Source organism: Erpetoichthys calabaricus, chromosome 1 (assembly GCF_900747795.2).
Source record: "Erpetoichthys calabaricus chromosome 1, fErpCal1.3, whole genome shotgun sequence".
Taxonomy (NCBI): domain Eukaryota; kingdom Metazoa; phylum Chordata; class Cladistia; order Polypteriformes; family Polypteridae; genus Erpetoichthys; species Erpetoichthys calabaricus.
The window spans coordinates 251,050,452-251,122,540 of NC_041394.2; positions in this window are offsets into that span (position 1 = coordinate 251,050,452).

Genomic DNA, 72,089 nt, shown 5'->3' on the forward strand with positions numbered 1-72,089 from the left:
TGATCCATTTCATCATGACAGCCGGATTATAAAGACGGTCATGTTAAAGTCACATTAAAACCTGCTGAAAAATAACGGAATGATTTAGTGAATAAACATTTTGTTTTTGAAACCTGGGGGGTATTTTCCGTACGTTGCTTAAATCATCCGAGATCAGATGCCTCATCTTAGATGAGTTAATGCCGGTGAAACTCATCTGGGATAAGTCGGTTTTTCAAACGCAGCCGCGTAGTAGATTAGTCTAAACAGATCTAATCAAGTCCTTGATAGGCTGTAACAAAATGACGAAAGAATGGGCGCATTTTTTTAACACAAGCAGTGTGTGTGGGTGTTAGTTAGTTAGTTAATTAGTTAGTTTGTTAGTTACTCGAAGGATTTCAAGATTTAATATGCACAAGGGGTAACACTGCAAAGCAGCCCAAACCAGAAAAGACGGCCGGCAAAAAGTGGCCGACAAATTAAACACGTGTGCATTAAACTTACTGAAAGCAGCATTACATTTCCTATGTGTCAGATTAATTATTATTTAATATGTCATAATTCCAGATCAAACGTGAGCACAAGGAGAACACGGGAACAGGTTAAAGTGAAGTACAAGAATATACTTCAAACTGGTAAAAATTGGTATATAACTATTTAAAGAATTGTTGACATAAATAATCATATATAATGTAAAGAACATTAATTTTAAAGCCAATAAGAAGGCAGACAAGCAAAAAACAGGTGGAGGTCCACGCGGTCCAGACCTAACCCCTGCAGAAGAATTGGCTCTCCAGCAAAATGCCCATCGCCCTGTTTCTAAGGACATTACATGGGGAAGCTCCTCCTCAGAACCAGTGGCAGGATGCAATGGTCACTTTATTTCAGGTAAAGGATGGTCATTGCATATATTTTTCCTCAATGTATGCCTTAGGTATTTTCCATATAGCCCTCTTTTTTGTTGGGTCAGTTGCAGGGAATGTTATATCCCTAGAACCTGTGTCTGACCAACGAGATATTGACAAAGGTCAAATATTTGATGAAGACACTGTATCTGATTATTCATAAGGAGGAGAGCTACATTTTCCAAATCAAACTCCACTCTGATCAGTCCCATGTGCCCCAATCACATTTGGAAATCATGGGTAATGAGAATGTTAGGCTGATTGTGAGATTCTTTATGGAACTGTGGGTGTTTAAGCCTGTGTATTACCTACCTGCAATGGCATGAAACGCCTCTTTTATTGTCTGCACACGAAGGTGTCCAGGAAACACTATGCAAACCCAAAGGAAATATTTCAGAGCCAAACAGACTTCATGAATTGCCTGGCAAACTGCACTTTTAGATAGATTTTCCACATCGCCTACAGTATATTAAAAAAGTGCCGCTTGCAAAAAACCTCAAAGCAATGCATACTGTCTGTGTGGTTGTGAGAGCCCGACTTCGCCTAGATTGACTTTGAAAATAAGGTCCTAATAAATTTTTGAGGTACAATATTCTCCCTCGGCTAAAGCGGTATCTTTCGAAAAGAATTTCCTCCATGAGCAATAAAGGATCTTGCCGATCGCGCAAAACCCTCTCTATATGAAATTCTCTTCTTATGATTTGCGTACCGATATCAATTGGTCGCTCATTCATGAATGGCGAAGTCATGACTGAATGAATTCCATGCACGGACACTGATTAAGTGTGTGAGCTAATCCTTGTTTACATCGAACAAACCTGCTCCGAGCAGGTTTGAGGATTTGGATATGTTGCTATGACAACAAATCCAGCAAGAGTTTCGAAAAACCGACAGATCCAGGATCATGTCAAATCGTCAACAATTACATCCGGCTAAACGAGTAATCCACGTACGAAAAATACCCCCCTGTTCTATTTAGAAAATTCTGGTTTTGACTTGGCAATGTTTCTGCTTATTAAGATGGACTTCACAGCAACTCTGAAAAAGAAATTAATGAAAGATATTGTTCTATAATAATTATAATAATAATAATTCACATCTATATTGCACTTTTTATAGAATGTTTTAATACACTACATGACAGAATGATTAAAGAAGTAAAACAAAGATAATGTTATCATTTTTTGTTCAACTTTAAATTCATCTGCTTTTGAAGTGCAGTCCTGCCTTTTCCTCTCATTTATTTGTCAGGAGTCCTGTCAATTCAATTCAAAACCACAGTACTGTGTGAATGGGTATCCTGTTTGTGAACTGTATTTATTTTCCAGAGGTGTTTATTTACAAGTGTTTTATCAAAAATATATGCTTTGCAATTTGCAAGCATAGAACTAGATTGGGGCGGCACGGTGGCGCAGTGGGTAGCGCTGCTGCCTCGCAGTTGGGAGATCTGGGGACCCGGGTCCGCCCTGCGTGGAGTTTGCATGTTCTCCCCGTGTCTGCGTGGGTTTCCTCCGGGCGCTCCGGTTTCCTCCCACAGTCCAAAGACATGCAGGTTAGGTGGATTGGCGATTCTAAATTGGCCCTAGTGTGTGCTTGGTGTGTGGGTGTGTTTGTGTGGTGTCCTGCGGTGGGTTGGCACCCCTGCCCAGGATTGGTTCCCTGCCTTGTGCCCTGTGTTGGCTGGGATTGGCTCCAGCAGACCCCCGTGACCCTGTGTTCGGATTCAGCGGGTTGGAAAATGGATGGATGGATGGAACTAGATTGTTTGACATGTGGTTTATGTGACAGAGTAGCGCAAGATTTTTACATGGGTGTTTTTGACACTGTTTGTCATTGTCCAGCGTTGGTCACCATAGGCTCCAATTCTATCACAAATGTTATCTTCATTCTCCATGAACACATGGGATTTAAAATTTTTGTTGGCCATCACTATTAAATCACATGGTGTAAGTAACATATAAAAAGTATAATTTTTGAGTGCAGTACTGCTTTAAGCATTTTCCTGTACTCACAATGCAAGTCTAAAAAAAGGTTATGTGCAATTTTCTTTAAACAAATAGAACACACTTGAATGAAATTAATAATGAGGACTGGACCGACAATCTCTTAATTCTGAACTAAGTGACCAGCTCACAACACCACACATGGTAATGTTACAAATTGAAATGTAATAATAATACACTATTTGTATTCTTGTAAACATTATAGTCCTTTGTTGAATTTGCTTTTGGAAGTTATTCCAAAATCTGATATTTTAATTTTGTACAGAAATGCATTTATTTTTATAATTAAAAATTGTTATCGATATAATGTAACAGACTACCAAAGAACAAGTATTTTATTTTGTTTTTCTAAAAATACAACACTGAATTTGTATGTAACAGCAAAGTAAAATTTACTCATGACCTTAAGTTAGATTTGCAGTAATGGGCAGATGTTAATAGCTGAATGGATGTATGAGTTCATTAAGTATTGAAAGTCTGTTTTTTTGCCTTTATCAAAGTTATGGGATAGATTCTAAAAACAGCATAATTACATGTCTGCAGAACAAAGTTTTGCCTAGATACTTTACAGAACATAGCTGTATACAATACTCTTTAGGTTTTGTTGAACATGAACTGCATTATCTTAGCTTTGTGCATGTACTGTATTACCTTATATAGTTATATTTATTATTCTACAATACTTAGACTACATAAATTGTCTTCTTTCTGTTTTGTTGTTATGTTTCAAAGGTTCAAAGGGCTTTTCCACAAGGAACATAATTAGTATGTATGGTATTGCATCCTGCTTTGAAAGTAACTAGATTTTGTATAACGTTATAGCATTTAAAGAATTATACTGTATGTTGTATATACAAATTAAGCAGCATCCAAGTTTTATGAGCCATACTAGAGTATGTACCATACAAGTTTTCCTTTTAGAATATTTTTTTTCCTGTTGTCCTATGCTAAGTATACAAATGAAATGTAAATTACAGTGTATAATTTAATCTTCTGGCTTTTTAAAATATAAAGTAAAGCCAAAGAAAAAAATGACATTCCTTTCTCTTCCACTCAAAGGAAAAAATCATTCCAGTGTAAGTACCGCTGGAGTAGAATGGCTCATAACCCTAATACAAACTCTGGTATTGAATTATTTTGCCTGGAGCCATTCATTATCTTAACACTATTCACTACAGAGCGGGAGACAAATCAGTCATTTTGTATCCTAACCAAAACAAATGGTGCCAACCAGTAGCTTTTAGCAATGTTTACAGTCAGCCTTCCCCTCAGCCCACTCAATGATTAATTTGGGATATGGAGGCAGGTAAACATACTGCTATTTACATGGATTTTCTGTGTTCTAATGTATACTGAGCTCTTCTAAGCCTGAGACATAATATCCTTTAAGCTGAACTGTTTAGTTCTGTATCGTCTGTGAAATTCTGTGGGTCTGTTGCCATTGAAGTACTTAATGTGATGAAGATACTGAAGTATAAATCCTGCATTGTTTAAAATGCAGGCTATTTGTGGTGAAATTCTTTTCATAAAAAGTCAAAACTGTGTGATTTATTACACATATTATTTACCTTTATTTGTCATTTTATACATTACTGTAAAATATTATTATTGTTGGATATACAGTACAGTATTTTGTTTAATGTCTTAAATACTAATCATACTGAATGTGGAAACAGGGTTATCTCATTGTTTTAAAAAGTGCCTTGCTCACTGTGAAAATATGAAGATTGCTTAATTAACTAAGAGAAATAAAGATTCGATACTATGTAACTCATTTAACTCAATTCAGAGTCATGGTGGGGGGACTTGTCCTGGTGTCAGTCAACACAAGACAACAACCAAGAGAGGACACCAGTCCATCAGAGGGCTCACTCACACTTGTGCACACACACATACCCCTACGTTGGGTCAATTTGGACTTGCCAAATAATCTAATCTGCCAATGTTTTGGAATGTAGGAAAACTAGGGTATCTGTAGAAAAACAGATAGATACCATGCAAACTGTACACAATTGCAGGACTTAGGCCAAGAATGCTAAATCTATAAGGTAGCAGCACTAACCAATTTCATTAAATGTAGTAGCCACTAAACTAACTATATTGACTTGCAGTATTTATAAAATGTTTGAAATTGCCTTAGTATTAACTACATCAATGTCCTGATAGCCACACAATTATCACTTCTGTATCAGCTCCACCCATTTATTCATTAATCATATCAACATTATAACCATATACACTTGTGTCCATTGACGAACTGGGGGAGCTATAGCCAATTCAGACAGCATTGGGTACAAGATGGAGACCAGTTCTGGATGGACATAAGTACATCTCATACGATATCTACAAGGTCAACCAACATTAAAAGCACATATTTGGGCTGTGAGAAGAAATCATACTGTCATGTGAATGTGACTTAAATGTACAAAGGGACAGTTACTGCACTGGAAGTCAAACTCATGTTACCACCTTACCATTAGGTTTCTATTCATTGTTAAATCATTTTTAGCATTGTCATTAATTTTGTAGCGATGTTTCTTGTGGAAGCCTATGATAACAAAGTAATTGTTCTTCTCCTGCAGCTTCACTACTGAAGGCAGGTGTATATTTCCATTAATGTGGTCAAGGCAAAACAAATGTCAGTTACAGTGGTGTCAGAAATAACTGTTATATAGCAATGTATTAGCAGTGTCCAGTGTGCAAGCTGGCTACTATACAATGATGACACTAGGTCTCTAGATGACAATGGTGCTAGCAGCCAAGACTTAGTTCAGAAGGTTGGATTGCTCGTGTGCCTTGGGCTATCAGTGAGAGGGGCGTGAATGAATGAGAGATGGCGGGTAAACCATAGGGGTCCCAATGGGTGAACTCAATCTCAGTAATGGCATATGCACTTTAATGTGAAGTCTTCCAAATGATGCAATTTTACTATGCACCGTGAAGGGGTCATATACACAGCTGAAAGATTTTTTTTTAAAGTAGTAAATATATCCTTTAGTATAAACACTTATTTTGTCCACAGTGTAGCCTCTAATACCTCAATTCCAAGCCCCAGATGGGAGCGTAAATGACAGACTTTCCCTATTCCCACCTTTTATTTCTTTCTTTCTTTCTTTCTTTCTTTCTTTCTTTCTTTCTTTCTTTCTTTACACCCTTAAAGCAACAAAAGAATTTCTGGTCTCCAGATTTTACCTTAGGGCAAACATTGCTATTTGGGCCAAACATTCCATGACAATTTATAATTAATAAAGTACAGTATGTGAGCTCTATGTGACCTACTGTAAGGCATGAAACTTTATTATAAATGTCTTAGTCTCTGAGGAGGTTAAAAAGCACCAATTAGAACACTCCAGGTGTGAAATTCTGCTCAAGCTCCTATAAAGACCTACCATAAATATTAAATACCTTGAGGCTGTTGATCATTTTTGAAACAAAGCCAGAGCTGTCAACTTTTTCTAGCATTTTTAAGACATTAAACCTTGGTTAGTGCAAAGTTAAAGAAGGCAGAATTTGCAAGAACTAGTAATTATTACACTTTCTTATGTAAAAAAGTTTTGTCTCTGTACATTTTATTTTGCTTATGCAGTACAATAGGCACCCTTTAGGCTTTTTACTGTGAGCCAAACTGTGTACTTTTGGCACTCAAAACCTTGCTGAGGGCCACTTCTTGTTCAGGCTTGTGCTGCAATCGTAAAGTAAAGATGCACTAATGTTAATAGATGCAGGGCGTGTGTAGAGACGCACATATTTATAGATACTTATTAAGCTGCAGTGCCTGACTTCAAAGTAAAAATAGGAATATTTTATCCTGCCATTTAGTTATTAAGAATTTAATGGTTTTGTGGACATATATATGTATATTATATTTTTATAGCTTGAATTATATATCAAATGTGAACTGGCGGTTTATTTCAGGATATGCAACTTATTTTGAAATGTGATTTACAAATATTTGAAACTTGTTGACGCTGATTACTATAATAATCTGTTTAATTACATGGCAGGATCAAACACATTATTTTAGTTGTCTCTGATAATTATACATGATTTGGTTAATAAGAAAAAAATGCTTAATAAAAGGATATAATTTACATTTGTTAGTTTTCTTAAGAGTGCTCCTCCCAGGTTAAGGAGAGTTGACAGAATTACCACATTTCTGGAGGATTTTGTGAAAACATGACAATGAAAGTTAGGCATCTCTAAGCTAAAATTAAATTAATTCACTTTAAATTTGAAGTCTTATGCCAGTTTCACCTAAAACAATCAAAAACCCCATTTCCTATTTGCATAATAGCCAAAATAATAATTTGATCTATTTAAATTATCATAGTATCATACATGTATTTTGGGTTTTTTTCCCTGAACATTCTGATTCCAATACAGCCAGCATGACCCACTCTAGACAAAATTTAATATAAGGCAGCAACCAATCGCAGCTGAAACCACTGTGTCACGATACGGTTAATGATACATAATCATGTTATATTAAAGAATTGTATACATGCTATGCTGAAAGTTTCAGTTTTTAGAAATGTTTAAAGCATACGATATATGTGAAATCCATGTCAACAAATAAATGGCAAAATAACAAGTAGAGACTGCAAGCTACCTCTAAAACTCCAAACTAGCATAATCAATACATGACAAACACCACTATACAATGGTTAATGTTAATAATCCAGAATAAATTAGTGAACTATGCAGTTTCTATCATCCTGTGTATTATAAACACACTTATGTTGATTGGTGTCATTTGATCCTCCTCTGCTACAAATGATCAAATTAAACTGGAGGATGATAGTTAACTAAAGTTACATTTTAAAATCACAATCAACAGAAAAATGCTCATGTGCAACATTTCTCAAATACAATCAGAATTATCACTAAGCAATTTAGATTTTTTTTTTACTGTGTACATTATTTTCCATAAATGATGGTGACTTTTTTAAAATCTGAAATGTATAATTTAGAGATGCAAATGAGACCATATTTCCGCACACATTCATCACATTTATAAACATGACCAAAGAGCTATCATCTTTTTGTAGTTAACATAAATATTAGTTAGTTTATTGTCAGAAACAATGTTTCATTAGCCCAGAGGAGATAAAGACAGGCATTAGTGTTAGAACGGTTTCAGTTTGAAGTAGTGGGATATAGAGCACATGTTTCTCATACTTTTGGAAAAAGTCTAAGTAATTAAATAAAATAAAGCATACTTGGCCACAATCACATTTTGAAAATAACAGCAGTACCTCTCCCTGATCGTAAAGTGTGTAAGAAGAAAGTTAAAAGTTGTAGCTCACTTCAACACTTCTTTAAACATCTCATTTCTAAATATAATAACAGTTTAAAGCAGTCATCCACCCACCATTTGGTTTAGTAGGTCATCATATATTTCCATTAGTTATGTGGAATCCCAAATAGTGTTTTATATATTGCATGTATTAATCTAGCTAAACGTAGTAACAGGCTGCTAAAATAGCATGTAGAAAACATGTATGTCATGTATTGAAACCAGTGAGATGCTCTGTAATTGTTCAAATTCGCATCCTACCATCCAGTACTTTCCTGTAATTAGCCTAAAATTGTAAGGTCCTAGTCACACAGTAGAAGAAACAAATACAAAACATCTATAGAATCATTTACTAGCATATTATGTCTATTTCATAACAGTTGCCTCATAAATCTCTCATACCTTCTTTGTTTGGCTGCTTTTCTTTTGGTTCCATGTCCCCTCCTTGTTTTTCCAATTGACTTTTTTGCTGCCTCTAAAAAACTCTGCCCAATGTAAAAGCATGAAATCCAGTCAGTATTTAATATATAAAGGTTATGGTTCCAACTGGGCAACTGCTTCTTGTCAAACCTGCTGATTGCTGAAGGCATCTGATTAATGTGGGTAGCGGGCTGGCTGGTGGTTGGTGACAAGGAGAAAGTTTTTTTCTTTGCTAGCCTTTTATATCTAACCATATACCTTTGGCCAGGTTGGGGAATTCTCTCGTAGCTGTCCAGATTTTGTATACTTGTTGCTTGGGAATTACATATATTATTTGCTACTGATTATTCAATGTAGAGTTTTCAGGAAGTAACTGTTAATTATTTTAGCAACAAATGCACACATTTTGCACATTTTGACCGTATGAACAAACATACTGTATGTATTATACAACATGATTTGCATAAGAATTTTTTTTCTTTTTTCTATGGATGTTTTTTTGCATCGTTTGCCGTTGTCCAGAACTGCTTGCCACAGGGTTTCATTATGTTTGAATGTTCAATATGTAAATTTTCCACAAAAACATCAGATCAAAAATTTTTCTTGCCCAGTACTTCGAAGTGCATGGGGTAAGTAGCACATTAAAAAATAAATCATTTTTGAGTGGTGCATTCCTTTAAGGCCAGGAAAATATCTCAACTGCCTACCAATTGTATTGCTTGGAATACCATGATCTGGAGTCACAGATATGTTGGCAGGGTTGTGTGAGGCCCCGAAAGACCCAAAAGCAGGTTAGGGACTTTTCTGGCCTGGCTAGAAGAGAATCACTTAAAGTTAGCCAGCCCCAAACTGGCTTTACAAGTTTAAAGTGCAAGAGAATTCTCAATAAATCTAAAAATGCCTTACAAAGGACAGAAACTATTAAACTTTGGGTTATAGAAAGAAGTCTCACCAAAAATCTTTATAAATGAAAAATTAACAACATAGAATATATATAAAGACTCAAAATGATAAAAATGGTATAATCTAACAGGTAATCTGAAGTAAACAAGTCCCAATGCATGATCTAATAGCAGAAATCTGACATCAACAGGTCCAGTATTCTAAAACGCTAAGATATTCTTAAAATGAATTGTTTACTCTTCCTTATATATAGCAGGACCTTTTCTGTTGATTTCTCAGCTCCCAGGTTAAAAGGCTAATATTTCCTTCTAACACCATAAAGTCAAATACTGTCCTGAATATAATACATTAGAATGCAATTCATGGTGGCTTCCTGTAGCTTTCATTGCTGTGTGGGGTGCTGTCTTCCACTAGCTAACTGGAAACCTGCAGTCTGGGTGGTACAACACTTTTGATGGGGCAGCACTTGACAAATTGTATAAACTACAGTATGACGGGTTGTTCTGCTATCTGACACCCAAATTTAGAATAAAATAAATAAAGTCACTAAAGTGTATGAAAAGTATGCTTTTAACAGGTCAACTCAATTATTTATTTATTTTTCCTATCTGTTAACCACCTCCACCTGAAATGAGCATAAAGCATAACAATCTGGACAAGGTACCAGTCTATTGCAAGATGCACTAATTTAGGCCTATTCAGAGCCAACAGTTACCCCGTTTTTTGGGATTTGGGAGAGAAACTGAGCACCCATGGAAATACCAGGCAGAAATGAGTAGAACAGACAAATTACAAAATTCCTACCTATGAACCAAGAAGTCACCCTAATCTTAACGGAACTCTCTATATATGTATGACTATAATTTATCACTGAGAATACTCGAATAATTCTATGTATTCTCCAGAGGTCTGGGGAATAGGGTGGTAAGACAAAAGACATTTCTTCTGGAAAAGGAACATCCAATCTTGTATGGATTTTGCAAGAAGATTGATTCCATCTCCCAAAAGTGAAATGTCTTAAGGCCTTTTAACACTAGAATTCCTGAAGCCTACGAAAAAACTCCTAATCCCTTCGCACCCCACCATCGGTGTCTTTTGTTTAGTAAATGTGTTGATCAGAACAAGCAGCAAGCAGCCTTTTGTCCCATCCCCCACCTTGACGGAGCTCAACTCTCCCAGCTCAAGCCAAGGCTTCTTTTCTGCATGTGAGGTTCCTGGAGTTGTATAGGGTAAATAATACAGTATATTGTATATTTGGAATGCATGCATTTCATGTGTGTTCTGTGTCGACAAAGATCTGGGTAAGTGTAGGATAAAAGGAAATGCAAGAAATGCTGAACACATACCATGTTATACTAATAATGATGTGAAGTTATAATGTGAGAAGACTTTAGTCCAAATATCAAATAAACATGTGCACTTTTATTCAACAAAATAACCAAAGAAAAAAAAAACATTCAATTTACATCTGGCTGTCAATGTGTTAAAACTCAAGTTCAAATGTCAATCGACAGGGAGTTTACACGTATTCTTCAATGGTGAAGAGGTACGAACTGCTGCCTTATAACACGAAGTTCCCGGTTCGAGACCGAGCACTCCACACTTGAGTAGTGAGCTGCTATTACTATTATAATGTCTACAGTATAATAAAAACACATTTGATTTGGGTCTGTACACCCAGTGTAAATTTTGGCTACTTGTAAAAGTTAGCGCTTGTTTTGTTATTGTTCAGTTTTACTCTCTCAGTGATGTTCACATAGTACAACGAACTTGCCTCTCCCTCTCTGAGTTGATTACATTTATCTCCATTCTTTTCACAAGTGCAGAGCTGTGGCTGATGCCTGCTCAGAAGTATTTGTTGTACCAGTAATCAAAGATATGATATCCCATGACCACTATCAGACTGGACAAAGGCAGGACCGTAACAACAGACAGCTTCTTCACAGCTCAGAAGAACCCAGATGTTGACAAAATATGTCCAAACAGATTTTCTACAGAAAGCAAAACACATTTCCACAAAGTATTGGTTAAAGGGTGTGTGCACTTATGCAACTATCAAACTATTTGTTTTTCAGTTAAATGCTGTTGGCTGCAAGATCTTATAAAAAAAGTCTGAAACAATTTGTCTATATTTCAGTCTATATATCAACAAATGCTGAAATTTCAATAAAGGTGTGTAGACTTCAAATGCCAACTGAATAGTACATGCTGTAATGGTAGATATGGTATAAAAGCCAAATGTTATATCATATTCAAGTTATTTTTATTTCCATAAAATTTAAGGACACTATGAGTAACACTCTCAGTTAGAAAATATCATGTGCCCAAGATGTTGTTTTTTCACCACTACATTATTTTATGGGTTTTCAAATAGGTACTTGCCAGTTTTATAGCACTTTTAGATCTTTATCTCTTCATATATAGAGAAACCTTAAATACGATACAAGACTCTTAGTTCAAATTGTCCTTGGCACAGGTTCATTGTATACTTTGATGTCTTAAAACTGTATCAGCACAGTGTATTCCTTTTAACTTCTCTGCCATTTGTCACACCCTCATGCCATTGCCTGCATGGACTCAACATATTTCACAAACTACTTTTGCAGCCTAAGCGCAGAATTTCCTGACTTGAATTAAACATAAACATATACATTTATTAGAAAAGAAAAAAAAATGAGCCCAGTGAATGCATTCGCCAGCCCTACGATGGTCTGGCACACAGTGCTTCTGGGATGGGCCCCACAACCCTCAGCAGATTTAAAAAATCAGTTGTTTACTGGAATAGATATTTGGCTAGCAAGTATACTATCTGCAAATTTCTGCATAATAATTTGAATAAAGTTATTTTTTATGCTGGATGTCAAGTGGGTTTGTAATAATGAAATAAATCACAATTCAGACAAATGTTATGAAGCCATTCTTATAACAAAAGTGAGGGTATTATTAAAGTAATTGAATATGCCAGAATCACACCCTATGCCTCTTTTAATGTTTTAATCATTATGATTTATGTCTGGTTTGGCCTTGGGCAAATCTCTCATTGACCTTTTACATTTGGATTTCTGTTGTTTTTAGTGTACTGTTGATATTGTCTTATTTTCTACTATAGATGAAGTGCACAAAAATAAATAGTATTGACAATAAAATGACATTTTTATTAAACGTATTTATTAATTCATCTTGTTACAACAGTATAGTAGGTACAAAAACAGATTCTCAGCTAACACAAGATGGCAGTCAGGCTGATTCTCCAATTCACATACTGTATATATAAAAATTAAAATAAAATATGTTTTATATTTTAAGAATTTAACAATTCTGATATTTCTAGGGATGCAGAGCATAAAAATTACAAAATAGGCTATTTCACTAAAATCGGTGCTGGTGTTCAAATGAATGTCTGAAACTTATGTGATAAAATTCTTGTTCCTTGGCAGCAGTAGTAGAGTCTGTTCCTGCCATATTATTTGAACAATCAGTCAATGTCGTGTATACGTAATGCAATATGTTTAACTGAACTGCTCAATTTTTTTTACAAAGTTTATTCACGTGTTCATTGTCTCCCACCAGTGGAATGTGACCTTTTCTCCACGTGAATTGAAGGGCACCTCCTAAAGCACACGGCTTACAAGATATCTGACCTAATTGACACAAGTACTTAGTTTTATTGTGTTTATGATCTGGGGTCATACAGTACTTTGATTTCATGCATGTGTTTGTTATAATTCTATATTACATTAGTTTTTGTAAAATTATTAGTTATTTTGTAAATGTCATATAGTTTTCCCTGGAAATATTTACAATTTTGCATTTAATGATATTCTCATTTTCAAAGCAGTATGAAAAGGTTGAATAGATTATGTAAATGATTCCTTACATGTTCAGTACAAAAGGAAGAAATTAAGAACACTTTAGTAATCATTAAGAAACACCCAGTCTTTATTTGGAACCAATTAAAGGGAGTGAAAATTGTTTTAATGCTTTTTGTGGGCTAGGAGAGTAATTTAATATTGTAGTGTCAAATTAACTTACCCTAGCAACAGCCAGCAACATCAAATTAAAAACCAATCACACTGTAGTTGAATACTTTACCTACTCTCATTTGTGCAGAGCTGAGCTTTGCCTGGTAATGAGTGCTAATGAAAGTATAATGTACTATTGTGAACTTTAAAATTTAAAACATTGTATTGGATTCATTTGGTTAAGTGCTTTGAGATATCTGTTCATCATAAAACACATGAGTAAATATTCTCTATGCAATGTTTTTGACTCAATTAACAACTGTTCTTGCAATAGTTACCTACAAATAACAGTTACTATTTTATTTTCTTAAGCAAATTATTTCTTAAAAATAATTATATTTCATTCGCACTTTATAATTATTTATCCAGAAATGTTTGCAATTGCATTCTGTATTTCTGTTAAAAAACATTTTCCTTAAAGTTACATGAATGCTCTTTAAGAAATAAAATCTTTAGGAGTTCTTGTAAATTGCTGTGAAAAAAATATCAGGGGGACATGACAATAAATGACTGTACAATGAATATGGGAACTAAGAACCACATTAATGGTTAATTAATTGGGATTAATAAAGTATCTATCTATCTATCTATCTATCTATCTATCTATCTATCTATCTATCTATCTATCTATCTATCTATCTATCTATCTATCTAATGCTGTATTCATAACTATATGTGTAAAAAATAGGTTCTTAATCATTAAAATAATTAAAACTTAATAGGTGCATGCAGCCTCCCTTCTACTCTTTGCCACATCTTGTTATTAACTCTTATGATTCCAGTATTGCTTTAAAATCATGACTGCATTGTTAGATAATTTGTTCATGGCTAATTACCACTTAAAATATCATAAGACACATTTACCTGGTAATGCATGATGCTTTAGCTGACAGATAACTTCATATTATAAACTTAAAGAAGCATTTACTGTTCTAAAGAGTGCATATAGCACTTGTTGCTGTCAAGTAAGTCAGGCACTTGACATCATTCTTTCTCTATTTAGTATATATATATAGTGTTTTTTCATGTTGATTTGTTCGTGGGTGCTATCCCATTACTTCCATGGGTTCAAGATGGAGGTGACTTTGTGATATCATGGTGTTACTAGATGCTGTAAAAGATGGCGCAGGCAAACACCATTCTGTTGCAAAACTCAGTTGTGCTACAACCCAAACCTAAACTGGAATTTACAACATCACAACAGATACACAATAACACGAAAATGCCATGTGCACTGCAATCCAATATCTGTCCATACACACACACAGAGGAAATATTGTAGCGCAATGGCAGTTCCACTTTCAGCAGTTACATGACCTAAAGTATGTGACATACATGACACCCAGCTTGAGCTCTACCAGATTTCCAAGACTTTAATGAAGGGTTAATAAACCCAATTGGAAACTAATGCAAAACCCTCAGTAGTGTATCATATGGGTCTCAACAGATACAAACTGGACATCTATGGGGAAGCAAATTCTGCACAAACCAGACTGGCATGTATTTATGCAACAAATTAAAAATGCATTATTGCATTGATCAGAAGTATTATATTAAGTAAGGTTAGTTTGCAGAAGTGTATACACAGGACCTTCATGATTGAAGAGGTCTTAAGTGCATCTTCAGTTTCAACGTTCTGCACCAATTTATGGTTTATAGAAATTATGGCCAATCCATTAACACAGTGCCATGTCACTATGCTGCTGTTTTAGACAAGATGCGGCTATGCTGCTATTCATAGGAGCAACACTCAATAAGCCCACTTATTTCTTAGTTTCTAATGAAATTATAGTGATGTAGTGACTTGATGACTTAACAATGGTGGATTATCTTTCTTATTAATTTCTTGGTTTGTTACATGTTTTTTATTTTTTTGGACTGTCTTACATTCAGGTCATATTAGGAAGAAAACCTTTGCTTATTTATTAGACTCAAACTTATTCCAGTTCCAATAGAAGCATTATTGTGAGTAACACTTATTGGAAAAATGTTCAATGACAAAAATATTTGTTGTATCTTAGCAGGAAAAGGGTGTTAAAATAACATGAGAGGGGAGAAACAATTTTTCATAACTTGATAACAACATATTAATACTGTTCTACATTAAACAAGTAGGGCTTTACAAGTAGTAAATATATATGAAAGATCTATTTCCTGTTGGGTTCTCTGCTCACATATATCTCAGAACTGGATAGGAGATATATGTGACTTTCATAAGAAGCATACATGTAGTGGATGTACTATTGTTTGTAATCTTGGTTGAACTGTGGCACATTTATTTTAATGTATTTATAAAACTAATACAATAAAAAAAAAGGAAAAAGTAACAGGTAATGTATGCTTGACACAAGGTAGCACAATGGACAAATGTTTGCTGACCAAAGTGTGTGTTGACAAACGTATACTGCAATTAATCCATCTTGATAATAATTTTTCTATAACTTACAGTATATGATACATATTTAAGTATAATTTCAATGATGTTATAAATAGTAAGCCCCTGGTCAATTTTAGTTTTAAGACAGAAAGGTAGTTTTAGGAAAATATATTATTTGTTACATAAAATCATATTTAAATGAAGACTCCCTGTTGCTGTTTTTTTTTATCACATATTTGAATTAAGGTTTTCCACTAGAGGAAGTAAAGAAGAATGAAAAGTTAATTACCATTTGCTTCCTTAAAGGTGGCCATAGCAGTCTGAAAAAAAGAAAGGAAATCAATATGAATAAGGTATTGTTTACAAATATTATAGATAGATAGATAGATAGATAGATAGATAGATAGATAGATACTTTATTAATCCCAATGGGAAATTCACAATGCCACATTTACAAATATTATGCTACATTTTGATTTTCAAATGTGGCTGAGTAGGAAAATTTGAAAAAGTCACTAATGAAGTCCACGTGTGCTCTTTCCACTTTTGTGGAAAAGAAGCAAGGATTATGCTCCAGTTTGAAAGAAGCACAGAATCCAGATGTGGATATAGGTAGGAAATTATTTTTTCTATTGTTTGCTGGCCCTGCGCTGATTAGAAAAGACCACTTGGGACAGTAGTTAGTGCTGCTACCTTGCGATTTCAATTTACACAGTTCATAGCCAATATATTTTCTTGAGCAGTGGGTGGTTACAATGCTTCAACTTTAAACTTTATTTAAATCTAAATGGCAGCTTTTTGCCAGATGATGATGATGTTGATAATGATGATGATATCAGAAAGTACCACAATGATCTGATAAAAAATCAGCACAGACCAGGCACCAGCATCTCATGGTTTGATTGATTTTGTGTAATGTAAAAGGTGCATGAATTTACAGGTTTTGTTAGTAATTTGTAAAACAGCAACAATTATTATTAATTAGTTACAACAAGGTAATGTTACCATTAGAGAAGTCTGCCCTTATATAGGGAAATTCCAATAAGGGCCCACCAGAATTTTCATGCCAAAAACATCTCTGGTATGCCAGTATTAACTGCAGCATGAAATGATCAAGCTGGAAATCTTGATTTGAACACCTCTAACTCTGGAGAGGAAAAATCTGCAAGCTCTTCAAAAGCAGCATGTATGTCATCACAATACACAAAACATAAAACTTATAACACTTTCAGGTGCAGGGCAACCTACTATATTATTGTACAATAAAATAATTATGTTGGTGCAACATAGTCAGTAACTGAAATAGGCATACTAAAATGCATAACTCTCTTACCTTATAAAAATGGTATAGAAGCCAAAGACCCAATTAATTCAAAAATATACGGTTCAGGTTCACTTAGGAACACAAAAACTGCAGGACTGGAAGACATTGCCAAATCTATTGAATTCCAAGCTCTGAAACAGAATTCAAGGAGAAGCTGGATTTTACACAAACAAAATGGCTGCAAAAATTGTGTTGAAAACAACACAACTGGACGATAGTAACAGTGTGCCCAGAGTTCTTGTAGTAACGGTGTACCCCGAGTTCTTGTAGGTTACACTACTTTTCTTAAAGCAAAAGTGAAGAAGTAAAGCAATGTTTGAACACCTCTGTATATCTGAAAAATAGTGCTGTACTGCCTTATGCAATGACAAGAACTCTTTAAAATTAAGAGCCAGTACAATAAGATAAATTAGGCTATACTATACAGAGATTAATTACTAATACATTTGCAGAAACTATGTGATAAATCAGAATCAGCTCTAGCCATTATTTGTGCATAACAGGATAACAGTTCTTTATTGACTCTGTCCCCTGAGGAAATAATGCTGTGTTCAGGGCAACGGGGGTTAACGCACTACTAGGTTAGCGTACCTAATAAACTGAACACCTCATAGGCACATTTTAGATGCAGAAGTTATCTTTTAAACTAGCTTGAATTAACTTAGCTTTACATATTTGCAATGAGAGAAGCTAAGCTTATGTTTACAAGACACCATAGATGATAGACTTAAAATACATTTGCAAAGAGTGAATGCTATATCATGCATTTTATCGAAAGAAGGCTCAGACAAGGAAATTTGAAAAAAAAAATTAGTTTTGAAGGTAAGACCAGTCAGATATTGACATGATATTAGACCAGCAGTCAAGTGGTCTTTTTAGCTTAACAAGAACACCAATTATACTTAATAATAATAATAATCATTCTTTGCATTTATATAGCCTCTTTTCTCACTACTCTTAAAAATCTGTCTTAGTAGTCAGTGTGAACTCATTGCAATTCTCTGATGATTTTATCCAAAGTGACTTTCAAATCAAGTACAGTTATTTCCATAGTTCGACTATTGGGTCCATTGACAGATTAAGTGGTTAGTTCATGTTAGTCAGAAATTGAAATTGTTAGAAAATTATTTAATCTTGCAATTTAGCATCTTGGCTACACTTCTTATTGAATACTGAAAAAAACATCATTCTTATTTATTTCAGGTGACTTAATTGGTAGATAGGTGGTGTCCTCATCAGTGTAAATGTTTTGAAATGGGATATAAAACAAAACCAAAATTCACAGTCACTCTGTGGATTTCTTCATAAGGCTGTGTCCTTGTTGAACTGGACAGTAGTTAAGGCATCCAAACTCAGCCAACTCACAAATCAGCACAAGGTCCCAACGCTTTAACTTCTTTCTGCTCCCTGTTTCTCTCTCTTGCTTCCTCTCAGGGTATGTTAAATATCTATGTTTACCAGCAGTGATAGCTTTGAGAAGCTCACTTCCAGAATCTAAATTTAATACATCAGTGGCTTCAAATATCCCTTAAAAGTTGACTTGTTGGTTATTACTATATCATACAATCACCTTTGGAGTCAGGAGCAGTTATGCAAAGCTAAGGAGCCAAAATATCACCCTTCAGCATTATTGCACTCTGCATTAGGCATCAGGGAACCACCTGCTTTATGTAGGATACCTCTGCTCCTCCCTGTTGTGCAACTCGCAATGGTCAACGAATCCACTCTGCTAGGTTTTAAGTTTTTTTTTTTGCTTTTATTATCTTCTAGTCAGTTTTCAAGGTGAGGTGTGTAAATTCCCCACAGAAAGTGAGCAGTCAGACATTTGAACACAGGACACAAGGTAGAGAGATGAATTGCATTGTTGTTGAGGATCTGTAGTACTGCGTCACTAACCACTACATTACCCCTTGCCAGAGAGTATTATCTTAAATAAAGAAAACACTTACAGAGGTGGACTTCCAGGTGTTATGGCTAGCTGCAAATTCTCCATTTGGATCTACTGTATGGCAAGTACAGTGAGCCTTTGCATTGTTTGGATTTATAACTTCAGGGAAGGCACATTTTAAAAATAATTTTGTAGATTCCAAAAATCACTTAAATTATCTCACCTATCATGTTACCCTTCACGTGTCAATGAACCAAGTGTTGAAAGTAGTTTAAAGTACTGTCATTTATTTCGCACATTTCTAAATGTAATCATAAATCTGGTAAATAATATGGCATGGCCAGTAAATCCATGTTACCTAGCTATCACTACAAATTCCTCATAAAATATTAAAACTTATGCCCTGCATGCCTCCAGTTTGAAAGAAAAAACCATGGAAATATGCATTGTACCAATATTACTTGGTCATTCTTCATTTTAAGTTAATTTAACATTTGGTCTGATATAACACTAAATAGGTTTTCTTTTTAATTCCATCCTTCAGATAGCCCACACTTGAAAGAGTAGGAAAGCAGTGTCTGACACCACTAAGCTGCATTACCAGTCCAGCAGGCCAAACCTGACACTTCCAGCTTTCAATAATTTTTTGACCTGAAATGAATCCCATTCATTTAACTGTCATTGCTAAGTAGTCTAGAGCATGTATAATGCTATCTCATATCAATGAATCTTTGTCTTAATTTACAGAAGTTTCAATTTTTCTGACCTTGGCCACTGACCCACCCACAATCTTAGCAATAATGCTCTGTTTGTTCTGTCACATTTCATTGCTTGGCTAAAAGACCACCTATCAAAAATCCCATCTTGAAATCATTAGATTGTGTCAGTGCTTCCAAATGTATGAGTGACTGTATGAGAAATCACTTATGTAATAAATTCACGCCTTGCTTTTTTTTTCTATGAATTAATTTTTTCATTTAATAAGTCACATAAAATTTTACATGTATAATTAGGAAAAAAATTTGCAAAGTCAATCAAATTAAACATTAAATATTATTAATTATAATCTTATCTAAAGTCATTTTTAATAACTATTTTTAATTTAATTAATTTTTAAAACCTGCAGAAAGTGCATTTTACCAGGCTGACATCTTATGTTCTTGGAGTAGATATCAGAAGCTTTCTCATTAGTAAATGTGCCATTCGCTATTAATAAATGACTATTGTGTCAGGATCTTTTATTATCTCCATTCTCCATAAATGCGTGGGCATAAAAATGTTCCCAGCCATTACTGCAAACAAAATGGGTAAAATTACAGATAGAAAATGATCATGTTTGGGTGGATGTGGGAATGAAAACTAGAGTACAAAAACAGTAATAGATCAAATGGGCACCACATACATACTAACCAAGCCTGGGACTGCAGCACTAAGTGAATGTGCCGTCCAAGCAAAATTGTAAGTATATCAACAAAACTCCTGGAATTTTATTTAATAATAAAATTCTTCAAGTTAAAGCTATTTCTTCAAATTCCTGATATATATAAACTTGTTCCATAAAATTGTGTTCTGAAGTGAAGGGCACCAGTGTTTAAACATGAAAACAAAAGCCTTTAACTTACTAAACATGTCCACTTTTAAGCAGCAATGGTTTTGATTTGCCTTCAATGTTTCTGAGGCATGCTTGTGACAAAAAATGTAAACTGGAAGTGTTGGTTCTGTTTTCTTGAGGTAAGAATACATTTCCTGTTCACTTGTCTGCTTGCAGCAGCTCCCATGGATGAAGTTTTGACATTTACTCCAGGTGTACCCTTTATCGTGGTACACATAATGAATCATATGGAAAGTTATTCTGAAAAAATATTGCATTATTTTTGAATAATTGTTGTGTTATTTCTCAGTAAATAATGCTTTATTTCACAAAGATATTGCTGTCCAGATTGTCTCATTCATCTCCCCTTCCACACAAAATCTCAATTTAGTCTCTAATTTTCTCACTGATCTTTTCCACTGCTTTCCATCTACCCTCTTTGTTCTTCAGTTTCTCACTTGTGAGACCCCCCAAAGCCCCCCTGTACAGCCAAAAAGTATAAAGTGGTAGGCCACAAAGGCAGAGATAGATGGGTCAGAAAATGAAGCATAAGAAAGGACATTTGCCAAAGTTTAAACCATAAACTCAGTTCTTCTCAGTTTTCATCTAAACCAAAACAAAACCCAAAATCAAAGTTAAAACACACAATTGTTTGATCATATTTCTAATACAAAAATGCATAAGACTTCTTAGAAAACATTTCTGCAACAAGAGTGCTTTGCTAAATGACGTCATTTCAATGAACCATCACCTAGCAACCCAAAAGTGCATCCTACACCACAGGTTCTCAGTTCTAACAAAAGTAATTTTTATTATGGTAAAGTCACAAATAAAAATATCACAAAGCACATATACAGTACAAAATCCTTAAATGACTGTGGCAAAATCATACCAACACTCAGAGTTCTCATTTCAGTTCTTTTGTATTTTTCTTCCTCTTTTTTCCTTATTGCTTCAGTCTGAGCACCATAACAACCCTGTCTTTATGACTGCTTTGTTTTGCTTGGTATCGTTTTATCACATACCATCACTGAAACTTCTTGCCATTTCTCACATACTGTCTTATTTTAGCACTTATTTCCACTTTAAAGCTCCCATCTTGGGTTATATCTGACCCAAAATATTTAAATTTCTATTCCTTCTTGAGATTTAAGCCTGGTCTATTTTGTATTAACAGTGGCTCTCCTTTTAACCTTATGTGTTACAAGTACTTTTCTCCATCTTCTGTTTCCATCATTTCACACACATTTTCAACTTCCCTTGCTTTTGATAACATCACCCCTCTCTTTGTCCTTCTGTTTCTCTCCTTGTACCCTCTTTCCTGCATTTTGTTATCCTATGCAACTCCTCCTTACAGTGCTAAAAGCCATATCCATATGATCATCCTACCAGTCTTCTGCTCCTTCATTGCATTCCAGATATCCTCCAGTTTGCTACTTCTGCAAATTCACAACTGACTCTTCTTTTTTTTGCACTCTCTAAATTGATCTGTGTTATTGGCCATCCTATCCCACATTTAAATCTTTGGACTTTCACATCTCTTCTTAGGATTGTTTCACCTTGAACCCATTACCTGAAGCCTGTGCTGTTTCAAACAGGCCTCTTCCTGTTATTACTTTACAGTCTACTACAGATTTCCTGTCAGTTATTCTTACCATAATGTAATCTTCTGATTTTGAACACAGCTAATCAGCTTTTCTTTAACTAACCCTTAACTTCTGCTTCCAGGTCCTCTCTAAATGCCTCTTTCTCTTCTTCTCAACATCCCATCTAAGGTGAATGCCAATATACATTACTGGTTTAATTTCTCAGCATAATCTTCCCAAATAATCTCTAACCCTCCAGATATCAATGAACTTATCTTTGGATTCTTTCCACCCTCAAATCAATGAACTTATCTTTGGATTCTTTCCACTCAATAACCCCCTCACCATTTTTGTTTCTTTTTCTGTAATCCACAATACTTTAAAATCAAAACTGTTCCTTTTCTCCCTAGCAATTACTCCATTCCACCTTGTTTTCTGTACACAGTACAGATATATCCACCTTATTCCCAGATTTACCCACAATTTCTCTTGTACTATTTGTCATAGATAGTAGATTCCAAATACCAATCGTCAAACTCATTTAGCCACAATTGCATTCAATATGGTACACCTTATCCATTTTTCACTTCAACAGGGGAATTCAAACAAATGTTGCCTACAGGGATGTTTGTTTACAATTTGGCATTGAGTTTTATGACTGCATTTTCTTGCTGACATCAACCATTGTTTGGGCAGTGGGCCTGAGCCATTGACTAAACAGCCTAACTACAAACAGTAATTTTCCAGTATTCTATGGAGGGTCTAACTTTTGACTAAAGTGTTCAAGGTACATGGCAGAAGTTTGCCATTTATGCTAGACAGGGATAATATGAACGTGGCTAGTTTTTGTTTTACTTCCCTTAGTAATCATATTCTAATTTTTGGACACTTTACATTTGCCTTTCCCCATCTTACCATCTGCAGAAACTGGGTGGGAATTAGACAAAGATGTGGTAGTAGTGTTTACTGGCAGAGCTGGATCAATGACAGAACATGCCTAACAGAAAAATATGTGAGGATTCTCTAGTTTTGATGGGACTACATTATTGGCATGGTGATCCCATAGTGCCCTTAATGTATTTTGAAAAATTTACTTCTGTATCTTTCAGATGTCCAGTTTGTTAAATATGCCCATCTAATTATTAACTGGACCATTTTCACCATTATACCAGCTAATTATATTGGGATATTAGCTCAATGAAGAGTTGACTAAAATTTGTTTCATAGTTGTTATAGAGTAGCTGACGAATACTTTAAGAAACCTCACAAATGCGTGAATGAGATGACATATATTGGTTACTGGGTTGACCACAAAATTACATTGAATTTATTTTTTAAATTCTGGGAATGTTTACAAGATATTAATGAACATACAGAATGGTACAATATCACATAGAAAACATACATTTAAAGGTGATCCTCTGCTTTAATTAAAGCATTACACCCACTTGGTATTGATATTTTGAAAACATTGTAGCATTTAAATTTTACTGTATTGGTTCTAAGGATTCCATTCTGTGTTACAGACACACAACCCACAACATTACAGCTTCACCACCAGCTTGATTTGTTGGAATATAGCATGAAGGATTCAGGGTTTTTGCTTTGATCCTTCCATCAAAATGAATTAACAAGAAAAGTTGATTCATCAGACTAGACAATAACCTTCCTTTTCTCCAGTGTCTAATATTTTTATTCTTTGCGCTCTGCCACTGCAGGTATTCTTCTTTTCAGTGATAAAACTGGAGCTCAGTTGGATTGTCGATTGCGATTACCATGGCAAGGTAAAGTGAGTTATCTGATTTGACTCTTTTGGCATTACTAATATATTAATCATTAGATTAAATTAACACAGCCTGTTTAATCTGCAAAAGTCATGTTGTCTTCCATTGGCTCCTTTTATCAATTGACTTTTTCCAACAATAGAATGACCAGTGGCAGGATATTTTATACACCTTAGTCTCATATGATTAATTTTTGAATGTATAACGTTTTTCTAAACCAATTGTTTTCAAACTGAGGACTGGGACCCCTGCCGAGGCTGACATTACTAAATTACATCAGTTTAAATTTAAAGTCTTTAAGTTGCTCAGTTTTTAAATACCGGTAATTGAAAATGTTTTTTCGGTTGTTATATAAAAGTATTTGTATATCAGTGTTAGTTATACACAAAAGCAACACGGAACATTAACAGCTGTTGGGTGATGTATGATGGAATGTAAAAGGAACATCAAATCTTCATGACTTAGCTGCGGTGCGACTCCGTGCTTACACCATCTTACGGTGCTCCTGCTGTGACACTCCACTTCTGTCTTTCAAAATCAATGTCTTCCAATGCTTCCATTGGATGAATTTTAAAAATAATTTACAACATGTATAATAAAATGACACAGATTTAAGAATTCATATTAGCATTAGTAATATTAATAAATGACAGAAAGCTGTTGTTTCAGACAAAGTTTCCAGTGTTTGGTAACCTTCATTCTTCCTTTAAAAACAAATACAGGACTAGATTGTTTTTTAAAAGGAAAGCGGTGGATAAAGTTATCAAACTGGGAACCTGACAATAATGCCTGATAAAACATAAGACACTCAACCTTCTCAATTTGACTTTGAGTTATTTTTCTCATTTTTGATCTGAAGTCATATGTAACTTACTTTTCTCTTCTTCTTTTTAATCTGGACTGATATGTAATGCTATAATATTTGTAAACTAAAAATAAGCAAATTTATATTCCTTATCATACTTTGCTGCTGTTCTTACATTAAAAAAAAAAATTCATTAAAACAATGTGATGTGCATAAGGAAAATTAAAACACATGCACAACCACAGAAATAAAACTCTTTGTAATCAATTGTTAAAATCTCCCAAATGCAATATTAGGTGCAGGGTGTGGAGTTGACAAATCTTACTTCTAGTTTTGCCTACTAAGAGGTCACAAGTTTAAGAATTTCAGACAGACAGAAAATTGGGGATACTTCAAAATATTTCAATGCCTCAGTCAGGGCAAATTTAAATATCACATAAAATACAAACATCTTTTGCTTATCACTTTAGATAAAAAAACATGCATAATGCCACTGTTAAAAATTCTAACATGAGGGAGAACAATCTTCAGTAGGCTACAATCCATAAATAAACAACTTGACTTATGTCCATAAATGAAACAAAGTCTATAGCATTAACTACCTCTTTTATTGCAAAATGGACCTTATCAGACTGTAGGCCTCAAAATTTTCTTGAAAATGCAGGGGCTGAGAGACATCATTCAGTGAATTTCTGGACAATTTGTACGCATTTACCTTCACATGGGACAATTGTGTCACTTATCAAGGATTTTATATGAAAGAACAACAAGTCTTTGTCATTTGAGCAACTAAGAAGTTTAAAAGAATTCCATTCACAAGAGACTACTGAACAAATTAAATATCTTTAAACATATGATTAATCAAAAGACGTTGCAATTAATTGTGATTAAAATTTTTGATTGTTTGACAGCCCTACATCTACATTGCGATGAAAATGAAAATGTTATGAAAATCCTCCAGAGATTGCTATTCCCAAATACAGTCTTCCAAGCTACAGTGCATATACTTGTAGTGTCATCCCTAAGTGATGCTGTAAATATGAAAGATCCTTAGAGTTAGAAACACAGAGGTCATATGTTAAGAAATAAAATTATCAAATACACATGACAAAAAAGTTTTTAATAAATGTAAATAATGAAATTAAAATTCACCTTCAACACCAGGCTTATTTAAAAGCAAGGACTTTTTCTCAATTTGTTTCTTTATTAATTGCACAGTGATGCATCTGTTCCTTAAACTAAACATATGCAGCTAATTGAAAAACTGTGGACTATACAGTACAGTGTTCATCAAGAAGGGGATACATAGATGGTCACATAGTGAATACAGCACCTTCTGGGGATACACTGTGTGCTTTCATTAGGTTACACTTCCTTTATTAACAGACCACTCTGTACACTAATATTAAAAACAGATCTTAAAACTAGATAAATGAACGTAATGTTTGTAGAATGCTTAATATTTTAATATTTTTTTATGCAAGCTTATGAAAATCCCATATTTGGTGTTGTAATAAATTGCAACATAAACATTTAAATATACTGAAGAGTGCAGCATTCATTATGCTGTATATCAAGTGGCTTATGTGAACTCCAGTCTACAATAGTTCACTACAGTCACAGAATATTGCACTCTTTCAATAAATCCTACAACAATAACAATGTGCATGTATCTGTGCCATGTTAATATTCTAATTTTAAGCTTCTGACATTTGATCTGAGAATGTTTAAACTGGCTTAACCTACTAGCTTTATGAAGAGACATTCCATTGTTAAATCAGACCTGAATTTATAAAAGTAAAAAGTGCTGTTGCCACTGAGGATTACAACTCTGTTGTAATGAAAATAAAAATATGCAAGGCTTACCAAAGATGTCTTAAGCATACCTATTAAGGAATAAAAAATGAATTCTTTTCATAGCATCAAAGCCAACAGGTACTGGGATTTTAAAAGCCGTACAGTGTATCAAGATATTATCACTCTTCTATTGCTCATACAGGTGAAAATGTATTTTTCCTTCTTGGATTCAAATATAACAACAGCAACAAAATTACTTCATTACCCTAACCACCCCAACCCCCATTCATCAGCAAGATTAAGTCCAGCTGCCCTTAATTTCTAAAGATAATGGATTTTTCTTTATTGCATAACAAAAATATGGTCATCTTTTATAAATAAGGGTACAGGCCTTAACAGAGAGCATCTCCTTTATACCATTATTCTTTTCAGCATTTTATCATTAATAAAAGGTTTCTACTTTGAGCTAAGCTCTTCACTGCCATATCAAATGGTACAGTACATTATACCAACAAGTGAAGAGGCAACAAAAAGCCAAAAAAAATTTACACTGTGGTCACTTTCATTAATACAGTCAGTACCCATCTAGCCAATCAAATGGTTCACTCTAGCTTGGATCCTGTTTTCTATTTAAGTATTTCAAAAGAGGTCTAAGGGGTCTTATCAGTACTGAATGAATGAATGATGCCCTCTGTTCTGTTTCCAGACACTAATGGCCAATAAAGGCACCAAACCTTTTTCTCTTTCAAATGCAGTGTTCAGGAAAGATTCAATCACATTCCATGTTTAAAATGTATTTGCTATATAGTATCTTACCTTTTACTATTTTCTTTATGAATTCACCTAATTAAAAAAAAATCTTAAACACAAGACATAAATTGATCTTTCTGTATAGTTAATGACTTAACAAATTGCTGCTTTTTGTCCTTATAAATGCTGAGTGTTGCACACTCTAGTTCCTAACCATTTACACCGTCCTATCTTCTTTTTTAACAACAGCTGCATTAGACACCACTTTGTCAGTCTTCATTACACAAAAGTCTAAGGCAATTTAACAGATTTTCATTAAATACAATTTACAGAGTAGTCATTTCACAATTCAAATCATGCAGTGACTGATACTAACCATTAGAAAATTACTATCACTCAGGAAAAGTGGCTGTTACCAAATTACTAGTTAAAATCTGATGGTTGAAAAGTAAAAGCTTTCTAAAACTTGTGCTATGTTAAATTGTTCTAGCTGGTGAAGACAATGATCTTTTTAGCATTAACTACAAAATACACAGGTCAGCAACAATGTAGGTCTCCCTCATGCCACCAAAATAGTTCTGACCCTTCGAGGCATATACTCCACAAGACCTCTGAAGATGTCCTGTGGTATCTGGCAAGAAGGCATTAGCAACAGATCATTTAAGTCCTATAAGTTGCAAGGCGAGACCACCAGGAATCTGGCTTAATTTTCCAGCAGATCCATAGATGCTCAATCTAATTGAGATCTGGGGAATTTGGAGGCCAAATCAACACCTTAACATCCTTGTCATGTTCCCCAAACCATTCCTGTACAATTTTTGCAATGTTGCAGGGCACATTATGATGCTAAAAGAGGCCACTACCATCAGGGTATTCCATTTCCATGAAGGGGTGTATGTAGTCTGCAACAATTTCTAAGTTGGTGATATGTGTCAAAGTGCCAGGAGCAAACGTTTACCAGCAAAGCATTACCCAGAGCAACATTCTGCCTCCACTGGCTTGCCTTCTTGCCGTAGTGCATCCTGTTTCCTTCTCTTATCCAGGCAAACAACACATAACCACCCATCTATCCACATGTTATAAAAGAAAATGTGATTCATCAGACCAGGAAACCTTCTTCCATTGCCCCATGGTCCAGTTCTGGCACTCTTATGCCCATTGCAAGTGCTTTTGGCATTAGACATGGGTCAATATGGGCACTCTGACCTGTCTGTGGCTATGCTGCCCCTTCGGCAGCAAGCTGTGATACACTGTTTGTTCTGTCACCTTTCTCTCATCATCAGCATTAACGTTTTCAGCAACTTGTGTTACAGGAGCTGTTCTGTCAGATCAGACCAGATGGGCTAGTCTTTACTCTCCACAAACATCAATGAGCATTGGGAGCCCATGATCCTGTTGCCAGTTCACTGGTAGTCCTTCCTTGGACTACTTTTGGTAGGTACCTAACAGGAACACCCCACAAAACCTGCTGTTTTGGAGATGCTCTGACCCAGCTGTCTAATCATCACAAGTTGGCCCTTGTCAAAGTTCCTCAGATCCTTGCTCTTGCCTGAATTTTCCAGCTTCCAACACATCACCTTCAATAATGGACTGTTCACTTGCTGCCTAATAAATCCCACTTCTGGACAGGTGCCATTGTAATGAGACAATCAATGCTATTCACTTCATCTGTCAGTAGTTTCAATGCTGTGGCTGACTGTCATGTGTGCCATTTTACGATTAATGTCTTATTTGAATTGTAAAAGAAAACATGCATTAAAGAGACTGCAGATCATATACCAATCACCACCCAGCATAGAAATTAAGCATTTGAACATGCTGCACCACACTTCCTTGTGAGATCAAGGTATGAGGCTACCACACTGCTCCTGGTCCTCTGACTAGTGAAAGGTTTCTAGTGAGTAACTCTGTAAGTCCTTTGTGGTGCGACTGGGATATTACTAGAACTGCACTTACATTTACTTACAGTATGTGGCTGATGCCTTTATCCAAGGCGACTTACAACATTTATGATACAATTACAGTGGAACCTCGGTTTGCAAGCATAATTCGTTCCGGAAACGTGCTCGCAGTCCAAAGCACTCGTATATCAAAGTGACTTTCCCCATAAGAAATAATGGAAACTCAGATGATTCGTTCCACAACCCAAAACTATTCATATAAAAATGATTAATACAAAATATAAAGTAAAAATACATAAAACAAATTAACTTGCACTTTATCTTTGAAAAGAATCATGGCTGGTGTGAGTGAGTTTCTAAACTCTTGTGGGATTCCACCCAACAGAATGACGCACAGAAGAGCGTCCCAAAGCAATCGCAGTCTCCCAGCACTGTAGCAGTTCGCCGTAAAAGCGAATCCGAAAAGATCCCGGACATGCTATAAGCACCTGCTGTCGATGGGTGATACAAGGAACAAGGGAACATTATAAATGTGCAGGGCACAGTACTACTTGGCCATGATCCTGCCTGACTGCTGTGTCTGTGTATAGGAGAGTGGCAGACCCCGCTACAATAAATAACCGCACTGTTGCTGTTTCAAGCTGAATAAAGCTGGTATCGCTAAAGTACTAAGACTCAGCCTCGTGTTTTGTGGAGCATGACAGGGACTCGCATGTCACAGCATACACGCACGCGCGCGCGCGCACACAAAGCCACACACACACACGCACAGTCACAATGCTGTAGTAAACAGTATACGCTCGTACAGATGTTGACTATATGAGTGAGGGCACGCCGACTCAGACGGAGAATAGGAGACAATTGCCGACAATCCTGCAGCGAGAGAGAGAGAGAGAGAAGAACCATCAGCTCAGTTGTGATCACATGACACTCAGCAGGACAAAGCGTATTGCAAGACCTCGCTTGTTTATCAAGTCAAAATTTATTAAAAATTTTAGCTCGTCTTGAAAAACACTCGTAAACCAAGTTACTCGCAAACTGAGGTTCCACTGTAGTTACATTTCTTTTGGTTTTCTAATTGGAGCACAGGCAGGAGAAGTGACTTCCTCAAGGTCATACAATGTCAGTATGCACTATGCCACACTATCCACACTTGGTTGTGTTGGTATTGAAGTATGTGGTGATGAAGGTAGCTGGATCAAATTTCATTGATGCCAGAAGGGATCCTACTCTGTTGGCCCTTGAACAAGGCCCTTAACCTTAAAATTTCTCCAGGGGCACTGTACAATGGCTGACCCCTGGACTCTGACCCCCAAAGGTCAAGCGAAAAAACAATTTCCCCTCAGGGATTAACAAAGTATATCAAATAAAAAATATCCCTTAAAATACATCTCTAAATATGAAAAATAATGGAGAAATTCATTACATTGAATAAACTTGTATGACTGCAGTGGTCGCACGTAACTCGTGTACCCATTAACACAACCTAAATAGTGCAAAACAGGGTCACACTGGGCTGGATCCTAACACCATCAAGGATAAGACAAGAGCCAACACTGGTGTCAGTCCATTCTGGAGTAGTCTAGAACTCACCGCAATCACATACACTGATTCACCCACAAGCCTTTGGGACGGTTGAGAAAATCAAGGTGTTGGGGAAAATCCACGAAAGCACAAAGAGAACATGTACACTCCACAAACTATATGGATACAGTAATCCGTAGAAGGACACCTGTTTTAGATTAGTCCAGAGAAGAACAAAAAATAATGACTTTCCTGTAGTCATTTGTTAATGATGTATTATTAGAAATATGCAGGTATTTCAATTAAAAGAGTGCTAATGGTAGAGTCACAAAACAAAATAAATGAGAACTTCCAATGGTAAAAAACAAAAAATGGCTGTGAAGCAAGATAATGATGTTTCCCAAAAATCCTTAGTGATATGGTTTTGATTCTCACACCAGTCATTTCTTGCATTATGTTTTCCTCTTTTTCAAGTGGGCTTTTCTCTGAATAAAATGTTAGGCTAAGTAATAGTTGTAAATGACCTAATCTGTAAGTGAGACTGCAAACATGACCTGTGATAAACTGATTTTGGTTCTACTTACTGTTGGGGTAAGCTCCAGATCTCTGAAACATTGCAGTGGATAATTTTGTTTGTTTGCATGTCAATTTATTAGATAGATTTTTTTCCACAGTTAGTGTATCATGCCATTTTAGTGTAATAAAATAATCTAGTTTAGTGTGCCGTGCTATTTTTGTGTATTGGAGTAACTCAAATAAATTGTTTTATTTTAAATGTAAATAAATCATGCACTCAAAATGCTTTAGCTAGCAAATTGTAATCAGCATATAAGTGCATAGAGTAAATATACAAGAAAACAGGATCTGCAGTTTATATATAAAGCAAATACATGACATAATATTTATTAGAGCCACTCTGTTAACTGCTTTGAGAACTGTGAACTGATAACATAACTGCATTTTGTTATCTATTTGAGTTGTCATAGTGCCCAAGGCTGCTTTGAAACAAAATGGACTTGGAGTTATTTGAGAATGTAAAGGGTCTTGGATGAGTGAACTTGGAGCGTCTAAAGCTCTTAGGATGGAATTTGAAAGATCTCAATAGCATGTAGTCATGTTATATAAACACATTATGAACAGTACCTATGTATCCACACTTCTGGCGCCACCATTGCATTAGTTGAAATTTTATACAAAATTGTGAAAATGCACTGTCTGAGTCAATTTTCCAGCCTCCATCCAACCCCTGCCTGCTTAAGCTTATAAGACAATGCAACGCATATAACACTCTAGGGTCAAATCAGGAAGCGCATGGTTTTACAGCTGCCATCACTTTACATAAATAACAGTTATCATTTATTCAAGAATGTGATTAAATATAATACTTCACAATACACAGCTTAATGGCTAAGGGTGTGTCTTTCCTTTGTGATCTGTTTATTAAATATACAGTACACACATCTGGACTTTTTTAACGTATTTAACAGCTATCAAATTACTAAAATACTTTTGTAAGGTACTTAATATTTCTTCTTTCTTCTGTTTACATTGTTAACAGGCAATATTTTTAAGAGTGAATTATTATTAATTTGTTTTTATTTTGCATACATTTACCTTAATTATAACCTACATTATCAATTAGCTGGTTTTATGAAGAATTCCACTAATGTACCATACTTTGGCGATATACGTCAAATTCACAGTTTCTCTGGAAAATATATGAATGAGTAAGGAGCAGTTGAGCAGGCTTAAAAGTTCATTCCAAAATATTAGAAGTAAGGTATTAAGAAGGGGGCGGCACAGTGGTGCAGTGGGTAGCGCTGCTGCCTCACAGTTGGGAGATCTGGGGACCTAGGTTCGCTTCCCGAGTCCTCCCTGCGTGGAGTTTGCATGTTCTCCCCGTGTCTGCGTGGGTTTCCTCCCCACAGTCCAAAGACATGCAGGTTAGGTGGATTGCGATTCTAAATTGGCCCTAGTGTGTGCTTGGTGTGTGGGTGTGTTTGTGTGTGTCCTGCGGTGGGTTGGCACCCTGCCCGGGATTGGTTCCTGCCTTGTGCCCTGTGTTGGCTGGGATTGGCTCCAGCAAGACCCCCGTGACCCTGTGTTTGGATTCAGCGGGTTGGAAAATGGATGGATGGATGGATATTAAGAAGAATTCAACAGTAGATAAGTTATGTGCTAAAAAACAAGTTGCACAGGAAAAAAAGCTGTATAAGTCATCTGAGACAAATAACTCCAGCGCTATCACTGAGCTTATGAGAGCAACCAATAAAAGGATATTTGTAAAGCTAAAAGGCAGTGGAAGAGGAAAAATTAAAAAAATGGTGAGACATGACCTAAAGAGGTACTTTGAGTATTTTAGTATTGATAGAACTGCAAAATAGGAGGTAAAGGGCATTACAAATTGTAAGGATGAAATAACATTGTATTAATGTGATATTTCAGCTTTTTATTTTTTAAAAATTTGTAGACATTTCTAAAATTATGTTTTCGCATTGTCATTCTGAGATATTGAGTGCAGTTTAATGAGGGAAAAATAGCTTTAAATGATTTTAGTGCAAGGCTGCAACACAGCAAAATGTGAGAAAAGTAAAGGGGTCAAAATAACTTCTGAATTCACTGTGTTATAGAAGGATACAAACAGTATACAGGCTTTGGCAGATTTGTGGAAAAAAAAATTTATTTAAGTAAATTATTACATGAGGAAAGTAAAAATGTTAGGTATGATTGCATGATCCAAAATTTGAAAGTACACAATATGAGAAACTGTGGTCAAAATTTAACATCTTATTAAAGAAAGAAACATCCTCTAACAGGAAAATTCAGTAATCAGGCAGGAGAAAAGCGGTTCATTGTATCTTTTAATGACTCCTCGGTAAAATGCCTTGGAGGGAGCATCCTTCAAAAACAGTCTGTTACAGCATGATCAGAATGGTCAGAGAAACAAAGAATAGAGGTTCATTTTATAAGCTGTTGAATTTACATACAGTGTCAATCAATGCATACATTTTACTGTGGTTGGTTCGTTGGTTCACATCCAAATGACTTAAATAAAATAAAAGTCTATTATATTATATTCTGGTTCTCCTTATACCTTTAGAGATGAGACACCATCATTGAAATGTCTGTGCATATAACAACTGTCCAATCTCATTTATAGGACATTAGCTGATTTCTTAGTCATCCTTCAGTACATTTTATATAGTACATCAGCCTTTCTTCTGGTACATTCTTTACTTGACCATCTCAGTATTTTTCCTAAACCAAATCTTATATTTCAGTGTACATTTTGTTGTTCACTTGACCTTTATTTGGTTTCCCACATTTATTAACCCTTTATGCTATTTCTTTAAGATGAATGCTTAAAATTGTTACCCTAAATGTTTCCCTAAAATTATTCTTCCACAAAACACATTGGAGTCATTATGGACTCATCACTATGTACATGGAGACAGTATATAGATGTCATTAAGAAGGCCAGTACAATATTAGGTTATATAACACAATGTGTGGAGACCAAATAGGGTAAGTATGCTCAAGTTATATAATGAACTGATGAGACCATAAACTGTAATAATGAATAAAGTATTGATGTCCTTTTTTTAAAAAAAAAACAAAACATACACAGCCATGCAATTCCTGGGATTAGGCCAATTCTGGGACTAAGAGGTATGAGCTGTGAGGAAAGACTGAAGGAGCTGAACCTTTCCATGGAGATTATGAAGTAATGTGATCAGAGGTTTCAGAATTTTTTGGGGTAAATAGCACAGTGGATAACAGCTGTTACTTTGAAATGAGTTCCTCAACAAGAATACAGAGACATAGATGGAAACTTGTTAAGTGCAAATGTTAGAAAATGTTTCTTCACATAGAACCATAAACGTGTGGAATAAATTACCAAGACAAATGGTAGAGACTGGGAGTTAAGAGAACTTCAAACTTCAGTCAAAATTATTTTGAAAAACGTAGATAAATATGACTGCTAAGCTTGTAGAGATGAATGGCTTGTTCTCATCTAGACTGTTTTAATTTGGTTTTCTCTTCTAGTGAATAATGATAAAAGGTTGAATGAAAAGAGAAGCCTGTTAGTTTTTCAATGCAAAATTATCATAATTCAGTCAAATCAAAACGCTGTAACTGCCTTTTAAGAAGTCCAACCTTTACATTAGTTACCCCGGGTGAGTTGGTCTTTACAGCAATAATTCATGAACTATGGAAATATTATGTTATACTTACAAAAATGGAAACCGAAAAAAATGATTTTTAAACAAAATTGTAGATCTGCATTTTAAGTGTATCTACTCTATATAAATAATTCATTCATAAATACAATTATGAAGAAGAAGCTTAAAATATTCTGAGAAGCTTAAAAATACTGATGTAGAAAACAAATTTTAGACTGTGATCATTCTTCCATTTAAAAAAATACAATAAAGCTTTTTTTTCTTCATTAGGATTTCCTAGCAGTAACTACATTTCATCATTATCATTGTACCCATGACCTTCTTCAAACCTATCGAATCAATACTAAACAAAATTAGAATTTTAGTTTTCACTGGTGCGTTACTTTATGCAAAGGATACATATATAATGTAAAGACTCAAAACAGTGTGTTTCTTCCCAATAACTGAAATTAAATTTGAGCAATGGGAGAAAAAACATTATTATATGTAAACAATAAAGGTTTAAAATTTATTAGAAAATAAAGAAAGTTCTGAATTACCAAATCAGTTTCTGATTCACTATCCGCTTCATGTTTCTGATTAGCCATATTGCTATCATTATACAAGTGTTCATAAAGGCTGATTGTATGCATAAATGTTTAAACTTAAAACTCGTTATTGTGTACAGCTTTGCCTTTAACACAAATATCTCCCTTAAACTAAGTGAATATCTCAGAGACATACATATTTATCAGTCATTGTGCTACCTTGAATGTCTTTTTGATAGAATATGAGCAGTCAAGGTGAAGAATACCATCTGTTAGTCCCTCAGTATTATATTTGTTTTTTAAGAGCAAATCTTTAAATTGTTGAGCGGCAGAGAGATATCATCTCTATTCTTTAGGTTTTTCAAAGGAATGGTCATTCATCAGGCAGGGGTTAGAAACATGTTAGTCAAAAGAGATTGAGCACAAAAACCAAAATATAAAGCAAAAATTCAAAGTCACAGACCTTTCCAGAAGTCTTAAGCAGCAGTCTACACTATAAATCTTTGTTTTGGGAAATTAAATCATGTTATGATTTCCGTTGTCTGTCTCTTGTTATTTAAATTATTTGTTCTTTTCATTCTATTAATTTTTATGATGTTGATGGTGCCTATCTGTCACCACCATTTAGCAGAGGTTTCTACTTTTTTATTGAAGGACCAAAACTAGAATACAAACTGTAGCAAACCACCATCTTGTATAGGGGCAGTGCAGTTGTTCTGCCATAAATGGGAAAGAGCAGATTTAAATAGAAAAGGGCAAGGAGATAAAACATATTGAAAGTAATCACTCAAAGGTTGATACCAGAAGATCCAAATTCACTGACATCAAAGCCAAAAACAAAACCCTAAATCAAACTCAAAAGTCATTTTTGAAGTTCTTTTACCAGGAAAAACCAGACAGAAGAAATCTTTATACAAATTCTCAAAGAAGTTATCCTCTATATTACATACCAGATACTGCAATGTGACTACCTTTAACCCAATGAACTGGTGACACCACAAGTTGTGATCCCACCACTACAAGCCCTTTGCAATGGCAAAATGAAGCCGGGAAATTAATCAAACAGTTATTTTAATACTCTGATTAAATTTTAAATACTATAAATATTAACAAAAATGAATTCTACATATAAAACACAAAAATGGCCATAAGAAATTAAAAAAAAATGTAATCAAAACTAAAAGATTGATAACGATATAACTAGCAACATTACTATAAAAATATGGCACCGCCCCTGAAAAGTAGAGAACATCTAAACAAACAAATGTAAATAAATAAATGAATAAATAAAATGAAAAAAACATATAACCAAAATAGCAAGAATAGTTGATTCTTCGTTTCCTTGACTCTTATTTATAGATTTTCCTAGTATTAATAAGTTTGCCTAATAAATCATCCCTTGCCTATCTTGTTATTCATTTTTCATGTTGGTGTTTTTATCTCTGTCACCTGTGAAATAAAATAAATAAAAGCTCAAGTAACATACTCCTCCTTCAGAGAAACATATTCATGTGAGTCACATAACAATGATATAGTGTTTGGAATGAATTTTCTGTGATTGGAAGATGGACACAGTTCTATCATTGATCCTTCAGCTTATTGAACAACCAGTTAACACATGTGCTGCTGCCTCCCACACATTGTTTTACTCTCTTAGTCTATCCCATAATATTTCTAGTGCTAGGGGGCTATATCTACTGCGTTACAACACACATAGTAGTAGAAGGTGTTTCCATGTCCATAAATTGCAGAAATGTATATTTATACTAGTTTGAATGTAATGCTTTTCAGTGTCTTTTAAAGAATGAGGACTTTCAATAGATTAATAGGGCTTTGAAGTAGTGTAATGCCAATGCCATAGTTAGTATGGACGTTTACACTTGTAAAGTTCTGAGCAGAGAAGTTAGTGCCTTTAAATTTATATTTGCAATTTAAACCAATACCATGATGTGTTGTATTTTAATAGCTCACGCAATGACAATCATCAATCACATTTCTTAGCACTTACATGTTGCTGATAGTGGCACCATGAGCTGGGCTTTAATAGTCATACGTCTCCAAACACAATGAATTCTGTGCATTTTTGTACTTGGCAAACAACATGTGTGTGGCTGTAAAGATTTCCACATCTTGATGTGTTGACTGCTACCATTGAGACACAACACTCTTGCCTTCTGTTTACACTCCTGTGCTTTATTTTTTACAATGAACTGCCTTCTTGTGGTCATAGATCCTTCCTGGGAGTTTGCAGATTATTTTTCACTTTTTTCAATAGAGTCTTCTTTGGTAAATCTTCAAAGTGGTTCAGATGCTCCTGTGTTTTTTTTGCCCCACTTTTCAATAATTATAGTAAGTCAACATTTTAGATTATCATCTGCCATCGGTGCATTAACATGTGCCATCTTTGAGGGACTTCAAAACAAGGACTCTCCATTTAAGCCACTTTTTATATTGATCTGGTGTAACTCCATTAAAAACTGCTCGGTTTTCTACCAAAATCTTAAATACTTCCCTTTTTTCTGGTAATGACTTGATGTTAACCTGCTCATGTCTTTTAATTATTATTACACGTTGCCTGTCTTGTGCTGCTATTGTATGTAGTGCATTGTCTATTCTTGGGTCTCTCAAACCAATTGACTGATTTTAAAAACTTGATCTGCAGGGTCAACAGAGTTCTACATTTGAAACTAATTAGGAAGTTAAATTTTCCTTAAAACTTTTTTTAGCGTTTCCAGAAGCTATGGAACTGCTTCATTGTTTTTAACATGCTGTATTTTCAACAGAAGTGAAAACTTTTGTTTTGTTTCTGTATCTGTAGCATATGGGCATGCTTATACTTTCCAAACCTTTTAGTGTGGAATTATCATCTACACTTTTGATTAATTTTGCTAAACTGTGTTGTTTGAAATATTTAATTTTTCTGAAATTAGCAACTAATTAACAAAGAGATACAAATAAATAAATGGCCAACAGCCAATTAGCTTATCCAGTACTATTAGCATCTGAGAGAGCCAGCCTAACCACAGACAGACAGATACCGTTCTTAAGTCCACCACACACAGTTCATTTACAATATTTACAAATAAATGAGTCCCACATAGCACACAGTGCTCCAGCACCAAACACTCTTTACTTGGGCCTCTCAATGATCCTCTTTGGGCCGCCTTCTCTCCTTCCTCCAAAGCATCGTCCTCTTCCTCCCGACTCTCGCTCCTCGACTGTTGGAAGGCTGCCTCTTTCATGCTCACCCGGATATGCTCCAGGTGCCCCTTGATGAGCCTCCACCAGCACTTCCTGGTATAATCCCTCTCTCTGTCCTTCCAGGCGTCCCAGCAGAGCATGGCTCCCAGCCGCCCATCACACATCATATATCTTAAAGAGGCTCAATGTACTCTAGAAAGAATGGATAAATAATGAACATGAACATTGACTGGGATCCAATCCACTCTAATATGCAAAGCATTTTCATCGATTTTCTAATAAAAAGTAAAACACACCCTTGTATAAATTTCTGATATGGTGAAATGAAAGTAAAATTAAGTCATTTAATTAAATGATATGCCCCATTAAGAGCTAAAACTAGATTTGAATTAAGAAACTACTTTGAACCAAAGCCTGCAGCCATGTGGCACTGCAGGGCCAGTATTATTTAACTCTGCTGTAGGCCAAAAAATGTTCAAGCTAATAATTATAAAAACCAGCTCATAGCAAAATTCACTTGATGAACTATTTTCAATGCATGTTATTTATCTCAACAGCATAGTATAACATAGAGCTTTCTCCCAGTACTCACAATTCCTCCGATAGTTCAAAATCATGAAAGTCAGGCAAAATGAAGACTCAAATATTTAACTGTTGAATATAAGGGAAGGTTTGCATCTGAGAGTGCTTTGTGGTCAACTGGCATCATATCTGGAGTTATTTCTTATTTCTGGCTCAATTATTTGGCTACATTATGCATTCAAATGGCAAATACAGCCAATGTTTCTGTTTTCAATAATGATTCCAGCCTTATTTTTACCATGCTTGTCATAGTAAGTGCTGTATATCCTTGCAATATTTGTTTCTGGAGTAAAGCATTAATGATTTAGATGGTTAAATGGTAATCATAGGCATAGATATAATATACTGAAGCTATTGAAAACAATTAATGTTCATATTCAAACATCAACACTCAAAACCTTTTAACAAATGAAATGAGAAAACACCACAGCATAGTAGCCCTTGAAGCAATTGATGCAGAGTACTCAAAGTCTTGCCTGGCAGATCCCAAGGAGGATCATTAAGGCTTCTTTAGATGTTCTTGCAATTAGAACAATGTCATCTGCAATGCATATATGGTTTAGCCTCTGCCTATGACGTTGTCTCTGAATTCATCCCAGTTACGCACACCAATTATATTTTCAGTCCATGTCAAAAAATGGTGGGGGCTAGTACCATTCCCTTGGTATACTTCTTGATAGGTAATGTAACAGGTTCTTTAAACAACTGAATAGTGGTGCTGGAGTCACAGTAGCTCTCAAGAAATACACAGATGACACCAAAGATGAAAGTCAGTGCTCCCAGCTGGTCTAGATCAAGCTTGCATGGTCCATGCTATAATAATTCTTGTTGAATGCTGCTTTGCCTACCAGTTGTTGTTCTACCAATTCAAATTCAGTTGAGGACCACCTTCATGAAGACCTTATAGCTAGCTGCAGGGGGAAAATGAGATGACAGTCCTTATGTTGGTCCTTCTCACTCAAACAACGGTCAAGGTTCTCCACTGTGTGAACAGACATACAAACAGGGATGGAGGATGGAATCACCAGCCTTCGCAATGTTGACAGTGATCTTATCTGGTTCTGCTTTTCACTTTTCATTGACATGATAGCGCTCCTAACCTTTGACTGTAGGATTGGTGATACTTCATTTCGCTCTTCAATTTTCGGGTATTCGGCAGCATTAACACTAGAGAAAAGTCATAGCAAGTATAGAATTCCTCCACAATCTTCTCCATGGCAGGTCTTGATGTACGTAGTTGAGACTCCATGTTTGTCTTTGGAAGATGGTAGGACTACATTGGCCTCAGCTAGTTCTGTCTTCATCCTTCGGGTGCTTAGCAGGCTTTAGCCTGTTCCAATGGTCTACTATCCTTGTACACCTTGATAACATCTTCAAGCATTTTTGCAGCAGAATTTGCTTAGCAGATAAAACTCTAGATGTCTTGATGGGATCTGGAAAGAATGGAAATATTAGCACTTTGTTCACAATTTCAACTATGGCAGAGACAAGGGTAGTGTATTAATTGAAGATGGATAGTCTCTGGTGGCATTCGCATGGCCAGCTTGTTTCTAAAGTCTATGGTCCTGCTACAGATGGCAGGGTGGTGATAGACAGCCTTCACTTTCTTTTGCAAAACGCTGACTCAGCAACTGACAAAGCGATTGTACAATCTAGTCTGGAAATGACTGACAAAACTGAAGTTCATCACAATGGAGGAGTGATTGGAAAGGATATGGGTTTTCTCCATAAGGGGGTTATCATTTGATGCCTTCCACCTCAATTTTTGGTCATCTTTCTTAATGAAGTAGGGGTTCATGTAGGCTACCTGTTTGGCATGGTAGAGCTTGACTAGCTAGTGGCTTGGTTGTTGCAGGATTAGCATCAGCAAGCATTTTGCCATAGTCTCATGCTCCTACTCTGACCTTACAAACATTGAACCTCAATAAGGCTTTGGAAGATTTAATGATTATGGAGATATTGTAGTAGAATTTTGGAAGTCAGAAAGTACTTGTTGATAATGAGGATCTCGTCACCTTTGTTGATGTGAGTGTGACAGTAATGAATCAAGGAGAGAACAGCTTGCTGTTTTGGAGATGCTGTCAGTCATACTGGAAATGCCATGTTTCTTCTCATCTTCGTTGTATCTTCTGGGCAATTACACTCCCCCCATACACCACAACACATCATACACTTCACCCTCTCGTTACTATAAGGTGCAGATTAAATTTACCATTTATCACTTGCTGGATTAAATGTATACTTTTAACTTTTTTCAGTTTTTGTCAGTCGATTGCATGTATGCATATCCTTAATCTATCCCTCACTAGCCATCACTGGATGTCCATAACACATGCGCGCACAATGATAACAACCACACCAAGCATTATCTTTAGCATTATAGCTCAATTATATCTCATTATAGCTATAACAGAGTAAATAAAGCAAAGTAACCAAAAGCCCACACTAAAGTAATGAAAATATAAACCAAAAAAGCAGCACCATAAAGATCTGTAGAATAGCTATGTAAGAATAATATAGATCCTGGGCTATTGTTTTATTTTATTTTTCTTTGGAAAGTTGTTTTTCACTTTGGTAATGATCTAATTGGCTTGTTCAGTTATTTCTACTTTGATTCACTTATTTTCCTTTATTCTTTGTTGATTATGTCATTACTACCTAAAACTACCCAAAACACTTTTTAAAGGGAGTGTTGTAGCAGAAAAAGGTGTTTTTTTTCTCATGAAAAACATGGGCACCTCTGGAGATTAGGTCTCCTGAATAAAGACCTGGGTATCACAAGAGCTTGGTGGACATCAGATTTATGAGGGCCAGGACTGAAAATGTGAGAGCATATGTACGAACCACACAGGACTACTGCATGTAAGGCAGACAGAAAGGCTTGGGGACAGTTATTACTTTCTTCATTTATCTGTGCAGCTGCTAGACATAGATAATTTCATGACTGATGATGAGGTCGTTCATGATTTTAGATTGGGATGAGAATTTATTTTATGGACTTCATAACATCCACTGAGGAGAAAAAAGAAATGAAGCAAATTGCAGCTCCACCAATAAACAAATTAGAAAATGTCCATCTTGAAAATACAAATCTCAAAAAGTGAAAGTCTGGAAATAAATTATGTGGCAAGTGGCTGGGGGTGGTACCCAGCCGGGATGCCCAGAAGGACCAGAGGAGGGCTTATGCCTCTCTCCAGATCACAAGGGGGTGACTGCCTTGGTGGCTTTGGGGACCATGGGAACAGAGCTTAGAAGCTCAACCCTATAGGGGCCCATGGTCACCACCAGGGGGTGCCCCGATGACTGAGGAGCCCTGGCCCTCAGCACTTCCGCCACACCCGGAAGTGCTGGGGGGAAGAAGACCAGGGACACCCGGAGTGCTCCCGGGTGCACAGCCGGCACTTCCTCAGCACCGGGGAGTGCCGGCAGGCACTCATTGGGACGCACCTGGAGCACATCCGGGTGGGTATAAAAGGGGCCGCCTCCCTCCATTAGATGGCTGGAGTCGGGAGAGTAGAAGGACAGAGCTCGGAGGAGAGGAGTGGAGGCGGACCTGAGGAAAGGCATTGAGGAAGAAAGCCTGGACTTAGGGGGAGTATTGGGTTGTGTGCTGTGTTTTCACTGTAAATTATGAATAAATGTGTGTTGGTGCTTGATCCATCGGTGTCCGCCTATCTGTGTTCGGGCTGTTCCCCACAATTAACAGCAAAGTTGTAGAAAAAGTCATTTAATAATAATAGTAATATTAATAAAGAGTTGATACAATGCAATAACATACTAAAACCTGTGCCCTAAACATGACCAGCCTGCTTTAATCATGTTTTTAGCCCTGTGATATTTTCTGTAACATATTGGCAACAACAAGTTAAAATAAGATGTTTAGGCTCACTGTTAAATGAAGCCCGACTAGTCACATGATGAGTTGGAGACAGTATGGTTTGTGGTTGAGTGCCTAAAATGACCTCTGTATCATAATCACACATGTCCGACAGTTCATTCTTATGTTTGTGAATACGGTTACTTCACCTGTGTACTTTTTGGAAAGTTGTCAGTATATTTTACAACAAATGGAAACACTTCTTGTGCTGTATTCTATACCACACATAACAGTTTGGAGATAAGTAGCCCAAATCTTCAACTATTTTATTGTTTGGAATGTTATCAAATTTGGTTAAATGGGTTGATCGCCCACCCACTGAGTGATCTAATGATGGGGTCAGTTTTCTCACCTGCCATTTCTGGGGATTGTGTCAGTCTGCAATGTTTCAGCAGGGATTAATGACTCATTTCTTTTTTTGAATAATATACATTATTACTTTTGAAACAGTAAGTAAATAACAAGTGTCACACATGTGCGCATGGGGGACAGTTTACAGGCTCTAAAAGTGTTATTTGTCAGCCAGACTGAGAGTTGGTGCTCTCACCTGATCCTCTCTTCTCTTATTCCTCTGCAGCCCAGCCGACAACCCTGACTCTTAATGACATCACCATTTATCCACCCCCCTATTGACATCACTTCCGGCCAATCCTGATGACATCATTTCCACTACCCAGAATTCCCCATCCTGCCACATCAGTTCCTGTCCTGATTCCACCTCTCCCTCCTACCCACCATATTTATAGAACGGTCTCAATCTGTTAGTCAGTTCAGTTGTGAACTCCGCTTCTGTAAAGATGTGTTTCTTTTCATTTGCTATTTTTTTTCAGTACACGGAGTGGCCATCCCCAAATCTTTTTCTGTCTGCTGCCAAAATTTTTTTTATCACACAAGTCAAGTTAAAATGTAATACTAAATTGTATTTGGTACAGATCAAATACCTATCCTCATACTGATAGAGAACAGAAAAATACCTAATTTGAAATGACGACTCAAAGATACTGAAGTATTGAGAATGACAGAAACAGTTCAATGTGCTCAGCTAATTGAGGAAAATCTGGATAAATGTCTTGAAATAATAATTTATAAAATGAAAAATAAAAATATGAATAAAATAATAATTAATGAATGGCATTGATTGTATTTTTGAGTGGGCTGTTTTTTATACAATGTGATGTGATATGTATAGTATTTTATGTCTGATTGCTTGGATACAGCTATTTTAATGTTTTGCATTAATTTTGCAACTAAATAAGATATTAAAAACTTATTAAATGTCCAGCAGGTGATGACTCGGCTCATGTAAGTACCCTGTGCAGAGGAAAGATGATATAGCTTGATTTGGCTTTCTTCTTTAAATATTTGCTAATTGAGCTTTACTTCCTTGTAACATATCAAAAAACTTTAATAACAGCATCCGTGCTATACCTAAACTTACACACAGCAAATGTTCATGAATAATGTTAGCAAGTACAGTGTGAGACAATAAAAGCAATTGTGTTAAAATGGCATTTTTAAAAATATGTCTATGGCCTATCACAATTACTTAGATAATGGCAGAAATGTTTAATAAAATAAGCAGATGTCAGACAATCCTTCATATTTGGGTGATTGGGTCTTCTGATTGGGTGGGCTGAATGTGACTTGGACCCACCCACAGCTTCACCCCTGTGATGGAGCTAGAAAGAAGAATGGAAAGGTGCTTTGAAGAAAGATCAAATGAGGAACTTAAACGTTAGGCTGAAAGATGCAGCATGACTTTCTTTTTATGTAATCTGTCATAACCTTGGCTGCCCTGGGCTTGTGTGTGATTTTAAACACACTTAAAATGAGCCACACACATCTAGAGAACTACTTTTCACATTATGTGTGGACTTCAATTTCATTGCGTCATTGCTGCCACTTTGAAAAACATTAACAGCCAATGCATTTCACTACTAATGGCCATTTTGTTTATTACAACAAAAGGGTTAATCCCAACTGAACTAGATATTTCACAAGATGAAAGTTCAAAAATAAAGTTAATCTGACACCAAACCTCTGCAGTCTAACACAAGGATTATAAAAGTCAGATAAATTCAAACAGACACTGGAATCCCACTATTAGCACTGAAACATAAGCATACTGTTCACGGGTTTATTAAAGCCATGTTGTCTCTTTATGGCTTCCAGTCTGCTCAAACCTGCCCTTCAGGCATGTGTTTAATGTTATTGAATGTCATGTAACATAACTCTTACAGGGTAATAGAAAAAGTGAAGCTACAATTTGGTACATATTTTGCATTACCCAATATCTTGAAGTTCTCAGGAGAATTCTTCTTAAATTACCATGCTTTCGCCAAATTAAGTTAAATCCAAAAATTCTGCAGACTTTAGACAAACAAGAACAAAATACCACAAATTAGCATGTGACAGAACACATAAAGGAATGGAAGCAATGATCTTTCATGTTTACTTGTCAAGTCATTTTATATGTAATTATGACATGTTCATTTTCTTTTTGTTTTTGGCTAAATGATACTGGGGACAAGTGAAGCTGTAATTCTCTGTTTTGGTGATGTGGCAAGCAAAATGTGCTAACCAACATGTCTGTTAATTTGTTGTAAATAGAAATTACAATTTAGAAAGTCCTTAATCCCTATTGTTGACACGCTGCACAAGTTATTAAAGTGATGAATCAGAGTGATAATGTAAGTATTATAAAAATGAGTTTGTCTGCAAAGTCAAATTAACTTGGCATTGTAGGTAACACAGTATTATTGATTTAGTATCTGTGTATCATAAAAGAACATTACGATTTATAAATCCACTTAATCTAGTTTATGGTTTGGGAGGCTGCAGATAAGCTAATGGAGACTCAACTCTGAGGGGAGCACAGGCCAAATGCTAGGTGCACGCACCCAAACATGGCAACTGTTGAATTTTGAGTTAACTTAACCTACGTGTGTTTGTTGTATGTGGGGTGGGAGAGGGGCTGAAATATCCAGAGAAAATGCAAAGAAAGTGCAATCATACGCACAATAAAGGGTCTATGAACAGTGCTAGTCACTGCAACACCTTATTCTATTATGTGTTTGTTACATAGTGGAGGGTTTAATATTTATTGTGTACTGCATATAGTTTCCAGGTAATAAACTGCTTCAAAGACAAAATCATTTGATTTTAATTCCTGTAAGGTTTGTTGAAGTCTAACCCAGTAGCATAAGAATCCAATCCAAGAAATGGGTGGCAGCCCATTGCAGATCAAGCTAAACTTTTAACATGCATATTTCTTTCACTGGCTTGGAGTCTGATTGCTCTCCCAGTGTTTCTTTGTGTGTATGTTTTGCACTGGGTAGTCTGATTTTTGTTCCACAACCTAATGACATGGATGTTAGGGATGATTGTGATTGATCATAAGTTAATAATAATAATAATAATAATACATTTTATTTATATAGCGCCTTTCCCATGCTCAAGGCACTTACAGAATATAATAAAGAATGGCAGAATATACAGTATATAGCATTGTACAAACCAGATAAATAAATAAAGAAGATTAAGACAGTAAATTACTGAAAAAAAAACAGACAACATAATTGATGGTCTAGCACACACACACAGGTTACATGAGCATCTTGACAGAGAAGTAAACTGAGAGAAAGGTAATAAAGTCAAATAGAGATAAAAGCCTTCCTGAACAGATGAGTTTTGAGTTGTTTTTTAAAAGAATTCATGGAGTCAGCTGACCTGATTAATTTCGGTAGGTCATTCCAGAGTCTGGGCGCTACACAGCTGAAGGCCCTGTCACCCATAGAGTGTAGATTAGTGAGGGGCACAACAAGATTACCAGAATCAGAGGGCCTTAGTGGGCGGGCAGGCACATAGTGATGGAGAAGGTCACTGATGTAGTTTGGTGCGAGGTTATTTAAAGCTTTGTAGGTTATTAGTAGGATTTTATATTCGATTCTGTAGGACACAGGGAGCCAGTGAAGACGGAGCAGGATGGGTGTGATGTGCTCGCTGCTGCTGGTTCGAGTAAGGACTCTTGCAGCCGAGTTTTGAATAAGCTGGAGCTCTGTTGTAAGATTAGAAGGGGCACCTGCCAGTAGGGAATTACAAGAATCGATGCGGGATGTGATAAAAGCATGGACAAGTTTCTCAGCATTAGAGAAGGAGAGGAAGGAGCGAACACGGGATATGTTACAGAGGTGAAAGTAAGAAAGTTTCTTAATGTGATTTATGTGAGCGGAATAAGTGAGGGAGGAATCAAAAATGACACCAAGATTTTTTACAGTAGAGGCAGGTCTGATGAGATCACTGCCAAGATGGACTGGGAAGGAGCTCATTTTATTAAGTTGCATTTTAGTCCCAATTTGCAGGAGTTCAGTTTTATTGCAATTTAATTTTAAAGAGTTCTGCTCCATCTAGGTTTTAATTTCACTAAGGCAGGTTGTGAGCTGAGAAGCTCTGATGAAGTTCCACTTTTAACATTGAAGTAGAGCTGAGTATCATCTGCATAAAAATGATAACCCAATCCATAACTACGGATAATATGGCCAAGGGGAAGCATATAAATACAGAAAAGCAGAGGACCGAGGACAGAGCCCTGAGGGACTCCTTGTGTGACTGGCACGGAGTTGGATCTGCTGTTGCCAAGACTAACAAACTCTTGCCTATCAGTCAGATAGGACTTGAACCACTGGAGGGCAGTGCCAGAGATACCCAGCATGTTCTCCATTCTGGACAGTAGAATGTCATGTCTCACAGTGTCAAATGCTGCACTGAGGTCTAACAGAATTAATATGCTAGTTTGTCCAGAGTCTGCTGCCATAAGCAAATCATTGGTTACCCGTAGCAGAGCAGTTTCACAGCTGTGCCGCGCCCTGAACCCAGACTGAAAGGGTTCCATCAAATTATTAGAGGTTAGGTAATTGGTGAGTTGGGAAGCTACAACACGCTCAAAAACTTTTGACAGGAAAGATAAGTGGGAAATAGGCCGGAAATTGTTAAGATTGTCAGCATCAAGGCCAGACTTTTTTAACATTGGGGTTACAGAAGCAATTTTAAAAGTGAGCGGCACAGAGCCAGTGTCAAGGGATGAGTTTATTATTGTTGTAACAGTCGGGATTATGGCATGAAGGCAGGATTTAAGTAGTGTGGTGGGGATGGGGTCCAGTACACAAGTAGTCGGCCTCATCTTACAAAGCAGGTTATTAACAAACGTAGAAGTGACTGGTGAGAACTTAGAGAAGGAGCTGGATGGAGTGGGAAAACAGGGAGAGATATAAACAGATGATATTTTTATGTTAGTTGAATTATTTAGATCTTTAATTTTGTTACGGAAAAAGTGGAGGAATTCCTCACAGACTTCAGTAGAAGAGGTAGTTGGACCAGATGCGGGTTCGAGTAGTTTATTAACTACAGAGAACAAAACCCTTGGGTTATCATGGCTACTTTCTATTATTCTGCCATAATGGGTGTTCTTGGCAGAAGTTAGTGCTTCTCTGTAAGCTCTTTGGTGGTCAGAGAAAGCCTGGATGTGCACAGTGAGGCCAGTCTTACGTGTCATTCTCTCAAGGCGTCGGCCAGCTGCTTTCATAGATTGCAATTCTGAGTTATACCAAGGAGCTGAGCGTTTAAAGGAAACCTCCTTATGTTTTAAAGTAGCTGTTTTATCTATGCTGAGTGAAGGGCTGAGTTATAGTGGTCAACAAGACTATCTAGTGTTGATGGAATAGATGAAGACAGTAAAAGATCAGAAATGGATCCAGAAAGGATAGAGGGACAGATATTTGTAAGGTTTCTGTAAGAAATTTGTCGTTTACAGGTAAGAGGTGGGAGAGGTAATGAGACAGTGAAAAATACTGCTTTATGGTCAGAGAGTCCCAAATCAGTGCTGTAAATGTTGGCAACAGATAGTCCAGAAGTGCAGATCAGGTCCAATATATGACCGCCAGAATGGGTTGGAAAATCAACATGTTGTGTCAAGTCAAAACAGTCCAGTAAGGACAGGAATTCATTTCTCAGTTTAGATGTGGGGGTGTCAATATGGATGTTGAAATCACCAAGATGGATAATTCTCTGAGAGTAAGAGCTTAGTTGGGTCAAAAGTTCAATCAGATCGGATAAGAAGGATGCATTGTATTTTGGGGGACGATAAAGAACAATGAGTGAGACAGGACCTGATTTCGTTATTAGTTTAAGAGCCAGGCACTCAAAAGACAATGGACAGTCAATTGGGATTCTTTTAATGTTTAAGTCTTCTCTGATAATTACTACCAGCCCGCCGCCTTGTCTTGAGCTGCGAGGCTCTGAGTGGAAAGTGAAACCAATTGGAGTCGCCTCTGTGAGAGACGCAAATTCGTTTGGTTTTTGCCAAGTCTCCGTTAAACACAGAATATCAAGTTTGGTGTCAGTGATGAGTTCTGACAGCACCAATGCTTTGCCATTAAGAGACCTCGAGTTAAACAGTGCAATATTAGATAATGAGGCTTCTTTCTGCACAGAGCCGCAATCAGGGTTTATTTCCACATAATGCAAATTTGGCACACCGACAATTCTATTTCCAGGGTCATGAGAAGGACGGCGTATTCCTGAGCAAATGCTGCCGGTGGTCTTTTCATTTGCAGCCTGGCGGTGGCGGCGACCTGACCCACGATGTATATATTTCGGGCGCTGCAAAATACCGGTGTCCTTTAGGATGTTGCAGTCAGACCACTTGCTCTGGACAAACTGTTTAATAAGAAGGAGTTTGTCATGAGAGTATTTTAGCATGATAGGAGTGTGTCCAGGCAAACCTTTTAAAAGGCTGACTCCAAGTGTCTGCTTAATGCTGCAAAGATAAGCTGTAGGCCAAAAAATCTGGATTAAGTGGTTTCAGAAATGGTGGATATTTTTTAATGCGTTTTCAAACTTGGTCCAAGAAGATTTGTGTTTAAGTAAGTACAACTTTTCATTCCAACCAACGTACTGCTTTTAATTGAATGACTGTCTGTCATTGTTTCTCAGTTTCTGTCTTAATTGTGTTAAATTAGAAACCAACAATAGAGTCTGTAACATTTTTATAGAATTGTAGCTAGTATTTGTGTCTTTTATATACAATGGATATGAATCAAGTACCAAGGTGGGGTTGCTCAGGACATTATCTCACTAGAGGGCAGGGAACTCTGGGATTTGGAGTTTGCTGCAGCCCTGTTGGGTTCCAGTGGTACCGGCAGGAGGAGCTGCAGAGACTACAGAGCTCTGTGACGTCAGGCTTTCACCACACCTGGGAGTACTTCCCGATCATGCTAATGGGCCACCTGGAGTGCTCCCGGGTGCGGCTTAAAAGGAGCCAGCTGCCGTTACTCAGGGAGTTAGGGTCAGGAGGAGGTGGATGAAGCTCACTGCAGCAGGAGTGAAGGCACAAGGCACAAGGAACAGAAACAGAAACAGAGAGAAGTGGAAAAGAAGAAGAAAAAGTGGTCTTGATTGATGGACCGTTCCCCTTGTACAAAAAGTGTGCTGTGTGCTTAAACTTGTACTTGGTATCTGCTTGTGTTGGGTTTGGGCAGCCAGTGTATCCCCTGCAGGCCACACCAGCTACTAAATGAAGAAAGTCAATTACAGTAAATGTAGGAAAGATTCAGACTCACAAATACATTAAAAAACCCTGCTCTCATAATGCTTCTCAAGAATTTGACCAAAGAACCAGTGATCAAGAGCAGCAGTTTCCAAGTTCAGTCCTGGAGGAATCCCTGTGGATGCAGATTTTCATGCTAACCAGTTTGACAATCACAGAATGATTTTCTGTCAAATTTGTCTCATTGTTTAATTATTTGGTCTTTTTTTTCTTATTATTTTCTCTATTCAGTAAAGTGCAGTAGTGTGGGGTTTACATTTCTAGTACATTTAAATATTTATAATTTTGACATAACACTTAACTCTCTTTTATTTTCCTAATTGTTTCACTTTTTCAGCTTGCTTAATTGTAATGTAATAATTATAACCAACATACAGTCGGAAGAGTCAGCAGGACAAATAACACTGAATGCTGAAAGGCTGCCACTACTTCAGTGTATGATCCACTAGCATGCTCATTAGTAACTAATGGATTCAAATATCCAAAACACCTACAGAACTAGAACAAAAATTACAATGGTGATGATGAAAATCATAAAAATAAAGTAAGAAAAATATGAAATTATTTCTGTGTAAGACACCCAGTTTTGAAACTTCTGTATTGACATCTTAACATAGAGACTGGGAAGTAACAGCTGGCATAATTGCCATAGGAGACCAGCTGAAGTTTAACAATCATTATGTAACAGTGAATCAATATATAGACAGTATGCTGCATTTGTTATATATAAATGTGTGTGTGTATACTGTATAAATTGCATAAGCTTGTGTATGAGGTTTGCAATTAATTGGCATTAAAAGAAGCATCAGATATATCACCTATATTTAAATGTACTCCTATGGAGTGATCTTGCCTGATGATAGGATCAAAGTGCTTAAAAGACAGTTCATTTTCTTATTAAAGATTTGAACAACGTTTAATAGACCAAAATCTGTAGCTTTTTGTAAATCATTGAATTTCTTTTCAAGAAAATCTATCAGCATTGACTTTGCTCTGTGTTTCCTGATGTTAGCCCCTGGTTGACCTTACCTTTTGGAGGGTAAAAGGGTTTTTGTCATATGGCGGAGTAGCTTCCCTTATTTTCCACCTGTCTCACCAGCAGGTGTCTGATTACCTGAGACCATGTAGGTAGGCGTGTTCGGTTCACTGAACCTTTAAGAATGCTTCCAAATTATACCCCTACTGTAATTATCTGAGGAATGTCAAAATTTCCTGTTTCCTGTCACTTTATCAAAAGAAGCCCTTTTGAAAACCAAATGATTAGCAAGACTTTAAGTAATCAGACTCTTAAAAAATGCCTTGCTTTTTTTCTGATTGATTACTTTTGCAATTTAATATTGTTATAATACAATTACAATACAATTATAACAAATAATGCAACTTCTACCTTCTCTGAGTTTGATATTTTTGCAGCCTTTCAATTGCACAAGTGAAAGAAATATAAAAACATCGTCTTATGAATTGAATTGGACCAAATGTGCTTGAGAATGTATGTATGGACTGTGGAGTATTTGTTAAGTGAATGGTTTGTGCCTGATGTGGGCTAAGCAGTGAAAATATATTAAAGGGGAAAAGATGGGAATTAAATGGGGTGAAAAGCTAGAATACTGTATGTGCAAAAGGAAGACAGTTTTAAAGATAAAGATGCTGCTAAATCATTCATTAATTGACTGCAATCTAATTTTAGTTTGTATAGCGTCCTAGATCCTATTGTTACAAGGAGCCTTACAAAGCAAACAAGTGAAATTCAGAGGAACAAAATGAAGAGTACATAAATAAAGATGAGCTGGCAGTCTATCTTAGGATGACAAGACTAGAAAGAGGATCATTCTTGCTGGAGCAAAAAATCAGACTGAATAAAACAGCTACATGTATGGCACTTTAAAAAGATAACAGAAAACAGGTACAGGTTTACTAATATTTTGATTGGTCCTGTTAATTACATTGTAGTGAATAAGATGCAAATCAAGGATACAATCAGTACAAGATTCCATGTATTTATGTTTTATATTATTCCCAACACCCATCCTAACCAAACACAGAGAGCTATGTGATGAGAAGATCCCCCATTGATATTTGCACATTTAGACAGGTGACTTTTCAGTATAATGTTAATGTGAACATTGATTGAACTTCATAAACAGATTTGTAATATGAATCATGTTTCAGAAATTAAGATCCACAAAGCCACAGTAAATGAGTGTTTGCCAAGAGTTGAACAATAAAACTTTGGAATAGTGAGAAGATGAGCCTCAGAGGGTCTCACTTGTCTGAAATTTGAACATCACAGGATATTGTACAGAAAGCCATTATTTACTCAGTGGCCACTTTATTAGATACATCAATCTAGAACTCTGTATGACCTCCTTTTTTGCCAGAACAGCCTCAATTCTTCAAGGCATCGATTCTATGAGGTGTTGTAAACATTCCTTAGGTATCTTTCTCCATGATAATTTAATACCTTCATATGCTATATGCTGAAAGTATTGTAAATGCTGTGCTGGAACCTTTTCTGGCTGGGAAGCCATAATGGAAGGACAGTATGGAAGGAGGCACAACCCGACCAGGATAGGACTGAATCAATACTCCATGCAAAGGGAAAAATTAGTGGATAGTATGTGGAGTTGGTACATCAAGAACAGTTCCTCTGCCGGTAAGGTAGATGGCAGTGGTCTGCTGGTGTGGACCCAGTATGGACACCTGCAGGAATTCATGGGAATCGTAGTCTTGGGGGACAACCCTGTTGGGGTCCTTGGGTGCCACCAGACAACGCTGCAGGGAGAAGGACTCCATGTTTCAGGAGGCTTTTGTCTGACTCGGAAGTGCTTCCGTCAGGATATGCCCCAATACCGAGGTATTTCGGGGTCTAACATAAAAACAAGCCATCCAGCTTTCTCCAGTTGAGTCAGAAGGCACAGCTCAACTGGAATTGGAAAAGGAGCAGTTTGTACAGGGAGATTGTGGACTGGTCTGTAAAAAGTTATATTTGTGAAATAAAACCATTTTTTTCACCTGGAACTGTTTGGTGTGTTGTGTAAAGGGTGTCACAGGTGGCTGGGGGTCAGACCCAGCTGGGACGCCTGGAAGGACCGGGAGGTAGCTTATACAGTATGTCCCCCGGGCCATGAGGGGGCAACCGCCCTGAATGTTAAGGGGATGCTCGGGGCAGTCCCTGGCGGTGGCCACAGGCCCCAATAGGCTAGAGCCTCCTTGCTCCTTTCCCATGGTCCCCTCAACATCTTTTTTTCCCACATAGTAGCCCCCACAGTACACTGAATGATTTCAACAAAAAAAGATTGTTTGCATTCTATGGCTAACTTAGCTGAAGTCTTTATCAATTGTCAAATTGTCCCTATTCATTTTTTTTCTTCTGAGCTCATGTTAAAACTAAAATTTACTCAAGAAAACCTCACTTTGTAAATGATCACCTCTGTACAACAAAGATGACAAGTGACAACTGCAGAATGTGTTTGGTGAACTTAAAAATGGTGTTTTTCTATTCATCCAGAATGATGGTGGATATCCATCCATCCATTATCCAACCCGCTATATCCTAACTACAGGGTCACGGGGGTGTGCTGGAGCCAATCCCAGCCAACACAGGGCGCAAAAATAGGAAACAAACCTCCGGGCAGGGTGCCAGCCCACCACAGATGGTGGATATGATGATAGTTAATATTTTTACAATTATGCATATGCTCAAATTGTAATAAAAATTTATTTCCATGTATTTTAAATGTTGTATACATAAGTGAAATTATTAGTGAAGTTAAAATTAAATTTGCACAAAGATTGTATATTCCATGCTGTATATGCAGTTGTGAATAAATAAAAAAAAAACTGATAACTTTAACATATGTTTTGTTATTACGTATTAGAGTATTGTGAATACACGGATTACCTTTACACTTTGTGATTTCTGAGTTTTATTCTGGCCTGAAGATGTCCACTTTTTAGTGCTATTTTTTTTAGTTGTTATTTGGGTTTTCTTCAGGCACTTTAGTTACTGTTTATTACTAAAACATGCACTTGCTTTGATTAGAAATTCTGTGTTGCTCATGTGCATACTGGTTTGCCTGCTTTGTAAGTACACACCCTGTGAGTGACTGTGTTACCATTCAGCCTTGAGCTCATTATTTGAGAGGATAGGCTCCATTGCCCTGTGACTCTGGTAAAGATTATGCAGTTTCTAATATAATGGATGAGCATTAACTTAATTTAATTAAGGAATGTAAGTAGTGTTAATAAGATGGATTACAAACCCATAGAAAAACAATTTATTTCAATGTTCCCTTTTATACAAATAAACATAAAATACAATAAGCTAACTTCTTTCTAATCTAATGTAGCCTCCGTAACACAATTAAAGTATAAATAATAAAGCAGTGTTACATAGATTCTGCCCTTAAAGTGGGGATGAAAGATATACACCCTATCATGTATAGTATACATTTACTAACTCTGTTTTAATGACAAATATATTCCAAGATTTTTTTCAAGTAACGAACTCAGAAGTTCTTATACTTATTAATCATGGTGCCATAGAGTTGAGAGATGTTGCATGTTGAAAAGCACATGCATGTAAGAATTTCATTGACTCTGCACATGTGACATTAGTGACATTATAAGTTTCGAAACTTACAAACCCTAGGAATTTGCTCCTACCATTTCTTTTAGGTCCGTGCTTATAGTGGAACCAAATTACTGGTGGTATTCTGATATTCGATGAAATAGTTGAGTTCCATCCTCATGAAGATTCCTGAAGAGATGCCAGTATTCACTGGTATGGTAAGAATAAAATAAAGTAACTAAGAGGTGCCGGTTCTTGGCTGTACTCTATGGTGAAATTAGAAGTAAAGTGCCGCTACTACTTACTGGTGAGTTCTGACCCACCAGTGAGTTCAAGCACTGTTTTTAGGTAAAATGCAACAGAACATTTGCACCATCAGAACGAACATAAGAATAATAATGTGCCTATGAATGTAATGATCAAAATGTTTTTCATTTTAAGTGAATCGATTTAAATATTTTATTGTCCTGCATCCCATTAACAAACACACAATGTGCTTAAGGATAGATCAGCTTTAAAATGAAGTCTAGGTAAGGAACTGTGTAACTAAAGGAGAAATAATAGCTACTGCACACATTTCAAATTTTTAACTTAGTGAGAAATTTCAGATAGCCAAGCCAAATGAAAACGTATATCCACATTATTAACAAAAACCAATAGCTCAGGTTTTGGTACACTTATGACTAGAGCACAGGGCAATACAATTCTCATCATTTTTTCAATTAACATTCCATTAGTTTAATTAATTAATTGTGTTTTACTCACTCATAGACATGATTTAAACATTTTTAGTGTAATTGTGTATGCTGATTATTGTTCAACTAGAGACCTTAGTGAGGCAGGACTATGTGCTACCATACAAATCTGTGCTCCAACTGAGATTATATTATGGCAACAGTATTATCAATAGGTCATTTTGAGTTTATTCATTGCAGAGAAAGTTTTTTAAAGTTACTGAAATGTTTGAAAATAGATAGTAGTTACTCTTTAATCACATCTCAATCACTCAATTATTAAACTAAAATAGTATAAATCCTCTTTAGTATAGGTAATTACTAGAAATGGTAAAGCCCAATAGTTGTAACTGGAGCACAGAACAACAACAAGTGCAGAAAGTGGCCCAAGTGAATTATCTATGTAAGTGTACCAGTAGCTTAATTTTGTTTCAGCTTTGAAGCATAGCATTTTTTCATAGTAATTAAATTAATTTTAACATTTTCATTTTTTTCTGAAAATATACAGTAAACAGAAATATAATAACGGTTTAAAAAAGGCTTTATTGATATAAAGGAGCATGAGAAAGGCTGTTGAAGGCATAATGTTGAGCTTGCCAACAGGTACTCTGCCTCAGGGAAAAACAAATTATTGTGCTAAATAAATTAATCCAATCATTATTTAAATAATCTGGAAATTACATTTGTTTGGGTTAATAACAAAAACTAAATAAAACATGAAAAACTGACTTTCCAAACTTCATTAAATATATTTGTGCAGAACTGGAAGTTTAAATGCATGAATAGTTTATTCTAGGAAATGAATTCCAAGTTAAATTTGCAAATATCCATAATACATTATGACCTTTATTTATTGAAATAGTTTACCAAAAATGGCATGGCAAAAGGGATTACCATCCATATTACAAAAAAGTAATAGAAGAGATTATTTTTTGGAGCGTTAAATTCAAATCGCATCATTTTTCATTTTTATTTGTACAAGGGGAATAATTAATCACTTTAGCCTTTGATCTACCACTGTGTTCCTTAAGGTTATAACAAGAAGTGTGTCTTTATCTTAATTGAAAAATTTAAATCATTAACTTAACTGACTGCATTGCCAGTGAAGACTCTTTACATCTCATGTTTGTAATCAAGAAGGCTGCAACACAGCAGCGACACTGTTACTTCAATACATTAAAAAGTTGAACATAAATTCACACAGAAAGAATAAGGCATATAATCTTAAAGCAAGAGTAAACATGCCAGTATGTCAAAGACCACATTAAACAGTATTTAAATACTTTTATTTTAATTGTTAAAAGACAAACATAGCCAAAGTAAGCCTTTTTTTGAATCTGCTCAATTATTTTGAGTGTCTGAAAGGAATAATATGAATGTTGAAGGTTAATTACACAAATATGTGTCACCTTTGCTGCTACCATCAGGCAGTCACACTGTTGTAAAAAGTGGAAAAGAAAACCTGAGCAGCTTGAAAAAGTACAAAAATCATTGCTTTCTGCAATGGGGAATAACTAAAGATGTTCAACAAGAATCAAATTGCACACTTAAAACACTGGCAAAATTGTAACTGTAACCCTTAACCAAGAAAATATAACTCAGAAAACACCTTCAGAGAAACTGCCTAAATAATGTTATGTTGGGCCAATTGTGCACACATTTTTAACATGAATTACTGTAGAATGGTAGAATGGAAGAACAACTTAATTTTTATTGCCAGTTTCCGGCCTGCTCAGGCTGTATTTTTCAAATTCTTACTTATATTTTTGTTATTTTATTATGTTAAATGACTTTAAAATGTATTTCATAACTATGTCAACAACATTAAACAATTTTTTTCTTTTGTGTTACAATGAGATCTATGTCAAGTGGTTTAGCAGACATTGAATGTGAAAAGTCAACCATATTGTTCACATGTATGTAATAAGTGTATTTAATAATATGTGTGAAATACTTTAGGATGTTACTCCCTATGAAGAATATGTGAAATTAATGTTTTAATAAATTATAAACAAAACTGAAAAACTACCTTATATTAAAACTGCTCCTGTAATTAAAATTACCAACGTCTCAGGGACTGTAAAGTCTTAGGACACCAAATTAAAAGTGCAACTGTAGTCAGATTGATCAAACTCAGTACAGAGTTTAGAAGTCTAAAAGCATTATATCTTCTGCCAATGCATGTATAGCTCACACATTAGGGAAGGAGAGAAAATGACAGAAAACAATTTATAGCCAGTGACGCATCTGTAGTAAACCTTTCTAGTAAAAACAAATTAAGTTTTAACCTATAGTCTAAAACAGAGGCTCTTCTGACAATATCAGAATGACTATATGGAAAATGCATCATTGAAGGGGAGGCAGACAAGTGTGATCCCCCTGTAACTGGAAAGCACCCATTGGTCCCCTTTTTTCTGAAAAATGGCGTCTACCTCTTCAGTTTGCCATGTCAAACCCAAAATAGATATCAATTCACACTTCAAACATACTACACCATAGAAATGGATTAATTTTTCATTTATTGGCATTATATTACTGCGGTGGGTTGGCACCCTGCCTGGGATTGGTTCCTGCCTTGTGCCCTGTGTTGGCTGGGATTGGCTCCAGCAGACAGCCCTGTGACCCTGTGTTTGGATTCAGCAGGTTGGAAAATGGATGGATGCCATTATATTAAAGTTAACAATCTTTCATACAGCAGTTTACAGAATGTTGTATTTTCTTTACAAGAAGGTCCCTTACACCCTTTCCCCCTTCCTTTCCTTAACTGTTCTCACACCAATCCTAAAATTGCAACTTTCTTTTCAGCAGCTACAGCTTGTACAGTATCTTGACATGACTGTTACTAGCCTCATATTACCAGCCATTCTGCCAAGTGGACATATCACCAATTTACTGAAATTTAAGCAGGACTTCTTGTTTGGAGTTTATCCAAAGCTCTTAAGGTTTCATTTATAGACTCTGGCATCTGTTAACTTTGGTGTGAAGAATGGCAATATAATAGGTTCAGGTCACTTTTGTACTTTTAAGAGTCACAGTGTCCCTAGGATTCATCTTTTAATAAGACAGGTATGCACATTAAATGATGACCATCTAAGACATAATCAAAGCAGAAAGAAGGTTACAAAATTTCCTTTTTTAACAACACAACATATTTTAGGCTAGTAAACACCATAGAAGAAAGATAAAAATAGTTGGCAGATAAGAGATATTGAGTTAGAACTAATGATAAGTAAAACACATCATGTAAGGTTTGGATGGATTGTTTTTGTCCTCTCTTTTCTTATAATTCAAGCACTGACAAGGTGCATATTATGTGATTAGGGCTTATTCCATAAAACGAGCAAGCATGAAACTCTTCTATTTGTCAACCTAAACATAGTATGTTTTATGATCTGTTGATTCTTTACTATCTTTACAATGAAATATATGTGTTATGTAACCAAATAATCCATCTATTCCATAAAACATTTTTACAGGGCTGAAGGAAGTCAAGGCCTTTTAGGCACAAATGGGGGTAACAACCATGGACAGGATGCCACTACATTTATTCACTTAGACCCATGTACTTAAACATAGCCACTGCCAGTGTAGAATGTTTATGTTCACCTGGTGTCTAATCTCTGTGTTATCTGGACCAACACTTTATCCCAATTGGAGATTAAATTAGGCCCAACATGAGCATACCTAGAGAAATACTGGCACTTCATCCAAACTTGCCTACTACCCTTCATCCATTCCTGTGTCGGAAACAGATGTAAGAACGAACAATGGAGAACGTGAGTAGTTATTGAGATATATTGAAGTCTGTAAAATTAGATTGAGCTTTCAGAACATACCGTGTTTCCTGAAAATAAGACATGGTCTTATATTAATTTTTGCTCCAAAAGATGCACTAGGGCTAATTTTCAGGGGATATCTTATATTTATTAATGTACAACAATATACATTTATCCAAATACAGTCATGTCATCTTCTTCTGGAATATCGTCATAACTCCCCACGTTCAAACCCAGAATTCCAGCCTGAATTTCTTGCTACTCCAGCCGCTTTTAGGATCCTATAGGATCAAGGTGTGTGCTTTGATGTTTGATGAATGGTTTAGATATGGTGAAGCAAAATGCCGACATACAAATGTATTTGTGGTGCTTTTATAATCCCCAAAGTAATAACACGATACATTTTAAAAGTCTCACATTCCATCTTCTGTGCTGTCATTTTTTTTTTTTTTTTGCACCTTTACAATACCATCAAAATGTACGGCGGCGTATTTGAGCCACAGAAAAAAAAAAAAGGACATAATGAAAATGTTTATTTTGTGATTGAAGTGGAAATTTCATCTTTAAACTCGAAATGTCCTCTTTAATCCCGTAGTTTACTTTGTCATTAAAGTAGACTGCCGTAAACGTCATCTTAAAACCGACCCAGATGTTAAATCGCTACGCGCTTCTGGGGTTTCCTCCTGACCTAACAGCAGCAATAGATCACCACACAGAACACATTAAATGTATGATATTCCAGCTCTCTGCATATTTAGAATTCCTAGATTTATATTTGATATCACTTTCATGATGAAATGCATTAAAAATATGTATGTTACATTTTACAGATAAATCGTTAACTTTGTTTAAATAATGAATACTGTACTGTTAATAGTTACACATATGGGGTGGCATGGTGGCAGAGCAGTACTGCTGCTGTCTCGCAGGGAGTCACATCCCTTGTGATCCCTGCCTGGAGTTTGCATGTTTTCCTGGTGGGTCTGCACAGTGTGCTCAGTTTTCCATCCAAAGACATGAAGGTTTGGGGATTTGGTGAAGCTACAATGACGCCAGTGTATGTGTGTGTGCTGGTGTTCACCTTGCGATGAGCTAATGCCCCGTCTAGAGATTTTGTTGCTGTCTTGCGCCGATGCTGCTGGAATGGGTGCATCCCCGAATTGATGGATGTAATCATTAAACAACCTTTTCAGAGATATTGTGGCAAGGTGTCCTCGGAATTTAATGGATGATTCGGGCATACGTGTCGCATCATGTAAAGTATAAACCTGGCCTTAGGCGCCTTACTTTTCAGCTGACTATCTTGACTAGGGCTCATTTTTGGGGTAGGGCTTATATTACAAAGCAGCCTGAAAATCATGCTAGGGCTTATTTTCAGAGTAGGTCTTATTTTCAGGGAAACATGGTAGATGAGATGTACCCACTGCATCACTGTATAGTGTCGTTTATCTTAAATATGGTTGGACCCCTACACCTCACTAAGGTTAGTTAACAGTCGCAGAACCATTTGTAACATTACAAGTTTAATATATTATACTAGTTTACATTAGTGATTCAGTTGTGGCAGTGGGTTTTACTATTTATAAAAACAAATAACCAGCTTATCACCTCACTTCCACTTCTGATGCTCAGTTACTATTTGTCATGTTTGCATGTTCATCTCATGTCTGCAGGGGTATTGCTCTGAGTACTCTGACATCCTAAACAAATGTTAATTTGTTAATTCGATAGTGTAACTCTGCGGTGGGCTGGCGCCCTGCCCAGGGTTTGTTTCCTGCCTTGTGCCTTGTGGCTGCAGCAGACCCCCGTGACCCTGTAGTTAGGATAGAGCGGGTTGGATAATGGATGGGATGGATGGATGGATGGATATTGTAACTAGGTGCATGAATGGACCATACAGTGGACAAGTACCTTGTCCAGGTTGTCTTACTCCGATTGCTCCTGGTCCCTGGTGAGCCTACATTGGGTTATGTTATGTGCATAATAGACCAAAAATGTGTAACCTTTTTTTACCATCAAATCTGTTTCATAGTGGCTCAATAAATTGTTGTGCAAAATACGCTTTTTGATTATCAATTTGACTTAAGTATGTATAGTATTCTTTTGATCCGTGAATTACAGTCAATTTTGTTTGAAAGATTTGCCATGGTTCTTATTTTTTGTAGTACAAGTAGAAAGCTTGAGGAAGACGGTCTTGTGAAAGTCACACCTTTTCAAAAATCAAAATATAGATTTTTTTTTTATAAATTTATTCCAATATTGTTAGTACATCTGGTAGAGATTCATTTTACAGATTAATTGTCTGTTTTCCTGAATCAAGCATTAATTAGGATCCACCAAAAAGTGCAGATAATAACACTTTTTTACAGTGAAATCTAATAGCTTTGCAATGTGTCATTACAAGTTAGTGGAAGTGGAAATCAGTCACTGATGAGTTCAATAATTAGGGTTTTTCTCCATGTCATTTTCTTAACTGTGTGTGTGTTGACTGCAGCTATTATACCTGCAATCTTTGTGTTGTTGCCATTTTATACACACAAGTCTGATATATTAAGTAATATGCCAGATGTAATTCCTATTACCAATAAAAATGATTATAAATGTGTGAAGACTGTGATTTTGCCTTAGAAACTTTTCTACTTTGTGCCTTCAATACTTGAGTCCGAAACATCTGAAGACAATATCATGGCAATGTTAATTTACTGTTGTGTGTAGGAAAATCTGTGTTGCATATCCAGATCACTAGTCTGACTTTATCAGAAAAAGAAGTCCATGTGGGTTTGATGCAAACTAAAAGTGAAAAGGAAATCAGTAGCTGTTACACAGAAGTTAAATAACCTTTATAATTTTTTTAATCTTATGTGCAAGTGCCAACAAGGACTCTTTAAAGGGTAATGTGCACTAAAGCATTCACTCTATCCATCCACTTTTTAACTCCGTCACCCATAAGAAACTGGAGTCCATCCCAGCTGCAATAAGTGCAAGGAAGGGACCGACCCTGAATAAAACACCAGTCCACTCCAAAAAACAAACAAAATAAATAAATTCTAAATAATTTTAGCCAAACAAGGAGATGCAGGATTTTGATACATTAAAAGATGTAGCCATTAAACTTATTTTGATAACAAGAGAACATATTTTCTGATTAGGTTACAGTAAATTGCTATTAAAGTAGTTTCCCAGAAAGACACATTCATGACAGCCACTTCCCTTGTTGTAGTTGGACAGGAAAAAACAAATATTAAAAGTTTCTTTTTTGTTTGTAATGGTTGTTGAAACTGATTTAGGAGAGTGAGCATTAGGTGGGTCGTCTCTAGTAAAAATTAGCGTTTAAGTGGGTAGCCTCTAGTAAAAGGCAATGAGTTCTGTCATTGTAAAACACTGCATGTGGTTGTTTTCCATGCCCTGCTGCTGTTTAGCTACGTTTGTGCTCAATTTTGGGACTTTCTGTCCACAGCTGCTCTCTAGCACAGGACATGATAAATTACATGAATGTCGGTGGAAGCATATTTCAATAAGGGATATTAGAAGCTTTTCTGCAGTCCAATCCATATTTAATGTTACTATTGTTTCAAAGTTTTCACCATACACAAATCCTTTATCCACTTAGCCTTAATGTTCCCCCATCAACTGTGGTTTTACATGAAAAATATCTTTGAGAAACATGACAGAAATGATGTGTGGATCAAAAAACATGTTGAAAAGAAATATTCAACAAGAAGTGGTGCCTATTCTTCCTTATTATTCTGCATTTTATTGGTAATCTGCAGTATGTAGATAGATATAGTACATTGTGGGTTTTTTCTTTTTTAAAGTGTTCTGGATTGTTGTCATGTCAGTGTTGATCACATAACCAATCACTCGACCCTGCAATTTAGAGTTTGGCATACTGGAGGACAACCCATGCCTACATTGCAAGAAGATGGAAACTCTATCCAGACAAATTCTGATCCAGAATTCCAAATCAAGAAATCAGTAGCCAGAAGCACAGTCAGGAAAACAAGTCACTTGGCCTAATAGCAAAAACTCAGCTGAAGAACTGATTAATTTCATAAATTAACTGGTGATACTCAAGGGTGATCATTTCTGAGCCAGACAATTGAGAAACTGCTGAAATCTGGCCTGTACAAAATCTATAAAAGAACAAGGGTTGTTTTTCTTTTGTAGTCCACATTCTTTGCTAAGCTGAAATTTTTCATTTGTATATTTTAGTATCATAACTAGTGTAATTAAACAGATGACAAAACATAAAGGTTTGTGGCAGAAAGGGTGATTCCCCATTTATGTGTCAGACTGAAAGAATAAAAGGCTAGTTTTAGAATACATTTGCACCTCTTTTCACATCTTTGCCTGGAGTTTTGGTAAGGATGTGGAGGTCATAGCTTGTCTTGACAATCCTTAGGTCTGAAGGTAAAAAGGGAAAAGGCATAAGTGACAATGCCAACCTGAGGTTCAAAATGGAATTATAGGTAAAACAGTGTAAAAGCCCTGAAGATGTCCCCTACTCACATGTCTAACTCTAGGTATACTTTTTACTGTGAAGTTAATAAATTGTAAACTTAAGACCTTTTTGATTATTATAACTAAAAATAGGAATCAAGAAAATGTAATGATAAAAGAAAATAAAATATACATACATTGTGGCAACCAGCTGGGACCCTTGCCCGGCCGGGACGCCTGAAGAATGGAAGGACCGGGGGAGAGGCGCTATCTTCCCTGGGGCACAAGAGGGCAGCCCCCCAGGATTGCAACAGGGCCACGGGAATGGAGCTTGGAAGCACAACTCTATTGGGGCTCGTGGTTACCGCCAAGCCAGGAAGTGCTGCAGGAAATTCATTAGGGTGCACTTGGAGCACATCCGGGTGAAACATAAAAGTAGCTGCCTCACTCTATTCAAGAAGCTGGAGTCGGGTGGCAGAGGACAGAGCTTGCAAGAGAGGAGTGGAGGTGATAGAAGAAACAAAAGAGAAAGGAAAGTAAAGGACTGAGTAATTATGACTGATTGGTGCACTGTGCTGTACAATAAAAGAAAATAAAAGCATGTGTTTTTGGGACGTTTGTCCTGGTGCTTGTTTGTGTCTGGGCTGAATCTTCACAGTATATATATATATATATATATATATATATATATATATATATATATATATATATATATATATATATATATATATAAGAAGAAGAAGAAGGTATCCTGAAGGGTGCTTGTTCAAACCTCATTACTGCCAGAAGGGATTCTACTCCATTGGGTCCTTGAGCCATGCCCCTACCTTTAAGTTGCTCCAGGGGTGCTGTACAATGGCTGAACCTGTGTTCTGACCCCCAAAAATAATGGGGATTAACAAAGTATGTCAATTAAAAAAAAGAGAGAAAATGAGTCACATATCTTAAATAAGTTTTTTATTCCTAAGCTTTTGACAACCTAGCAGGTGTCATTATCAGAGGAATATGATTAGACATACAGGAATCAAAGGCAATATATAGCAAGTGAAGGGTGGGGGAGTTAATAAGGTGGGGTTTGGAAGGTGTTGGTCTTAAAGTCTTCTTTATTATTAGGATGTTCTTTTTAAGCCTGCAAATGCTGAGTTGAAGTCCAAGTGTCTTTGATTCCTCTATGTCTAATCATTTTTCTCTGATGATAACACCTGGTAGGTTGTCGAAAGCTTAGGGATAAAAAAAATCTTTTAAGATATGTGACTCATTTTCTTCCTTTGTGTGTGTATGTATATATAAAATAAAGGATATTTAAAAAGCACTGAGTTATCACAATCAGGTTTAATGCAAAATATTATTATAAAGAAAAAAAACTTTGCTCAGAAGTCAGGTATATTCAGTATACTGGATGACTATTAAATAAAGATGGATTTCTATTTTCTAGACAGAAGAGAAGGGCAATGTTACAAGGCTGCATAACCTGTTTCCTTATCACTTATGATTTATTATAACCGTGTTGTAAAGACTACAAATTACAGAGTTAAATCTTAGCATCTTGTATTTCATGTTACATAATTTATTGTGTGTTTAAATAAATAAGTGAATGTTAAAAAATCTAGGTAATGGTATGTGAGGATAAGGGACATGAACTACAGAATGACAGTGGCTTGAGGCCTACAACAGACAACCAAGCCAATTAAAACCCCATCATAAGGTGCTAGGCCCAAAGGTCTGGAATTGCGGGGTGAACCTTAAGGGCCCTAAGTTGACTGCTGCCTGGAGATTTCTCACTGCATTTGCCTGGAAAAGGGAAAAATGGAGAACTTGTTGTCTCTCCAGGCCCAACTCTACACAAATGGGAAACTAATCATTGTACCACTAAGTCGCCCACTACTGAAACATAGAGATTTATTTTTAACTCCCCAAAAAGCTTTAGTTTTTGTTTGCTAAAAATTGATTGATAATGCATGCAAGCAGAGTGGTGGAAAGTAGGAACATTCAAAACTCAGCTTGATGTTATTTTGGTGAAATTAGTTGGATTGATTTGGCGAGCTTTAGTAGGCTGAATTGTCCATTCTCGTCAACATTTTCCTAAGGTTTTAAAATCTTATTTTCATATATGTGTAAGAGCTGGTGCTTCATATTTGTGGAAAATGTGACTGAGTTGAAGTATTCTGGGTCTTCATTTGGGACTAGAAGTTGGTAAATAAATAACCACGGCAGCACTTTGGCAGAAATGCAGACTGAGCAGCAAACACAAATGCAATATACAAAAAGGGCCGGGGTTGACCATAGTTACTGAGGAGGTCCAGGTCCTTTGACATGAGTGAAACATTTCTTTATGTGTTCTAACTGTGATGTGTTGGACAAGAAATGTGAGAGCAGGAGATTCCAACACATAGAATGAGTCAATCAGAAAGGCTGACTCTGTTCTGTTTACAATTGGAAACTCTAGTAGCAGATACTGTCTATGCTTATGTCTATCATGAACAATAAACACTTCCCTGCATGACAACCCTGGTTATCCTAAAGAGCACATTTAGCACAAGATTGTGCCTAGCATTTTAATGTTTTAATTTTAATTTCATCATACAAATGAATTATTTATTCAAGTAGGCCCATGCGCTAGGTTTATTTTTTGGTTTCCTCGCTTTGTGGTGTAGTGCCTTAACAGTCAACAAAAAAAGTATAACTATTTGTACCCAACATGTGCTCATGTAATTAGCTAAAACAGTGCACTTATCTTTTTTATCACATATGGATGAGTACACGATGCTGCAATGTCAGCAGCATATGATGGCAACGATAAAAACATTGCAGACTGATAGTCCTGGAAGAAAGCATTTCAAGACAGCCAACCTTAACACAAGGTGGTAGGTACGTGGTGGTCGCTTTGACAAGGTAGTTGCCATGAAACAGAGATACGCGTAAAAGAGAAGCCTATTTACACACAGGAAAGACCAGAGGACCGTTACAGAAACAAGCTGCTGTGCTACAGATGCGGGGTAGTGCTGCAGATATCGTGGAACCACACACAGCTCTATACAAATTTTTGGGAGGCCAACAACACATACATGCAGCTAGTGGCGCTATGTAAATCAAGATAGGGTGATGCCCTGGGGCTTCACCCATGCAGCTAAAGAACATACGGTCATATAAAAGGGTTGGAGTGGACCCTAGAGGTCATCTGTCTTCGGGCCAGATCTGCATTGTACAGTTAATTGGTAACAATCCAGATAGCAAGAACATACATGGAGAGAACTCTCTGATTGTATACAGAATGGAGGCTGTCGATGAAGATGAAGAGAGAGAGAGAGAAGCCAGGGAGTTTGTGCTTGCAATGTCTGCAAGGAACTTTGTAAATATTACAATTTTTTTTATTTTTATTTTTTTTTGCTTACGCCTGTGGAAGAAGGTTTTCTGGTACTGGGGTTAACAAAGAACTATTTTTTTGCTCTTTTTTTCAAACTTCAGAATTCTTAATGCAGGTTAAGGTTGGGAGCATGTTCTGATGTTCTGGCGCGTTGCCACACCCACCATGCAATGAACCACCTGTATTGGGACCTGGGCGACACCTCAGCACCACACTGGAAGAGTGTGCGGTTCTTTACGGTGGCTGGTGTGCCAATCCTGCCACCAACCCCCAAGTTATCTATGCAAGGTGGAGGATCTGCAGTGTTGAACTTGTATATATTGTAAATAGCATCCCAGTTTTCCGCTTCGAGTATTTGTTGGATTTTTTGATGATTTCTCCTCAGAGTAGGTCTGGATATAAGTTTTGATTTTGTTCATTACCTTCAACTTTTATGATTTTGTACTTGATCAACAACCTTTTTGTAATAAAAGACATTAATTTTTGCATTTTTAAGAGTCTATGTGCCTTTTTTCTCATGTTTCTCTATGGTTTTAGTTTGGCTATGAACTACCAGGAACCCCATTATGAAGGTCGTGCCATGGGTTCATGGGATCTCACAATCTTCTTTTTGACTCCTGATTTTCATTTTTGTCTCTTGTAAACTTCTGGTTGCCTGTTTGATTTATACCTCCTAAGTTTTGACGTTTTGTTATTCTTATGACTTTGTCTAAGAAACACTTCCTGTTCTTGTGATTCTTAGAATAACCTTTAGACACATTGCATGTTTCTTAACATACTGTACATATTCTTTGACTTTTGACAAGGTGGCAAGAAGTGATGTCTCAAAAGGCCCTTCAGACATGAGGCAAACTGATAGGACAGGCAAGGTAGGCAATTGCCTGGGGACCTGAACAGGAAGTGGTATCATAGATACTGATTGCATCGACAAATCAACGAAGCACAGCATCAACACACTGTAACAATTGGAACCCTCTGCAAAGGGAGCCCCCCCGATAGCTGTTACAAGGGTGTTCATGACGAAAGTTACATAATTGGTAATGTTACATGGAATCATCACAGTTTTCATAAGTCTGGAAGCAGAAATTGGATTAACTCTGTTTGTTATACATTATGTTATTAATGTTTTTCTATTTTTTATGCAATGTTTTATTTATTGTGGTGTTTTATTTATATAATTTTTTTTCACATTGTTAAAATAAAGAATCTGCGTTTATTAAATTCCCTGTTGATATTATTAACTTAGACTTTGTAATAAATTTTATCAAGTTAGAACTTGAGGAAGGATAAGTTGGAAGGCAACATGGTGTTTTTTTTTCCCCTTGGTCCTTAGAACCAAGTCTGCATGAAAAAGTCAAATGCTAGAACAAATCTAAAGCAAAAAACAAATATTCCATATTAATTCTATAAATGAGTGACATTATTTTATCAAAACTAAGCTCACATGTTTGTAATATGCCAGAAAAAGAGGAATTTCCAGGCTTGCATTTTGTTATTTCTACGATGTCTGACATGGCACAACTTCAGGTACAGCAAAATAAAAAGTTAAAGGATTTTTTTTTCCACCGTATTTGGAGACAGATCAGGATGTACAAAGGCAAACTGACATTTATTCATATTCATGCTTTGAAAAAGTTTAAGTTTATTTCCAAGCTGAAAAGGAAAGACAGTAAAATTTGCAACGTTTCGGTAGTATAGCCTTCATTAGGAGTGCATATTCTATCCCTAGTTAAAAATATGTCACTAGATTCTTGCTTGTCTTCAGAAGCCATTCAAGGAGTGTGTGCACTGAGAACAGAGCTTTTCTCACCTAGTCCTGCCACTTTTTTGCAATTTTTAAGAAGAAATAAACATTTTAATTGTTGTCCTACATTTGATCTTTACTGAATTAAGTTGCTTCAGTAATAAATTAATAGATGGACTTTTTTTCTGTTAACTATATTAAACCAAACAAAATGTCTGCTTATTTCTCACATCTACTGATAAAGATTGATTAGATGATTGAGAGTGTGGACCATGCTAATTTTTAAAAATGTAATATTTTTATAAGGTTTTATTTTTCAAGTTTCTTTATCTGAGGCTTCAGTTTTAATGAGCTGAGATGATGTGGTCATATTGAATAATAAACAGAATGTGTCAGCTAATTAAGTATATTTTAAGTGTTGGTATTACTTATTTCTTTAAAACTACTTTTTCTAATTTCTTTTTTTTATCTTCCATACTTAAAATATGGCTGGGGTGTTATGCATTTGCAAGTGACATTACGGTGGCTATGCATGTTTAACATAAAGTATGCAGAAGGATTCTGGTAGGCTATAAACCTTCATGATGATTTATAAAGAAAAAACTCTTTTTGCAAATCATCCTTGTTACTTTTTACAGTGTACTATTTTATTTATGTATGTATGTTTTTATGTATTTATTTTTCTGCAGTTGCTCTTCTCTTTTTGCACAACATATTTATACAAATATTTCTATAAGTTATGCCTGTTTATTTTTTCTGTTTGTCTTTTCAGCACTCTTGTGTATTCATGATTGTTAGGAGATAGTTATTAGTAAGGCAGGCACTACATTATGTATTACATACACTTTTTTACATCGTCCTCTAGTCTAATACCAAGACTTAGTAAGTATAATAGTTGGTATAATGTACAGGTTCTAGTAGTTGTCTCACACAGCTACTCATCTCTCATCTCTCTAGATGAGTGAATCATATGAACAAATTTTTGGCAGGGAATTTACAGAGATGGTACTCAGCTTTGACTCATTAAACCTACATTCTTTGGTTTAAAATTTAACCAAAAAAAAAAACCAGAAAAATTAATAAATAACAGTGAGCTCTGATTATTCTCAGGCACTCTTAGTATTCTTAGTGCAGAGCTTCATGGAAGCTGGAAGCAGACTTTCATGATATATGTATCTATAAGAGGGTTTAGATCACTAATATGAAAGTTGCTAAAGTTTGGAAAAGATATTATTGTCTTATATTACAAAAATGTGGTGAAATTACTTTTGTGTAGTGTACATCTGCAGAATGGCTGGACATAAGCATAGGAGAAGAGGGTGCACACTATCCATGTACATTAACCTGAAAACAGAGGTGTTCAACCTTTCCCCGCTCTTGGTGGAGAAAGCAAGCAGGTCTGACCAGAGCTGAGCTGGATTCTTTTGAACTCCCCATATCAGAATGAATGACAATGGGAAAGGCATGTTGCCAGTTTTGCAAGAAGAATTTAAAGAATGAGGTAAAAACTCTGACAAAGTGGTTTTCTCAGAAATTCCACCTGTGCCTCACCCTATTCTAAGTGGACTGAGGAGCTCAGAAAATTAAATTTGTGACTAAAGTCTGAAAGTAGAACAAAAAGGTTCAAACTCTAAGGTTATTGGGGGGACTTTTAAATATCTGAGACCAGTATAGTTGAGCTGGGCTTCGTTTAAACCTGAACTGTACTGATGTGGCTAGGTAAGGACATGTGAAATACATTAGACACTAACATCAGTTAATATTTAAGAATTTTATGTGTATCTTTTGTGTTAGATTACTGTTAATATTCATGACAATAACCTTGAAAATGAAGTATAATATAAAACAAAAAATAGAGAATCTAGAAAATAACAGGTTTAGTGCTGATTGCTGAAGTTAGGATGTACATATATTCAGAGATATATGACATTATAACTTGACAATAATTTAAGAAATGCAATAAATCTAAGATAAATTGTGATGCATTACTTTCACAAAAGATGAGGGTGAAAAAGTAATTTATTGGCTATATATGTTTTATCAAATATGTAAGAGTGGGGTTTTGTGATGTCCAATTTGTGGGCACTCAAGAGGAGGAAAGGAACTAAAACACAGCCATAAATGAACCTCTGTTTCCGTCCCTAGAATGGTGGAGAAGCTGCCAGGGGAGACCTTGAGACACCATTATAAGCCCTTCCTCAGGCACCACATCTTACAGTCCTAAAGAATTAAAAAAAGATCAAACTGGAAACTGTTTCCATTAATCACACCATAGCATTAATTGTACAGCATGTAATTTTTTGTTTTCAACTAAACTTTTTAACCTTGTCATAGATACTTAAACGGGGTATTTTCCCCTAGGGCACAAACTCTCTTACATTACAGTTTAATTTTATTTACAGTTTGTAAGGCTATTTCAGTACAAAAAGTGAAAAAAATTTTTATTAAGCCATTAAATCTTATAAGTTATCGACTTATCAAAACTTTTTTGTTTAATATGGCAGGTATTTTGCTTATTTTAAGACATCTTGTCAAGTAAATGTTTTAAATAATTAAAGCAAAATAACTGCTGCTGCAAGCTTTTTTTTTCTCTAGCTTTTGTATTTGTTTTTTATTTTGCAATTTAAGAGCA